Source organism: Oryzias melastigma, linkage group LG15, assembly GCF_002922805.2.
Source record: "Oryzias melastigma strain HK-1 linkage group LG15, ASM292280v2, whole genome shotgun sequence".
Lineage (NCBI taxonomy): Eukaryota > Metazoa > Chordata > Actinopteri > Beloniformes > Adrianichthyidae > Oryzias > Oryzias melastigma.
In genome coordinates this window covers 13,786,718-13,858,806 of record NC_050526.1, presented here as the reverse complement: position 1 = coordinate 13,858,806, position 72,089 = coordinate 13,786,718, and the positions used below count along the sequence as shown (strand labels likewise).

The 72,089-nt window shown below is 38.7% G+C and overlaps 2 protein-coding genes across 2 annotated transcripts in view; one reads left to right on the top strand and one right to left on the bottom strand.

Annotated features, from left to right (window-relative positions):
• slc18a2 (solute carrier family 18 member 2) overlaps positions 1 to 22,204 on the top strand; it is a 32,620-nt gene extending 10,416 nt beyond the window's left edge. The window contains exons 4-16 of the mRNA XM_024297963.2: positions 2,081 to 2,139; positions 2,224 to 2,307; positions 4,273 to 4,365; positions 4,495 to 4,584; positions 4,736 to 4,779; positions 5,814 to 5,874; positions 8,553 to 8,648; positions 10,676 to 10,754; positions 12,478 to 12,529; positions 16,173 to 16,236; positions 16,393 to 16,512; positions 19,609 to 19,742; positions 21,017 to 22,204. Of these exons, the coding sequence (XP_024153731.1) occupies positions 2,081 to 2,139; positions 2,224 to 2,307; positions 4,273 to 4,365; positions 4,495 to 4,584; positions 4,736 to 4,779; positions 5,814 to 5,874; positions 8,553 to 8,648; positions 10,676 to 10,754; positions 12,478 to 12,529; positions 16,173 to 16,236; positions 16,393 to 16,512; positions 19,609 to 19,742; positions 21,017 to 21,124 (1,084 nt within the window). The 3' untranslated portion in view covers positions 21,125 to 22,204. The remainder of the gene's footprint in view (positions 1 to 2,080; positions 2,140 to 2,223; positions 2,308 to 4,272; positions 4,366 to 4,494; positions 4,585 to 4,735; positions 4,780 to 5,813; positions 5,875 to 8,552; positions 8,649 to 10,675; positions 10,755 to 12,477; positions 12,530 to 16,172; positions 16,237 to 16,392; positions 16,513 to 19,608; positions 19,743 to 21,016) is intronic.
• A 3,547-nt stretch (positions 22,205 to 25,751) lies between these two features.
• On the bottom strand, positions 25,752 to 69,292 carry pdzd8 (PDZ domain containing 8). The gene is made up of 5 exons (XM_024297454.2): positions 67,753 to 69,292; positions 54,811 to 54,936; positions 54,073 to 54,175; positions 30,508 to 30,670; positions 25,752 to 30,407 (listed from the first exon to the last, which is right to left on the bottom strand). Exons 1-5 carry the CDS (start codon positions 68,634 to 68,636, stop codon positions 28,054 to 28,056), a joined length of 3,630 nt encoding a protein of 1,209 aa, XP_024153222.1. The 5' UTR covers positions 68,637 to 69,292; the 3' UTR covers positions 25,752 to 28,053.
• Between the last annotated feature and the right edge of the window lie 2,797 nt (positions 69,293 to 72,089).

The following is a 72,089-nucleotide window of genomic DNA, read 5'->3' as shown; positions in this document are numbered from 1 at the left end:
ATTTTATCAAGGGAAAAGAGAAACTTGAGCTCAAAAGAAGGGTGAAAAACGAATCTATCTTACAATCTGTTAAAACCCATTGAAATATGCACTTTAGCTTTATGCTTTTCAAATACAAACTTCAAACCAAGATTTTTGTCCATTGACTTACAGGCCTTCATTTGAACATAATTTTACATCTTTAGTGTATGGTTAAAATTGAAAACAGATAATGTGGCAAAAGAATCACCTGTCTCGTTTATGACTGTTTGATGTTACCAGCACAGGAAGAATATTTAGAAATCTAACGATTGAAGCAGCTTCTCAAATGATGATTGAACAGCTATTGTTTGAATCTGAAAAGTTAGTTTCAGATTTTTTTTCTAATAGCTAAAATGTTCTGCAGCTGCTTTGACAAATTTAGTTAAATTTCCAAAAAAGTTGTTAAAAAATATCTCAAAAAATTAAACGTGAGTCATGACACTCTCCCAGTCAGGTTTCACCAGAGGAAAAAAAGATAGGAGATGTTTTTATAGAAGACAAAAGGCGTGACTTCTCCATTGCTGCAGGCATTTATCCTTAAAGCCAGTGTTTAGTGTTTCAGATGGACGTTCATGTAAGCAGCAACTGAAGCAAAGAATGCAGTCCCATTATTGGCTGTTAGTCACCTTCACTCCTGAAAGAGGACAAAGCAAGGCCAGTCGAGCGTGGCACCAATCCACATGGAGTACAACAGCTTCTTATTTGCACTGGAGCTTTGATTTTTCCTCCAGTGTTTTTGACTCACAAAGGAACAACTGAAATTCTCTGAAATGTTTTCCATCAATTGCTGGTTTCATGTTCCTGCAGCTCCTCTAAGTATTTTTTAAACAATAATGTGAATGGAGTTTCCAACTCCTCTGCTATAGCAATGAGATGTTTGACATGACAGAATCCAGACAGAGGTTGTTTCCTTTTTATATCAAAATCTCCCATCAGCTTCAACTAAAAGCACAGATTCTGAAACAAAACTTTTCCTTTTTTACTGTCCGGATTAACCACATTGCCCACAAGATGTGTGAGGGCCCTGAAAACTGTTTTAATTTTTGCCTGATCACTTAATCTCAATTGACATTATCTAAGATAGTGAATGACAAATATTTAAATAAATAAGAAATTAGGATTTTTTGTTCTGTCACTTTTCCACACAGGTAAAAAAGCTTGAGTTCCTAGAAACTCTTGAAAAACTGGATCAGGGGTCTGTAACCTGCGGTTCCTGAGCCATTTGTGGCTCTTTCACCTCTCCATGGTGACTCTCTGGCTAAAGAAAAATAATATAATAGTATTTTTTTCAAGTAAGGGTTACTAAACCATCAATTATTTAATTTAGATTAGTTAAGTTTTATACGTTTATGGCTGAGGTGCACCTCCAAGATAAACTATGTAAAGGTTTCTATATTCCTGATAAAATCTGATCCTTTATTAGTTTAAAACACATATTATCTTATGCTGTCCAGAGCCTCTCTGGGAGGATCTGTCTGGCACAAGGCGTCTTTTATTTTGAAAGGACATAATACATGCTTCTATAAAGCATAAAAACAAATTTCACATCTTGAGAAAATGCTAGTTTCTTTTTAAATTTCTGTCTTTATTCATGCCACAAAAGAAGCATAATTTATATTTGTTATTAGAAAATACATTGTAATGAATACACACCAGTATCAAAATAAGACTTTGCGGCTCCTATTAAGTTTTGATCAGTAGAAAACAAGCCCAAATGGCTCTTTTACAGTTAAAGGTTGCAGATCCCTGAACTAGATCTTAAGTTGTTTTTTCTGCATCATCTGTTCGTCTACCCTTATTACTCTGTTTTGTCCATAGTTCATGGTTTTTGAACAGGTGGACCCCATATGGTTTAAAAGAAAATGTGGGTTTATCCGTAGTTTTCGTGGTGGCCCCACCTCCACATTGGTTCATTAAGGATCATAAAAATAAAATAATAATAAAACTAAAATAAAAGCAATACAAAGCAGTATTAATATGTACAATTTGTACAAATGTTTGAAAGTAATGAGTAACGTCTCTTTAAAACTGAAGACATTTTCATGGTGTGTCTCCATAGAATCGGATATCAGCTTCCGATCTTCGCTGGCTTCTGCATCATGTTTCTCTCCACCATCAGTAAGTTCTTCACATGATTGTAAGGTGTCAGTACTTCCTGAAGTTGCCTCATGTTTGATGGTTTCTTGTTGTGTTGTTGTGAAGTGTTCGCCTTCTCGTCGAGCTACACTCTGCTGTTCCTGGCCAGGTCCCTTCAGGGTGTGGGCTCCTCCTGTTCTTCAGTCGCAGGTTCCTTCCTCTTTTTCCTTGACCGTCAGTACAAGCTTATTTTTCCACAGGTTTTTGTATGTTTGAAGGTGACCTCTTCCAAAAATGTTCAGTCTACATTTTTGTACGATTTAAGGAAGATTTCAGAAAAAAAGATAAAAATTTAATCACAGAAAACTTGCAAATCACCTTTGAACCTTCTTGCAGCCACATTGTTTTTAAAACAGCATTTATGGAAGATTCATGTGGTTTTACAAAATCTGTTTAGGTAAGTGCTGTGTTTACTTCTCAACCATAAGATTTTCTGTCCCAACTTTAAAGTCAAACTTAATTGGACCTTTTTTTCTTAAACCAAACTAGCAGCAATATTTTCTAATATGTCAAAAACAAGAAAAAGAGTCAAATGTAACATCTAAAGTGATGAAAAGCCCCCATAGCCTTTAGAAACCACTGAAACTTACATTTTTTAATACCACAAAGAAATGACAGATCTGCAGTCAGACAAAAGATGAGTGAAAACTACCGACATATAGCAGAGGAACAACCTCTGTCTCATGGTTCTAGTCAAACACAGAAGCAAGCCTTGCAAAAACTTTAAATTTCTCCCTTTAGATGAACTAAATACAAGCATAATAAACAAACTAAAGTGTGACCAAAAAAATGGGACTCTTACCAATAGGTACAAAAACAAAGTGTTTGTTTTTTGTTTCCAAATCCAACATGTAGGTAAATAGTAGATACAGTTGCTGTAAGTTGAAAGGTGACCCTGTTAAGAACTTGACAGAATAAAAATAAAAGCCTATTTACCAAATCTTACTAAATGTGAGAAAATCAAATAAAATAGAATCCAACATGACTGTAGCGGCTGCGGACTCATGAGCCGCTAGAGAGGCTGCGGCAGGACCTTGTTTGTGACACGCTCCAAAAAAGATGATGAAAACGTCCTCTGGATGTATCTTGATTTATTTAAGTTCATCATAGACTCGGGTAACAAAAAATGTGTTTTATCGTTCCAAAATAAAAAGGCAAATAAAGCGGTCAACAAAAAATACCGGGCCCTGTACACCCTCTCTCTGAACCAACAGAACCAAAACCAAACCCAGGTGAACAGGTCCGCCTAATGATCTCTTTCCTCATCACGTGACACACAAAAAAATTGAAATAATAAATAAATATTATCATGGCTGCTACAATGACGTATGTTAAGTCGCAGATCCTGAAAGAACCTCCTGGAATAAAAGACCTCCAGCCGTCCCTAACAAGCTAAAAAGACGAAAGGTGCGTTAAATTGGTTTTCTACGTTTGACCCATCCCCTTGGGGAGCGGTGAGCTGCAGACACAGCCGCGCTCTGGAGCCATTTGGTGGTTTAACCCCCCAATCCAACCCCTTAATGTCAGTTTTTTAGTCTTTTGGTTTATATAACTCAGTCTGGATTTGAATCTGTGACCTTCCAGTCTCAGAGCAGACACTCTACCACGAGGCCACTGAGTTGGTTAGCCTGGATCAGTCCAGTTGGAGACACAGAACAGAAACCAGTCAGTCTTTATGGCTTCAGCTTAATGCTAAATTCTAGATTTTAAAGAACACGTGATGTCAGTTCATTGTCGATGTTCTCACAAAATGTATGTTTTACTACCATTTTATGATCGTTTTAATGAAAATAAGGTTCATCCGAGGTACTTGGATCTGTCATAATCATGTTTTGGAATTAAAAATGTGCATATTTACTTGTACACATCAGCTCAACCGATAAAGATGATTTGGACAATCACAAAAGTATTGAGCTTTCATGTTTTAGTTTGGTTTAAGCATAACAGCCTTAACGTGTTCTCATGCTTTTTTGTCTCCAGACTTGGCTTTAATGTTGCCACAGCTTTAACGTGAACTTGTGTCGTTTTTTTTTTTTTTACTTTTGTTTCCATCACTCTGCTGTCCCGCCTCAATGGGTTTCTTTGTGGATGTTTTGACACATGCCGTGTGTTCAGGTATGGGGATGCTCGCCAGCGTGTACACGGACGATGAGGAGAGGGGTCATGCCATTGGAATTGCTTTGGGAGGTCTTGCATTGGGAGTGTTGGGTATGTGTGAAGTTTGAGTCATATATATGAAAGCACCATTAATCCTTTTATATGGCAGGCCTCCTTATGCCATTTTCATGTCAAAGCTAAGACGCAGCATTGACCCCCTGTCTTGCATGTCCTTCTCAGTTGGACCTCCATTCGGCAGTGTGATGTATGACTTTGTCGGGAAAACAGCTCCCTTCCTGATTTTGGCTTTCCTGGCTGTGTTTGATGGAGGTAGAGTTATGTCTTTCTTCCACACACCCAAGCAGAAAGAACCGAGAGAATACCACCAATCACTATTGATAAGATTTGTTTTGTTTGCTTTGTTAATGTTAACTGAGACTTGTGAAAAATGTCTTCACCTTTTTTTTTTTGTTTGTGGCAGCTCTGCAGCTCATTGTTCTGCAACCCACCAAAGTGGAACCCGAGGTGAGTGTTTGTGAGCCCCGACAAAAGCTCGGACTAAAACTGGAATATGTATCGAACATCAAGGGGGGTACTGTAAGGGGTCTTAGGTTTAGTATTGTGGAATCAAATGTACACAGTAGGTATGAGTTGTTGGTGGTGAAATCCATTTGGATAGTTTTACCATGCTGTAAAAAGCCACTGTGATAAAGATGATGTTTTTGGTGTTTTTACCAAGGAGGCATTTTGCTGATAATGAAGGACGTATGTAAAGAACGATAAGGGTGGGTTCACACCAGACACATTTGGTTTGCTTAAAGTGAACTAGAGCTCGGTTTCCCCGATAATCCAGAACAAATTTTCAGTCTTAATACACCCAAGCGGACCCTGGTCCGGTACCAGGAAGTGCTTACCGACCCATCTTTCAAGGTGGTATCGGTTCTTTTCCAATCGGACGGAGCTCCGGTTCGCTTGAAGATTCCTCAGTCTGAATAGGCTCTGTGCTCGGAGTGGAACAACTGGACCAAAACCACCACTGTAGACAGAGTAGGCCCTGAGAGCTCAACACAGGCTTAGAAACTCAAACTGGCATGCCACAAGCTTCCTGCTCCGCTCCATTCTGATTCACCCAGTTGCAGAAAATAGATTCATGAACGTCTTTATTTTCCTCCTCTGAGCTGGAGTCTGGATCAAAACTATAAGGCTAGATAGCTCGCCATTTTCGTTGCGCCACCAATGTTAGCTTGGGGTTGGCTACTGAGAGAATGTGTAAACAAAGGGATGATGGGAAATTGGGGAAGCCTCAACACAGGCTTACTCCATGCTAACAGTCCCGTTCACAAGTCAGTTAAATTTCAATGAACTACTGCAGAAACTAAGTCCTAGAACATGCTAAAAACGGCATAATCATAATTAAAAGTCCACTGGAAACACTTTTACAAAAGATGATCAGAGTGAGACTTCAAGGGATCACGGGCATGTCTCTATTTTACAGTCCAGTGGATTGTCTTGGGGATTTTGTTGAAGTACCAAAAAATGTTTTACTGCTTTTCTTCCAGAGTCAGAAAGGAACCCCTCTGTTGACGCTTATGAAGGATCCTTACATTCTCATCGCAGCTGGTAAGACAATAACACAACAATCTCACAGCAGATGTGAGCAGAGTCCAGCCTGCTGAAGCATCTGTGGGATATTGCCTTTTTAATAATGTGGAGGGGTGGAGCAGAGGAAAAAAATAGACTCATGTTTTGTTTTTGATCATTTGGACATATCAGCTAAAGAGAAATCCAAACATTGATTTGCTGGTTATAAAACAGACTGTGCTGTGTGTTGGACCATGAATGCTAGAAAAAATGAGCTGAGAAAGAAGCTCTCTCTGTGTCACTTTTGGAAGCAAAATCTATTTTCAAATCACCCAACCTGAGGCTAAATATTTCAGATGAATCATTTTTGTTGGCTGGAAAGGAAGTCACCTGAGCGGGTGGTGATGTGTCCGTAGAACATGTCAAAGCCAGATGACAACAGCAAAAAACAAACCCTAAAAAACTCTGGTTTCAGAAACTGACTCCCATAAGTAAGTAGGACTTAGACATTAAGAGGAAAACAAACATGAGTTTAATAAGGAGAGATATTGGTAATCAAAGTAAAGATTTGTTTGTGCGTGGACAAGTTCATAATTTTTGGTGGTTTGGCTCTATTGAATGCTTAGGATGAACTTGAACCACAGATGACCGCCCTCGGCAACATGCATTCAAGAGACCGCTTCCAAAGAAAAGTCTATGGGAACGTTTGTAAACGTAGGTTACAGGCTTTCGTGTTCAAAACTCCTGCATTCACGCGTCGCTACGAAAGTTTCCAAAACAGTTTTCGAGCTCTATGTACAAAACCCGCGTTGGAAGTTAAACCAGGTGGAAGTCTGACTAATCAGGGATTCAGATTTGGTAGGTGTCCCTTTTAATTTTCGGAAGTGTCAAACATTTGAAAATTGATCATGAAGGAGAAATCAATAATTTCAGTGACACCAAGTCATTCATATATCAGAATAGAGCTGTGAAAGAAAAAAGCCTGGAGCAAGATCTAGGAGATCTGCATCACTTCAACATTTCTCATTAAGCCTCTTCCAACTATAGGTGGCCATGGACATCTGCTAGTAAACAGTAGAAAACAAAAAGAAAGAAGCCCCTCCCTACTTGTCCAGTGTGAACACAATGGGATAAATGTGTTCAAGAATGTGCGTCACATGTCACACTGAATGTAGAGTTAGAAGTCAGAACATTCCAAAGCAACGCTCAAAATGGAAAAATTGGCGGAAGGCTGGCAAATTACGTCCTGTTGCTCCTGTGCTGCACCTTTTCAACTTGCCCTGCCATTCTGCTCATCTGGCAGGTGGAGTAAATGATCTTAGTACCAGGTGGTATTCTTGCAGTACCTTCTAAGTACCATTCATGAATTCAAAGGCAAACAATTGACTGGCTGATATGATGGTGGGCTATATAGGTACCTGATGATGGTGAGTAGAGCAATGTTAAAACACAGCGTACCTCCTTAAAATTGTGTCAAAGCTTCTCTTTGACACTATTTCATTAATGCCAAAGATAAAAAAAAAAAAATACTTCTGAGGCAATGCTGCAAAATGTTGGCTTTAGCTGCGAAAAGAAATTTTGAGACATGGAGCAGACAATCAGGAAAGTCTGACTACTACTGCTGTACTGCTGTTGTCATGAGTCAGAGTTCTATCTCCCCCTCTACTCACTAGTGGAAGCTGCCTCCAGAGTAATGAATGCACTTCATCTCCCAGCATCCCCAGCGCACAGTTCCTGGATGCTGCTTAACTGACTCTTATTGCCAATCCTCCACAGGACACTTAAGCAGAGAACAGAGCCTCACTCAGTGCGAAGTATTGTTTGTGCCATCCTGCCTGCACTACTGAGCATTTCTATTTGGACTCAATCTTCTGTTTCTTACCATGCTTTATCTCTTGCTGCCTGCACTGACCCTCACCTGGACCCTGACAACTCTAGTCTCTTCTTGGATGCTCCCATCCTTGTGATTGACCTCTACCTGTCTGACCCTGATCTAGTTTTGTGGACTTTTAGCTGTGCTTAGTTCCCGTCTGAACTGATAAACTTGCTGCACGTGGAACCAGCTGTCTGTCCGTTTGTAACAGCTGCACTTTTACAATTATTGGGAAAACCCAACCGATCCTCAAAGTTTTTACATTGGGGTCTCCAAACAAGATTTAAGTAATAAAATTTTCAAATCTGAGTCTTTAGATTTGTGCGACTGTCTTAGTAAGTGGAGTAAAAAGGCAAAATAAAATCCTGTTTTTTTGTCTTTCTTACTTGCAGTTGAAAAGAATCATCAGAGAAAATTTTAATGTTTGCATAATTGATAAAAAATCCTTTCATGAGGAAAAAACTAAGTCGTATCAACATTTTTTCTCCAGTTTTTGGGGCGATCACCTTAGTGTTTTAATTTTAAGTTCTTGGTTTCCAGCGTTCAGGCAGAGGGAGGCTCACCTGTATGGGTAGAAACAAAGTGCTCTGTTACAGTCTGTGATTACAAAGGAGACTAAATCTAATCATGTCAGAGACACTTCAGCGGCCGGTCCTCACAGGTAGAGGACTGCAGATGTTTCCGGCCGTGAAATTGCATCAACCACGTGCAGGTGGTAACAAAGGAGCGAGCTGTGCTCGTGCCTGTGAGCAGGAAGTTGGGCAGGGCAAATGACATGCAGACAAAGGAGCGAAAAAAGAACATAATTGACCCTCAAACACTTATCTCTAATCTTCATCCACAGGTGCCATTTGCTTTGGAAACATGGCCATCGCCATGATGGAGCCGACGCTGCCAATCTGGATGATGGAGACGATGTGTGCCAGGAAGTGGCAGCTAGGTATTTACAGAACACGGCCCCTAAACACAACACGCACAACGCAGCAACAAACACGAACTAACATGGATGAGCAGCACACTGTGTTTAAATATTTTTGCTGCTCAAGTTCAGTATCATTTTCATCCCGTTGTGTTTCTGTTTGAACAAATCGGACACACACTTAATGATCATGAATTTCAGAGTAGAGGATGAATTCTGTCTGAGGCTGATGGGTCAATGTTTCCTGTCAGACTGGCATGAACTAATCTACAATAAACAAACAGCTTGAGAAGTGATAAACTGTTGGAGGAATTATTAGAAAATTGATGAAATACAAGATCACTGCCGATCTCCCTTCTTCTTTTTATATCACAATACAGTTTTTTTTCACATCAGGCGATAACAATATATATCACGATGTAAACCAAATAACTATATTTGTCAAGTTTGAACACTCAGTGGCTCAAAAAAGAAACGTGTAATCATCTGCAGGTTGTTTAGATATAAATATTTATTTTCTATCATACTTTCAACATAAAATGTGCCCTGAAAATCATGCAACTACTTTTTTTAGATAACAAAGAAAAGGTTAAGTAAACTGAAAATTCATGCAAAAACTTTTAATTTCAAAAGATAAATAAATAAAATAGACCACTTAACTGTTTAGTTCTAGTTTATAAAAAAATAAATATCTGACACAGGTTGGAATATTTTGTGTAACACCTACTGCTAGTACATAGTGGATTCAATTCAGTCATAATATAAAAAAAAAAAGGTGGCGACTAACTCTATTACTCGCCAAAGAGTAGCAACTGTCAAGTGTTAATTACGGATCCTTCAAAATAAAAGTCTATCACTATATCCTCTGTCGTAAAAAGTTCTATTGCGATATATATCGTTATCGTTTTATCGCCCGGGCCTACCTTCACCTGGAACTCCATCAAAGATCTCATCTGGTGGGGTTCAGATGATCTTATAGAGTGGTGAGAAAAAAGCGCAGAATTACACAAGAGGAAGATTAGACCAAAACAGCAGCAACTGCGTAAACCTGATAAAGATTAATAGGAAATCTTTGATCTCCGTGATTGACAACCAGGATTTCATTACAAAATATAGAGGCAAACTTTTGTTTTTGACAAAATACTTATAATAATAATACTTATTATTATTATTGCACTATTACACAAATAGATTCTTTAAAAATCAAACAATGGGATTTCCTGGATTTTTTTCTACATTCTTTAACTGTTGAAACTTTAAGTAACAAAACTGACTTTCAAAAATAGTAAGATATAGTTTTCTATCTTTTTAAAACCCAAAGTGTTTTACAGTGTCAGATCGTGATTTTGTTACCAACTGGATAACAAATTTTAATCTGTTTTCCTGAAATGTTGCCTTTAGAAAGAAAATATAAAAGAAATGAATGAATATAAAAAGAAGTCTTCGTGAGTGTTGGAATGTTTCTGCAGGTCTCTTGGATGCACTAAAGTCCATGTCAAAAATGTAAACATTTCTTTAAAAAAATTGCAGCATTGATAAATTAATTGATAAAATATACTGGTAAAATAATATTTTAGTTAAAACTGAGTTATTTTTCCAGTCTTCTAGGATTAAATGACTGAATGTTTCCTCTCTTTTTGTGTTTGATTTCACATTGTTTCTGCATTAAAAAAAAGATGGGTTTGTTTTAAATGCTTTTTAAAAGTAAAACCTTTATATTGGAACTAAACGGGTGTTTTGCAAGCTGTGGTTTGTAGAATATTTCACAAACATGCAACAAAAGCAGACACAAAGGCTGCGGCAGTCTTTACTCTTATTATTTCAGATCTGCTCTCGGCTGTATATGAAGTCTCAGTCAGATAAAAAGGATAGGAGGGGAACAGGATATTAGGGTGCCAGATGCTGGCAGGTGGAAAGCAGTCTTCATTACACACAATGTGAGAAGTACAGCAGCTCACAGATGAGACACAGATATGGATCTGCTTATCTTGAAAATCCTGCCGACACCTTTGTGCCCTCATGTGTCCGTGTGTCTGTTTGTGGCCCAGGCGTCGCCTTCTTGCCGGCGTCCATCTCCTACCTTATTGGAACCAACATCTTTGGCACGCTGGCGCACAAGATGGGGAGGTAAGGAGGGAAATTACCCTTATCTGCTGCCTTTCCGCTCCCGCATATGAGTTTTCAGTGTTTTTAATGTGCTGCTGCTGATACTGGAGGCCTCCTGATACGGGCTATCCAAGATTTCGGCGTGAACCTGAAACAAATAGATCTTCTGCGGGTGGCATAGTCATCTGCAACAGTTTCCAATGATAACCATGTTTTGAATTGAACAAGTAGGCTTTTTTTCTTTGCTGTAAATGCAGTTCTGTGTATTTATAGAGTCTCATCTCAGAGCACTTTACAGAGAGGAGTAAAAAATAATCAACACTGCCCAGTTTATTCTAATTACATTCCAGTTTAATCCAATTCACTCAATTTGATTATAATTCCGTTTATGTAATGCTGTAGAGCTGCTGCATCCTGAAGGAACAAGTGTTGTGGGGAGTAAGCTAAGTTCATTGATTTAGTCATGAAAAATTAACATTCTGCTTACAATGGTAGACTTGGTTCTCTTTCTTACTCCAGAGTTTGTTTCTTTTGATGGTTCTCTTATTTTAGCCGACAAGAACAGTCTGGGTTCACTTGCAGATGAACTCTGGTGTGGATCTTTTCAGTGTGAATGCAAAGGAGCAAAGAGTTCAAGCAAACCAAAAGGACAAACCACAATGGACAAAATCTGTAACGTTTTTGCCTTCATGTGTACAATTACTGTTTTATGGTTGTAAAATCCCTCACTACACACTTTATACACTTTTCTCAGACAGACATGAACATTTTCATTTTCTCTCTTGTTCAAATTGTGAGATTTCAAACCTTTACAGAAAAATGTGTGCAGAACACAAGTTACTGAAAAAAAACAAAACAACAACAAAGATAAACAGTGAGACCGCAAAAAATGAACTGCAATATACCACAGAAAAGTGAGGAAAATTTATCGTGTTATACAGACAGCATCTTTTTTCACAGATATCTTTGGTTTTGAGGGTTATTAATGTAACCGTAGTAGCAAGAATATATTTCAATAAATACCAACAAAATAATACATTTTGGTTTCATTTTATGAAGCCTAAGGTCTAAAACTTGAGAAAGAGAAGACAGTGAACCCAATGTAACCATTCATATCATATTAATACACAAATTTCTGAAACCCCTACTTCATGAACATGATCCAAACGTTCTTTGGGATAGAACTCGGTTGATGTCTTCTGTGTTGTAGTTCATAATCATTCCATTAGGGGCAGTAGTGGAGCTTCTCCTGCTCATTTCAAAATGGCTGCTTCCATCAAATCTTAAAAACTGTTTTGGCTGGAAAGTGAGACTCATTCATCTATTGTTGTTCCTTTTATTAAATGACTAGTTGCTGTATTTAAAAAATGCAAATGTGTTTTACACTTGAATTTACACCATGTTAAAAATGTATGGATCAAATATGAAAAATGTGAATACTTTTTCCCTGAAACTAGATTAATATTTTTTAAATCATAGACTAAGTTTTTAGCAAAAATGTAACGAATCATCGAACGTTTCAGAATTGATACTATCTATATCACCAAAAATTGATATTAAAAAAAATGTTTTTCATGAAAGGGTTTGAAAATATTTTAATAAAAATGTAATATTATGTTAGTTCATCAGTCAGTGGTTTTCAAGGTCAAAACAAGTGAAACAAAAGGTTTTTTTCCCCCTTTTATCATTGTTTGAACCAAAGTTGATCTTTTCATCTGCTGACAGTAACTCTTGTGTCATGCAGATGGCTGTGCGCTCTCATTGGGATGGTCGTGGTTGGATTCAGTGTCATATGTGTAAGTATGAAAGTGCAATATCAGGCTGGGTTCTAACTCATTTTATAGGACAAATTAAATGAATAGAAAATTCTAGTTTAACAGGTTTTAATTGTTGTAAAAATATGTTCTGCATAACCACCACTCCAACTCTGGAAAGTATTGAAAAAAAATTGAGCAAATTAACAAAACATCTTTAGATCATTTTCTTCATGACCAAATGAACCAGAGAAGGTGTAGTAACCATAGTTACCATAATCTCCTCTTTTATAAGCAGTTTAAAAATGTCTGGCCAATCAAGGTTTGGAGAATCGGGAGTTCTGGTGTTGAATTTGCGTCCAGTTTTGCCTCATAAGTTAACAAAGTGTCTTTAAATATATATTTGGTTTAGAGATGCTCGTCTGGAGGGAAGCAGATGTTTCTGTACAACAGAAGCTCTGCTGCCACATGGAGCCCTTTCATCCTCCATTCTGGCTTTGGAAAAAAAAATACTTCTTTAAATAAATAGGGGGTATTTCGAAAAGATTTATTTTAATCTAAATTTAATTGTTGTGGGGCTTTAATAAAGTAAGATAAATCATGTTAAGGTTTTTAGACCACTCCTGATATAGTGGATCAGATGTTCCATTAGTCCTCCAGAACTCACAAATGATGGTTAAAGATGTAATCTACTCTAATATTTGCTTATTAATCAGGTTTAAAGCAAATCTTCGTATATTCCGGTGCACAACAAAGTGAGATAGGGTTACTGATTCAGCTACCATGAACATTTCTTTTTTCTCTAGATCGAAGAGCTTTTTTTTATTCTAATATTTAAAATACTTGGAGTCATAGAATTCCAGCTGGACACAAACCGCAAATATTAACTTCTCATCCATGATTAGTTCTCATACAGTTGGGACTTCCTTGAAATGAAAAGGATGTTACCCATACATTACAACAAATTTGAGTCTCTGATTAAAGTTTGACATGGTTTAACTTTCAACACACATTCAATGACCATACATTTTGTACACCGAGACATAAAACAGTCGTAGAAATTTGCATAGCTATGTGTGAACACAAGAGTTTTGAATGCGGAAGCCAAAAACGCACATACACATATGTCTACATAGACTTTTCATTAGAAGTGGTAGCTTGAACCCATGTTACCGAGGGAGGTGTGAAAGTAGCTTGATAGTCACAAAACCAAAAATTTAGCTCAGTGTTTTTTTGAAGGTTGGAGCCAGATCTTTGTGGCTTCTGCTGGGTTTTGGTCAGAAACAGACCAGAGTGATTCTGTTTGTGTTGTTTCCACTGAGCGGTACGATGTGGTACTGTTCAGAATGATCCAGACAATTCAGGTGAGCGTTTCCATTCAAAGTTGGATCCTCATGGCACATGTGAAATGTAGACTGATGCAGCTTTGTGCTATAGTAGTGCAACTTCAGCAAAAGCGATGACCTCCATTGCTGTCAACAACAACAACAATGGAGGTTCCGTTCCATTTTTTTATGGACCTACAACCAACGAGGCCCAAAAATTGTACGGTTCGGTTTAATGGGTACATTTTATATTGGAAAACATACCGGACGGTACCACTCAGTGGATTCAGAGCTGTACTGTTAAAGGCTGCAGACCCCTGCTCTAGAGCAGGCATGTCAAACTCAGTTTGGCTCTGGGGCCGGATCCAGACTTTCTGTTCTCAGGTGGGCCGGATCAGTAAAAGAATGTCAACTCCAACTATTTAGCTTTGTTTTTCAGTACTATGCTTTATCATTCAGCCTAAATTTGTAGCCTACCCTACATATTATAATCACGGATGACAAGGGATCTGTTCTAAGCACAACACATTTATTCACAAACAATGGAGAAAAAAATGATTTTCATGTTTGGCATTGAATGTGTTAACAACTGGTTTATTTTAACAGTTGAGTGAATGCAGTTTTACACCTGAACCAACTCACCACACTAAACAAACTCAAGTGGGAGCTATGAAAAAAAATGTTTTGCCTTAATTATCATACTGCTTTGAAATAATAATAAATAAAAATATATAATAATAAATAAAAATACCAAATAAAAGTTTTAGCAGTGCATGGGCAATAAGATTAGACTACATCAGCTCAAACTACTAGGCTGGGCCTACTGAAGCTGAGAATATACTGCAAAATATTAATTGTCTTTAATATGAAACCAGATTAATCTTATTTTTAATGATTTGTATCTATGAGTGCAAACAAATGTCATGTCATCACACTTTTTTCTCTCTCTCACTGCACTCCTGCAGTCTACTTGCTGCTGCTGGCTCCTAAAACTTGGCATCTTTTTGCCTTTACAAGTGCGTCGATATCAGGTGTCAAATCCTGAGTAGCAGCACATTTAACAATGTCATTCAAGTGTTCATTTCTTAACCTTGAGCGCTGCTTTGTTTTATTATTGTTCATCACAGAGAACACCTGTTCACAAACTTAAGTAGTCCCAAACATGGAGAGAACCTTTGCAGCCACGGCTGTTAATTTGGGGCGACCTGGCACAAGATACTGATAAAACGTATCCAATCCCACGGACGCAAATTTATCCTTCATTAGCGGAATCGCACTGCAAGTCAATAAACTCAAGCTGAATGTCAGCTGGCACATCAGAAGGCTTCACTGTAAATGGCGAGCGAAAAAAGCCGAATTTGTTCTCAAGTTCACTGAAAACCTGAAAAATCCGCTCAAACTCTCGCAGCAAATCTGTTATGTTGTCTTTATATTTATCCAAATCTGGACGATCCGGTGCCTTCGGACGCACAGCTGTGAGACACGTTGCGAATGTTTATTTTCTGGTACTAACTCGTGTCAGTGCCGCATGCTGGACGTGAGCTCTTTAACACATTTACTGCCCTCTAGCGGCAGGAGGGAGCATTTGGTTTGTATTTATTTTAAAAAATCATAACTTTTGATAGAAATGAGCTAGTGACTCGCTTCTTTTTTTTACATACTCAGAAATTTATGACGGGCCGGATTAAATCATCCAATGGGCCGGGTCCTGCCCGCGGGCCGTATGTTTGACATGCCTGCTCTAGAGCTAAAGCTGGAAGTTCTCCCTCTTCTTTAGACCTGAAGAAAGTATGTCTGTGATCACCAATAGGAGCGTCTCATTTAGACGTTTTGGTGGACTTGAACATTAAGGTGCTTCTACACTATGTTCTAATATGGATTCTACTGCAGGATAGAGCTTTAGTCTCCTTTGTGAAGGATTGCTTCTGGAGGAATTGCGGGATCATTGAACGTCATGAACATGTTCTCACTATTGAGAGATGCTGGGTTCCCAGAGGGTTCCAGACTGCACACTTGAGATTTCTCCACTTTTTCGGAATCTCTTAAAGATCTTTCGCATTTTAGGACGAGATTTTCAAATTCTGGAGTCTGACTTTGATGAATATTGCTCTTTTGAAATATTAAATGATCTTTTTATGCACTCTGACAGATCATTATTTCTGATAGGCCTTTCAGGGGCATCATCTTGACCTAATCCTGATATAAAAAACTGAACTAAATGTTCTTAAAGCTTAACCTTTTTTAATATTCTGCAATGTTGCAGATATTTGTTGAAATGTAAGCACATGTGATTTTATAATCCTTTTAAGTAATCTTTCATCTTTGAACATAGAACTGATTCTATGGTTAATCTTCCTCAGGTCCCGTTTGCCAAAGACATCTATGGCCTGATTCTTCCAAACTTCGGTGTTGGATTTGCCATTGGTAAATTGGTTTAATTTCCTCTCATTAAGTTTTCCTAACAAGTAGTGTCTGTACCTTCAGATATGAGTGATCACATGTTCATGCTCTTCTTCTGCATCAAGTCTGTAAATCCTAGTTCATTCAGAGCGACAGTTCATGCCGTGTCTTGTGTTACAGGTATGGTGGACTCCTCCATGATGCCGATCATGGGTTACCTGGTGGACCTGCGGCACATCTCTGTTTATGGAAGCGTGTATGCCATCGCGGACGTGGCCTTCTGCATGGGGTTTGCTTTAGGTGAGAGGAAACAAACAAACAAAACATTTTACTTTCAAACCAATACTGCTTAATGTTTTAAACTTGCATCAATATTTAGTACTGCTATGTTTTTAACTATAATTCTGTGTTTCCAAGTTGAAAACATACAATTATGTTTTCCTTTTTAAGTGAAAAGCTTAATGTTTAACTATATATTTTCAATATTTGACACAAATGAGTCTGATAAGATAAATTAACTGCACTGAGTCATAGAGGTAACTTTTGTGAAGTTTAGATTGTGTTAACATGAGAGACAACGTGGATTTTAAAGGAAACTTGTTAAACAGTTTAAGTTAGAATATTTTAGGATTAGGTTTCATTGTTCAGGCATTTTATTCCTTATGAGACAGTGAGACGGTTGCACGGTGTTATAGTGATTAGTTCCTCACCTCGCAGAGTCAGCGTGGACCCTTCCACGTGGATTTTGCATGTTCTCCTTACGCATGCACGAGTTTTCTCTGGCTTCCTCCTACAGTCCAAAAACATGCTTCATAGGTTAATTAGTGACTCTAAATTGTCAGTAGATGTGCATGTGTGAGTGTGTCTGGCCCTGCAACAGACTGGTGATCTGTTCTGCTCAACAGTAGCTGGGATAGGCTTCAGCAACCCCATGACCCCAACAGGGAGCAGATCCTGAAGATGAATAAATGAGAGAATGAGCTTGGAGTGTGAACATGAGATACACAAATTCCATGAACACTAGTATTTTAATCCTATTTTACACCAGTTTTGTCTGGAAGACGCCGTGTACGGCGTATTCCAAAAATGTATACAATCTATTAATAAGGCAATTAAACTCATGGATGATTTTATGTCTTTAGGCTCTTTGGATCACTGAAATTAATCTCAGACACCTGTGGTAATTAGTTTTCCAGATGAGTTCAATAAAAAAAACTAATAAAGAAGGATGTTCCACATTGTGAAGCTGACCAACATTTTAAAGCAACAAGGGAAAGAAGATGTACCTTTGCTGCTGAAAAGCATGAAATAGCTCAATGATGTATATAGGTAGATATTTCTCAATAACTGAATTAAGATCGTCGTACTATTAAGAGATTTGTGGCTGATTCAGACACACGGGTTGATGCAGATAAAGACAGAAAGATGAAGTTTTCTGCCAGACAAATACATCTGATTTAGAGAGCAGCTGCTAAAGTACCATCACAAAGCAGGAAGCACATATTTGAAGCTGCTGGTGGACGTGGAGACCCACAAACATCAAGGTGCAGGAACCTTGATGGCCACCATGTCCTGACAAGACTATGACTTGAGGTGGTGGAGTCAACGTTTGGGCCAGAATCATGGGGAGAGAGCTTTTTAGGGTCCCTGAAGGTGTGGAAATGACCTCTGAAAGTTCTGTGGAGTTTCTGACTGAGCACTTTCTTCCGTGGTACAAAAAGAAGAACCGTGCTTTCTGTAACAAAATCATCTTCATGTACGAATACCTCTGCATCATAGACTGTTATGGACATAAAAGGAGATAAACTGATGGTGTGGCCCCCATCCTCCCTGATCTTTACTGAAAACCTTTGGAGCATCAAGTGAATTCAATTCAATTCAATTTATTTATTGTCATTATCACAGAGAAACAACGAAATTGCGTTTAGAGCATCTGTACCCCATACTTCAGATTTAAAAAAAAAAAAAAAAAAAAAGTAATAATAATAATAATAATAATCTTTAAAGATGGTCCAAACAGCAGCTCACCGGGAATATTCTGACATCCTGCAAAGAAATTCAAGCAGAAACTCTCCAAAAATGTCAATGGAGGCAAGAACTGTGAAGCTGCTACAAAATAAAGGGTAATATGCCCAAATGTAACTTGATCTATGAAGATGTTTTGGATTGGAATAGATCTTGATTTCAGTAAATATGACCTTCTAATGCAGCAAACTCAACAAACGACTTCAGCTTTTTAGAATCCATCAAATGTTATGGAACTCTGTAATGATGCGGAACAGTGCATTTAAAGGTTTTTATTTTTAAACAAAGTACTCTTATCTTCAGCATTTAATACTTTGGCTACTCTGGCTAGTGACTCGAAAATGTGCTGACTATCATTTGCATTAAGTGTTTAGAAAAATCACAGAAAACTATCATTTGCATAATAATTTGGAACACGCTGTAAACATGTTTACTTTCTAGCCTGAGGTTAGATTTCTGATAAGCTGTGATGAGGAGAGAAAAACTACAGACATGATTGTGGTTGGAACGTATTGAAATTCATGAATCTCCGCTGGGAAGAATATTGTTGGTGGAAATCAGTGCATCTCCTCATTGTCTGCTGACGGTCGTTTATTGAGGATTTTATCAGAAACGTGTAGATGGGAACGTTACCGCGATGCTTAACTCTACATGTCATTCCTAATGTTCCTTTATGCAGAGAAGTTTTTCCAAGTATGGAGTGCATACAATTATTCTGAATGAAAGAAAATCAAGTAAAAAGTTGAAGTTAGATTTTGTTTCCAAAAGAATCAAAACACCAATTTTGCTGCATCAATGTTTAAATTTTAAACCAGTTTACCATTTATAATAGTTGTTCTTTACATCATATTTTATTTATTTGTCTAAAACTCATGTAATTTTCTTTCTTTAACTAAGTGAAGTATTATTCAGGTTAAAATATGTTTATAAGGATTGAAAATAAAATTAAACTGAAGGACAGAAGTTAAACATTCAGTATAAAACAATTAATGTTTAGCAAAATGTTCTTTTCACTGAACCACATTAGCAAAGACTTTTTGTCTCCCTTTACATCACTGCAGTCTTGTTTAACCCATCAGGTCAAATTTGGCCACAAATTTTTACTTTTAATTTAATTATTTTATATTATTTTTAATATTTATTCTTGGACTCTCCGGGGTTGAAAAGAAAAGTGAAATTCTATTTTTAGCAACAGATTCATGCAGTCTGGAAATGATTTACATCCTCCCTCCCTGACCAAAGCACTCATGCAAGCCGTTACTATAACAGCAAATATCGGGCTGTGCCCCCCACACAGCACAAAGGTGTGCTGCAGATTCTTTTGATTTCAGCTTCATATTGATTTCAGATTGCTTATCTTCTCCGGTACAGGTCCCTCCATCGGTGGATCCATAGCTGAGAACATTGGCTTCCCCTGGCTGATGACCATCATTGGAATAGTGGACATTTTATTTGCTCCTCTCTGCATCTTCCTCAGGAATCCACCCGGACAGGAGGAGAAAATTGTAAGTTTTAGTGCTCCGTATCTACTATAAGCATGAACAACATGACTTTATGTAAACACAAAGATGTCTTCATTTTGGCTTGACTGACAAGACCTTACTTGTAGTTCAGATTAAGAAATATGTTTACAGTGAAGAAAACATTGCAAAACTTTTTTAAAAAGGGGAAAAGACATTGTTTTAGGAAAGTTTATCCTATTTTTTTTTGTTAGATGCTGATATTTTTGCTAAAACTCAGTAAAAAACAAAACAAACAAAAAAATAAAGCTCTTTGGCTTTTTTAAACTAATTAGTTTTCATGTTTAAGAAATGGAATTACTAAAAAAAATATTTCTGCAATAACTATTCCTGTAGCCTTTAAAATAATTCTTTTCCTGCTCAGAATGAACCCAAACCGGCCCATAATGAATCAGAATTGATTTATTTTGAGCCGGAATTGATTCAGTATAGATCAATAGTCTAAAAATTCCTTCAAAATAAGATGCAGTTTGATGAATACAAACAAAAACAGGGTTAAAACTAGGGCTGCATTGATAGAATCAATGAATCGATCTTAGTTTAATAGATTAATAATTGATCGATAAAAGTAGAGACTGATCTAACACATAATGCTAAAGTCTGCTAGCTTGATGCTAACATATAATGGAATTTCCTATAGGACGGCTAATGCTAACACTCGGTCGACCTAAACATACATTTCTGACTAAATGAACATCTTTATAAACTCACAGGCATGAATTTTCCAAACTCTTTTAAGGAAATATTTTTTAAAGTAACCATCTGTGGTCTAAAACAGGTTTTCTCTCAATCTTTCTTCTTCCTCTGGAATAAGGTGTAATGCTATAGCGCGATCGCCACCTAGTGGCCAAACTAAAATGCCCTCCAGGAGAAGCAGAACAATTGTTGGAGCTTCACACTTTATGATGTTAAAAATCTCTTCATTATTTCACCAATGAATTTTACAGAATTTTGGAACTGTATAAAATTAATATGAATATATTCAAAACTTATAGAAATTTAATGTATTTCTAAACAAATGTGTCTAAATGTGTAAACCCAAAGTTGAAATGATTACAACTCTTTATGGCATCTACCTGAGAGAACTTGTATTTTCATAATTGGAAATAATTCCGCGTTCACGAGGCTTTCAGGAAACTGAAGAAAGAAAAAACAAATATTATTTTTTCACATTAAAATTGTATTTCACTCATGAAAAAGATGCATCTCTTTCTCATGTTGTAGCAGAAACTGGCATCAATACCATTTTGTCATTTCAGGCTATCTTGATGGACACCAACTGCTCTATGAAGACGAGGTCCTACTCTGCACAGGGGACGTACTACCAGGGAGAAAGCATGGATCCAGAGTATGACGATTACGATTAACAGGACACCAGCCAAGCAGGTTGACCTTCCAGAGGATCTATTTTGTTGTACAAAAGAGAAAAAAAAAGAAAAGTAATACACAAGAAAAAAAACTTCATCTCCAAACTGTAAAGACATGTTTCCATGTGAATGTTCTATATTTAATTGTCTCTATTCAGTGTAGCTGTGCTGGAGAAACCAAAGTTGTTCTTCTGTGGTCACAAGTGCATTGTGTGACAGGTATTTGTAGCCAACAGCCTTATTCTGAGGAGAGATGTGTCCAAAAGCACTTTGGAAACTGTGGGGGGGTCCGAGCAACAAGGACGTTTTATATTAGGTTTAGTTTTGTCCTCATTCTTTTATCTGCTGTGTGTCAACGAAGCTGTCTGGAGAATTAAAAGCAGAACTGTGTTCACGTTGGTGATTCTTCTTGGGTAAAGTGTGATTTGTGAAGACAACACTGGACACATTTGGGTTTTGGTTTACCTGTGTGGAGATGTTCACTTTCTACACTTATAATCTGACCGTTTCCAGCCTTAATAGTTCGGGGCCTTTTCGAGATTTTTTTTCTACTACTTTACAATTTTCTCTATTAATTTATCTGTAAAGCTGTTTTTAGTGGGAAAGATTGATATTCATTTTTTTTAGTACAATCCCAGTTTCTTTGTGTTTGATTACATTTCACACTGAACCTGAAATTGTCCAAAAAACTTAATTCTGAGTGGTCACTTTTTAGTAAAAACAGTTGATATTAAACTATTTGTATGTTTTATAGCAAACAAATCAGACATGTAGAGACTAAATAAAAGTTCATAAATCCACAATCAAAAAAAAGGTGAGCACAAAACAATGTCAAAATTGTCTAAAAAATAGGCGAAGCTCCACTCAACAGTATATAAAGTTCCAAGGATTTATCCAACGGTTATCAGAATTATGTATCATGATTGTTTTAAACCAAAAACTTTAAAGCTAAACACTTTTTGAATCTTCGTGTTAAATTTTAATCAAAAACTATGCTGGTGGGGGTTTCATTCCTGCATCTTTGTAAACAGCTGATGTGATTGAGAAACTCGCCTTCAGGGACGACTGAGTTAAAAAAAATGCCTTTTTTTTTTTTTTTTTACCTGAGTTCAGGTTTGTAAAAAATATATAAAAAAATGTAAAACAGATTTCAAACATATTTAATGTTATTAAGAAAATAGTATCTGCACAATCGTACATTGGGGTGACTGAAGGCTGTCTTGCCCCTAGTGGTTAACAAGTGAACTGACCAGGTTACGACTGGATGGTGGAGTGCACGACAGTCAGAAGGAAGAGTTGAATTCTGGATCAACTGTGTTTATTTGCTGCAGGAATATTCCTGTTTGACAAGCTTCTCAGCACATTCGGAAGAAAACGCACAGAAATGACTGGCTGGGACCTTTCGGTGGACTTTTCTTCTACTGTCTAAAAACATTCTTCATGGGTAGATTGGTGCCTCTAAATTCTCCCAGTAAGAGTTTGTGTGTGTGTCAGACTGGTGTTTAGAGTGTACCTCACCTTTGCTCAAGAGTAGCTGGGATAGGCTCCAGCAATCTTGTTAACCCAAAAGGATTCAGAGGTTTTAGAAGATGGATAAGAAATTCCATTCAAAAACAAATACAACCAATGTTTTTGTTAATCCTGTATACATTTATTTGGTAAAAAAAATAATCATAAAAGACCTAAATAGAAAAAATGCTTTAAAAAATATCTGAACCTTTATATCTTAAAATAAAACCAAAAAACGTATCACTTATGTTTCAATTTCTGTCCAAATCGCCTGAAAAAGGAGTTCAAAATCTCAAATGTGAAGACTAGAGGAAAAAATAAGAAAACACACTTCTCTTTCTGTGATATTCTACAGTTTATGACAACCTGGATGAGTCCTTGTTGTGTTTTTGTCCCGTTATTCATTTGGGTGGTTACGGTTGTGAAGGTGTGTGTGAATGATGGTCTCACTGTGGTTCTCTGGAGCCCCAAACCTGCACAAATATCTTTGTAACATTTTTAAAACAAGCTTCACCACAAGTTCACCTCAGAATGTGGAGATTAATCCGACTTATTTTAGCTTAAAAAAAAATTAGGGGAGCATTGTTATGCTCAATACGTAGAGATTTATTGTTTTTAACAAATACATTTAACTTTATTGGTTCAACTATGTCTCCAGGGTTTATTTTAGCATTTGATCTGCAGTGAACACGGTCACGTTTTTGTAACAGTTTCATTTAGTTCTTAAAGGGAGTTGGAGCTCCAAAAATGTACATTTTTGTGTAAAATTGTTCAGTTTATTTTTGTTAATCTGAACGAACACCTTTCGATTTTGCTGCTTAGCCACCTCAATGTCTTTTTAAGCTCCGCCTCCTGATGAGCTTTGATAAATGAGCATCCTGTCTGCTTTAGAAAAAATGTATATTACACATAAGTTCCAGCCAGTCTGTTCAGATGTTTCTTTTTGCTGTAGTCCTCTGAGTGTTTCGTGAATGTTTTTGTATTTCTTCATGCTTTTTCTGACTGTGCATCATCTGAACAGCGTGGAACGTGAAGGATTCTGGACACAAAGGACTGTTCTCTCTCTGTGACTCAATGTTACCGTTCATCTCGTGCGTTTTTGGTTTCTGTTAGTTTGGTTTCAGTCTGTCAGCAACCGAACCTGTACGTCACCGGCTGCTTATTTGTCTTTTCTTTCATACCTGTGGAGCACAATACCCTCTATTAAAAGCAGTTTACTCTAGAGAAGCTGTTCTCGTCATGCCACCGACAGCACCAAACCCTGCGACGGATGGATTTTCAGCACATTTAGCTGTCCGTGCATCAACTATGCATTCACATCAGAGTTTTTTCACATGTTAGTTCCACGGCAGCTGAACATGCATGGCAAACAGATGCTGCTGCTGGAGGACAGCAAGCGTGCGCAGCAGATCTCAGAGCAGACATGCTGTAATCAGCCTGTCCATATCATCGCTGGCCTTCAATTACTTTGCAGATGCTCACGCAGAAAATGCCTCCTCCTCCTCCTCATCCTCACCAAGAGACCACACGCTGCTGTGGATCTGCTGGATCAGTGTAGGTGGGTTTACAGTTTCATCACTTTGTAATATAGCCATCAAAATGCAATTGATAAACCCAACAGAGAACTGCTGACCCCATCTAACTGGACAAGGATTTTTTTTTCTACTTCAGTGGTCGCTTTTATCACCATTTGTAACCCTTGTGCTATCCTAGGCATGTTCACTTTAAAAGTGAGGTCATCCGGACCCCACAAGACAGCGCGCTTTGCTGTTTTTTTTTTAAGGATTTTTTTTAATCATCACTGGTGTTTGTGGCAGACATGAAATCCTGTCCACCTTTGTCATGGGGGGATCACACATAAATATAAAGGTGGGGTTATCTGGACCCAATATACACTTAAGCATGCAGATTTAAAACTAGACCCAGGCAAAAAATAAATAAAAAAAAGCTTTCCCTGTATGAGTCTTTCAACATTTACCATACAAAACCCGTCAACCATGATCAACCAGATAAAACAAATGTTTATAGAAAGTGTGATTCGATTCTTGCGGAAGCAAAGGGGTCTACCTTGCATTATTTGTTGTTTTTTTCTCTGTATAATGATATCTACTATGATATTATCGTGATAACGATAACGAGTAGATGTCGTTATCATGAAAGAACTCATTTTCTTATGTGAGGATAATGAGATAAAGAATATACTTTTTCTAAAATCTGCAGCAAAAAAAAGCAGTTTGTCAAAGAACATGTCAAACTGATTGAACTGATTGATTTGTAATAGATTGCTTTATAGGCAGTCAGATTATGTTAATGTTGCCAATCATAAACAACATCCAAAGTCATTGTCATTTGAGGAGAAGTTCGGCATGTGTCCAAACACATATAACAGGGATCGCCGAGGAACAACTTATTTTCAGTGTTCTTGTGCTATTGAGAAATGCTGTCTTGTGGTCTCGTTGTTTTCCTGTGATAATGAGGGAGCAGATGCAGTTATGAGAAAGCAAGAATTAAAAAAAATGGTCATCACCAAAAACATGAAAGAAAGGCAGATGTTGTTCTTCTTAGAAAATGTAATTATCACAAGAAAAGAAGAAAAAATTTGAAAGTACATGTCGTAATCACAAAAAGACTGTTATCAGTCTATGGTTATCACTAGAAAACAATGTTAGCACGAGAAAATATCACATTAGACCACATTTCTTTTAGCTTTGACTTCAGTTTTTGTTAATTTTTTTGGCAATAAATCCTTCCTTAAAAAAATTAGCTATTAATTTATATATCATAAAAATGCATGAACCTTTAAAAGTTGTGTTTATACATGCATGTACTTTTTTAAAAGCTAACTTTGTGTTAATTTTTAACCCTTGTGCTCTTTTATGGGGTCCTGATGACCCCACCCTTACATTGATGTGTGATCCCTCCCATAATAAAGGTGGACAGGATTTCATGTCTGACACGGACACCAGTGAAGATATAATTAAAAAAAAAATCACTGGAGAAAAAAAAAGTTCAGCGTACTGTCTTGTGGGGTCCAGATGACCCTACTTTTAATGTAAACATACCAAGGATAGCGCAAGGGTTACACAGTTTGGCAATTATTTACAGTATAAGGCATTTATTTTTTTTTTATTTTAGTTTGCTCTAATTCACCTAAGTATGCAATATATTTGGACTTTACAATTTAGCGAAAGTGATGTAAAGTCAGATCGGGGTGTTCAATAGAAAACTCTAGATAACTGTTCTATCATCAAGAACATGCTAGAACATGCACAGTGAGAAGCCTTAAACCGTCAAAAAATGTAAAATGTCCTGCTAAAGTCCGGCAACAAGTAGTCTAAAAATATGAGTAAATTGTTTCTAAATGTTCCCTCCATCAATCTTACTGAAGAACACCTAAATTCAAAACTATTAGATATATTTTTGTAAATAACACATTTTGGTGAACTGTTGCATATAGATTCCTAAATATGTTACCAAAAAAAAAAAAACCACTTGAGGCATAGAGATGGAAATCCATTTGTTCTCGTTTATTTACGTTATGTACAATAAAGCTTCGTCACAAGGCTTTCTTGAAAATTGTTGTACAGCAACTCTCAAACGCACACAGACACACAAAGACAGCGTTTTGACCTGCTGACAGCCAGCGTGTGCAGTCTTTAGCAGAGCTCGGCGAGGACGGAGGGGGCAGAAGCAGGTGAACTTTTAGAAAATCAAATCCAAGCGTGCTCTTTTTTTTGTTTGTTTTTTCCTTTGTAAACCAGCCCAGAAGGTGCGCTGGTGGCAGAAAGCAAACCCCTCCATCTCCCAATAGTTCATTGGTCCGCAACCCCCACCCCCCTCACAGGTGACATGAGCACACACGGATACACAGACGCTTACCCACAAGAACAAAAGAAAACAAAAATAAGTTCACAGACACAGCAACTCATTCCTGATTATCGGCTTCTTTCCTACAAAAATATTGCACAGAAAAATCTGGATTTAAAAGATTGACAAGAGCAGCCAGTGAGATAATATGTACATGAGCAACAATAATCCACAAGAGGAGAAAATTCCCTCCAATAATGTGGAACTTCTGGTCTGTTAAGAGCAACAGGTGTCTGAAATCAATGTAAATAGCAGATTAGTTTAATTTTAGATCTTTAAACCAGTGAAGAACTGCATATCTTTTACTCTGCAGGTGGAAAATGAAAACTTCTGGACCACCAGTCTGATATTTCTCATCAAACCTAAATTTTGCTCTTAACTTTGTGCAGGTAAAGTTGCAGCACTGAAGGGGCGTAAAAAGACGCAAAGCTGTCCTCTTTGAGCTTTGCAGTGTAGCAGTGCTCCTCTGGATAAGAAGATCAATGAAAAAAAAGCGTCACAGATAAAGCTGGTTGGGGTTTGGGTGGAAAGTGTGGAGGCGGAGTCTAAACATACATTCATTGAAGCAAGAAAAACACCTGTAGAAGGCATTTGAATCTCCAGAAAATTCCCCCCCGAGAAGCTCGGAGATCATCCTCAAACTGGCTAAAATCACCAAAACTATGAAGTCAAAGGACCAACATTCACTCAGATAACCTCTTCAAGGGTTTCATCAAGAAGCAACAATCCACGGTTTAAATTTAAAATACGGAAATAATTATTTTTAAAGAAAAAAATGTATATAATAAAAAACAGCAAAATTTTCACAATGATCACTAATGACAATAAATCTCAGCCCTCGATAGATAATAACTTAGATATTCTTAAACATAACCAAACAAATGACAAATTATGCATCTGAAGACATAAGGAATGATTACAATGGTATTCAAGTCCAGAAGAGTAGACAGCATTTCCTTAAAATCCAAACATTTGCAGTAAAAAAGTGCTAAAAACGAAAAGGTTCGGTATGAACGCTCGCAGGGTGCAGAGCGAAATGGGACTCTACATCATCAGATGGGTTCATCATGCAAGCTGAGATTAACAGACCAAAGTGAGGACAGTATAGAAGCTGTGTCAAAGTCTGTTATTTTATTTCTGGTTCCGGTTATTGGACCAAACAAAGGTGCGCTTTCTAACGTTTTTCCAATGCAACAGATGGAGAACAAAGTGACAAAAATGTGACAAGGAAAAGCACAACTGGAGGGTAAACACGCAGCAGTACTGAGGGCAGGTGATGCTGTCGATTTCCAGCTTCCCTTTACAAACCGTCAGCATGGAAAAAGCATCACGCTGTGCAAATCAGAACAACAGATTTCCAAAATCCTCCTGGGGAAGGGAAATCTTTTAGGATCCTTCCATTTCTGACTGACAACAAACAAACAAAAAAAGTGAATAAAACATACTCAATATTTTAAAAAGGACTGCTGAAGTTTGTCAATATCAAAATCACTTTTTCTGCAAAGCTCAGGCCCAGTGTACGCATACTTCATCTTTTCATTTACAGGCTTGGTCTAATGGAGGGCCTCCACACAGATCTGCTCCTCGGTTATGTCGTCCAGCAGAGGTACATCCACAGGGCTGGAGATGTCACTGTCATAGACCTCTGCTCCCATCAGGCCCTCCTCCTCCAGACCCTCTCCTTTGGCCTTGAAGCCTTGCTGTTCAGAAGGAGACGTGCTCTCCACAGACTCCAGGTCCTCTATTCCTGCGCGGTAGTGGATCATGAGCAGCGTGAGGGCCTGGAGTCTCTCCCCAGACTTGGTCAGAGCAGCACTGATTAAGGCCTTCCGTCGAACATCTGTGGCCTCCCTCTCCTCCACCATAAGGGAGTTGTTGTGCTCCAGCTCCTGGTCGATTTCCTGCTGGAGCTTGTCCAGCATCAGCTCCAACTTCTGGGAGCGTTCGTCTGTGGGCAAGCCTCGATACAAGTCGCGGCCTATCTCCTTCACGGCGATGAACACGCTGTCGTCCAACCCGCCTTCTTTTGGTGCAAGTTTGCTGCCGCTGCCTCCAGAGGGCTGCTTGGATGGGCTAGCTCCGCTGGTGTACGTCTCAGTGTCACTGCTCTCATTGTCGGATGTGTTCGGGGTTTCTTTGGGTGAGGGTTCCACCCCTACAGGTGCCACGTACATCTGTTCAGTAGGTCGAGTCTTGGGCACCTGGCGAAGGCTAAGCAGGCGGGAGCTGGTATTGATGATATGGCGCGTCAGGCCAGTGGCACGGTTTATGGTGGATTTAGCCTCAGGATCAGTTCCACGACGCTCAGCAGCTGCCACACAGAGAGGATTTTCAGCTAGGCACTTATCCTGACACTTCTTGTGGCAGACGTAAGCACAAATTATACACTGAGAGGCTGCCTTTGTCCAGACCTTTTTCTTGCAGTAGTCACAGTAAGTGGGGTTTTGGAACTGAGTGTCTTGAAAGTTGTGACGAACTTCAGTAATCTGCATGGCATTGAAGGCCAAGTCATCACGCTGAACCGAGGGGATAGGTTCCTTCTCCTTGTCCTTCAGCTCCTCATCCTGGAGGCTACCCTCTCGCTCCCTTTCCATCGGTCCCACTGCAGCGTCCGGCTCACCCTCTGCCAAGTAGCAGAAGTTTAAGGTTACATCTCCGTAGCACAGCTTCTCATTGAAACCCTTGTGGGTGCCGAGGCTGCGCAGTGCAGTGCGACTGACATTGGCTCTAGGTTCTGGAGGCCCCAACCTAAAGGTGCTCTGATATTCTGCAGAAGATGTGGCCATACATTCTAGGGCTACATGCTCCAGCTGAAGGCTCACATGACCCAGGCACAACAAACTGCCAAGCTTAAAGGGATCCTTGGACCATAGGCCCACATTAAGGTACTTATGGTTGGCCTCCACCTCAAAGACCACAGAGGTCTTAGACCAACGCGCAGTTTGATTTTTAAACAGGGTTTCTGGGGACTCCCAGAGAGAGTGTTCCTCCAGACTGTCTCGTGTGCTGCAAGAGCTCTCGGAAGTTTTGTCCTTTGCTTGATCTGCCTTGCTGCTTGTTACAGAAGAAGGAGCAAGGAGTTCATCACTGGAATCTGTGGGCTTTGTTGACTGCTTCACTTCAGCTTGTTTGATACTCATCTTCTCAGCTCCAGATTTTTCTTCACCAGCTCCACTCAATGGAGCCTTTTCTGGTGATTTCTCAGAAGCACTGATGGTGGTGGTCATAGTTGGAGCAACAGAAGTAACCGTAGTAGTAGTAACAGAATCAACACTTTCTAAAAGACTGGTCTCTGAGGATGCTGATGTCAATCGTATCTGAGGTCTTGGGGGCACTGGGGGGCGAGAGGGAGGAGGCGGGGGAGGGACAGCAGGTCGTTGCAGACCCTCCCCTGGATCACTACTGGCCTTACTTGGTGAGGGTTTGGGCGATTCTTTGGGCTGGGGTTTTAGTGGCGATTGCAAACCCACTAGGTTTAATTTGCGGTTGAGGATGGGTGATATGGTGCCAAGGGGTTTAGCAGCCAGGTTTGCAACGGTCCTTTTGGGACTTTGGTTTACGTTAAGTAAGAAATCCTCCTTGGTGTCACTGGCATTCGTGGTACTGCTGCTAGGTCCACTTGTCTGGATAGTTTTAGTTTCAGAAATCAACTCCTCAAACTCAGAGTCCATGTCTTTACTGTCCGTTAAATCAGAGATTGTGGTGATTGGAGCCGGGTCCTCTTCATAGCCTGCTGGGTGGGAAATGAAACCTGTTTCTTCCAGCTGCCCCAAGCCTTCCTGAAAAGTTCCATGACTCCCCTGGGGGGCATTCTGATGGCGAACTGGTCTTTCATAACGTATTAGCACCTTTTCTCCAGCTTGCTTCAACAGTTTGGGCACTTGAACAGAAGATGTCACTTTGACACCTGGAAACAGACAAAAACACGATGCAGATGATTATGGTTTCAACAACTTCAACAACACTTCTGTCAACAACACTTTTGTTTGTGGTTTTATGTCTCTGACCTCCAATAGAAATGAGGCGATCACCCTTCTGTAGATCTGCCAAAGCTGCGGGGGAGTTGGATGCCACCGTCTCGATGCTGACGTGCATTGCATCTCCCTCGGACGCAGGAACTTGCCTGAACGTCATCCCAACGCTGCCACCAACTCCTTTGATAACCTCCGTCTAAAGCAGACACAAGACAAATAAAAACTTAGCAGTTATTGATAAACATTTAATTTGAGTAGCTAGTTGACCAGAATGATATGTGGTAAGCCAAAATGTGAACATAAAACGTCAGTGTTTTAGACAGTTTCGTACTTGGAGATACAGATCATGTCGGCTGTGTGGGATCTACAGTTGGATCATAGTAGGCTTTTGAGTTGAAGATCCTTCCAAGAGATGGAAGCAGACATAGTTTATAGTACATTCATGCTGCCATTTGTTATTGACATCATGAAGTCTAACTGTATTGTCTTTACAGATGCTGTATTTTAGTGAGCTGTAATTTTCTTGAAAAGAGGTGCATGTGAGGAATGTTAAAGACCCACCCCGACCATCTTTTGATCTATTCTGAATGTTGTCAGTGGTATTTTAATTAAAATTATGCCATTTTATAGGACAGTTTCAGCAGAGCAGCAGTGGTTCACAAGAAATTACCTCAGAGTTGTGGGCGTGAACATTGCCACTGATTTGAAACTTAAATAATAAAATCAAACATTCAGAGAATGGAAGCCAACGTAGTATTTCAAAACAAAATACTAGTTCAATAAATACCTAAATGTTCTGTATTTTTATATATCTTGACTGGTAAATATGACTTTTTTGTAAGTTTTTAATATAAAAAAACTGATTTAGCATATAAGGCTTTATTTGTCGTTCAATTCAAATTGCTATACTGTAAATACAAAAACAAGGCAGCTTTGTATGTTTAGTATCTTTCAAATAATACATTCTGTGGTTTGTCATTGATACCCAGCCTCAATCCATAAGATGTTCTTGAGACATTAACCCAAAAAGGTAAACATATATTACAAAAGCAATACAAATATTTACAATTTAAACAGATAAAACTTTGTAAAGATTTGCCATTGATGTCTGAAAAATGTCCGCACGTCAGACTATGAGCACATTCATGAGACATGAAAGTGGTGATTCTGTGGAAGAACAAAGAACCGCAATTATGACACCTTCCTCTGCAGCCTAAATAACACACCTGACAACACACCCCTGCGGGGTGATCTGCTCCAAGCTCGAGAAGCTCTCCATGAAGCCACACAACACAAAGACTGATGAGCATCCATGTGTGTTTGAAGCCATCATAACAATTCATCTAAAGTGGAATTCAATATCCTACAATCAACCATTTCTCTACAACCTAAGATCTTTTTGTCTATTAAGTTAATAGCACCAGAAATCAACCAATCAAAAATATAATCATGATTTTTAGAAGATAAAAGGTTGGAGTAGAAGGTGGAGATTTCATCATCTGCTGGGAAATCAGAATTAATTTTTTTTTTTCCACAAAGTGTGCGTAGTTAGATGTGACAGGCAAATAATTTAATAACCTTTACCCTCATGCATCGTGAGATCCACAGTACGTTTCATAAAGGTCTGTGTCAATTTCACAGCGACATGGAAAACCTAATTTTGTTCACTGCTGATGGATATGGCAGATGATGAGGCTGGGTTGGTAGCACAAGCGTTTTAAAGAACTGGACTGACTTAGAGAAGACAGGATTTCAGAACTGTATCTTGGTTTTCTAGAAAACTGATACAGAGATGGCTTCCAAGTAGGAATGGAGCTCAGTGATAGTGGGTGTAAATGATGAAGGGGCGATGGACAATGAAGACGATGGAAAAGAAAGGAAGGAAGACCAACAAGATGTGGGTAGACAGAGATAAATGACTGTAATTTTCCCTGCTGTCATTTGTTACCATTCAACTGGAAGGCTTTGAGTGAGTCAGTCCTGGTCATAAATAAGCAGATGATTTATATTGAGTGGCAGTTGGGGGAGAGGTGAAGGTTTTGCTCAAAAAGTAAGTCTGTACTTTTGGAACAGAGGCCATGCATGTGACGTCAACAGCAGCCAACGCCATATTAGTTGAATAGGATTCTGATAGATATGATGGTTAATTGCTGGACTGAGAATAGTGAATGATATCTGCTGCTTGTGCTGATCGGGGTGGGGGTGGGATTGTTGGATTGCAGCAAAGTCCTCTCATGATAGAGCACATTTATAAAGAAAGTTAAGATTAAAGTTCTCTTTCAGGAGCAGGCAGGAAAAAACCCTTTTGACAATGCTTGTAGTTTACTTGGGCTAAAAACAAATTTTTACATAAAAAAACTAAAGTGGGAAGGCCACAAGCTCCCTGCTCAGCTCCATTCTGATGCATCCACTCTAAACAAAGGGATGCTGGGAAATGAGCAAAGACTTACAATGGTCACCCACAACTCAGATGGAAACACATTTTTTTTTTTTTCTTTTTCATTTGCTAAAAACATCCATCCATCTTCTTCCGCTCATCCGGACCGAGTGGCGGGGCAGCAGTCTAAGCAAAGATCCCCAGACTTCCATCTCACCGGCCACTCCCTCCAGCTCCTCTCAAGGGACCCCGAGGCGTTCCCAGGCCAGTATGTCCTGGGTCTTCGCCCAGTGGGATATGCCCGGAATACCTGCCTGGGGAGGTGTCGAGGAGGCATTTGGAGTTGACGGCCGAGCCACCTCAACTGGCTCCTCTCGATATGGAGGAGAAGCGGCTCTACTCAGAGCCCTCTGCGGATGACTGAGCTTCTCACTCTATCTCTAAGGGACCGCCCAGCCACCTTCCGGAGGAAACTCATTTCAGCTGTTTGTATTCGGGATCTCGTTCTTTCAGTCATGACCCAGAGCTCATGATTATAACTGAGTACCGGAACGAAGCTCGACTGGTATATTAAGAGTTTGGCTTTCTGGCTCAGCTCTCTCTTCACCACAATGGACTGGTACAGCGACCGCCTAACGGCGGACGCCGATCCAATCCGCTTGTCGATCTCACACTTCAATCATCCCTTACTTGTGAACAAGGCCCCACGGTATCACGGTGGACCAGCTCTACACCCTCTTCAGGGTGCTGGAGGGTTTGTGGGAGTTCGCTCATCCAGCCCAGATGTGCTTTGTGGATTTGGAGAAGGGGTTTGACTGTGTATCCCATGGTGTCCTGTGGAGGGTGCTCTCGGAGTATCTGGGAGTAAGGGGTCCGGGTTGCCTTACTGAGGGTTGTCCATTCTCTGTGTGACTAGAGCAGGAGTTTGGTTCTTATAGCCGGCAGTAAGCCAGAACTGTTCCAGGTGCATGTTGGACTCCGGCAGGGCTGCCCTTTATCCCTGGTTCTGTTCATTTTTTTTATGGACAGAATTTCTAGGTGCAGCCAGTGGCTGGGGGTGATGTGGTTTGGGGACCACAGGATTTCCTCTCTGCTATTTGCAGATGATGTTGTTCTGTTGGCTTCATCAAACCAGGACCAGGTATCGGCTGGGATGAGGGTCAGCACCGCTAAGTCTGAAGCCATGGTTCTTGACCAGAGAAAGGGAGTTTGTCCTATTTCGGTGGGTGCAGTGCTTCTGCCTCAGGTGAAGAAGTTTAAATATCTTGGAGCTAAAAATGCCATAATCATAATTGAAAGACCTCTGAGAACATCTTTTTAAAAGATCAAAGATGATTGGAGTGGGGCTTTAAAGGATGGTTATAGGTATATTGGCTGACTGAATTTTCAAAAAAGTTGGAAAATATTTTGCAAGTAATTATTTATATTGCACTTTTCACAGAGGGTAACTCATGAAAGTGCTTCAAAATACAAGACAAATCAATGAATACAATACATATTAAACAAATACAGGCTGTTGCTGATAAACATGGAGTATGGAGAATTTATAGTCATTACAACCACCTACTCATTTAGCTTCCCTTTTTATCATGGTCAACAATCTAGTTGTTTGGTCTGATTTAGAATGTTGATGAGCAAAACCAAACTAAAGCTGGAAGGTGTGAAATGTTCAGCCTCCCCGCCGAGTCTGCGAGAAGTGTGAAAGCAGAGGAACTTGTGGATATCTACAGACACATGCCTGTTGAGTTGTTACAGGAAAAAATGCTCCAGAACTGCAGTTGAGCCACAGCCCTGCAGAGAAGTGGATCAGCTCCTACGTGTGACAGACTATCAGGACGGGGATTTATTTAGTCGTTTGAGTGGGAACAGATGAAAGGTGAGAACAGGTGTTGACTGTCACTGAGGAACCTGCCTGTAGCTGTGTGTACAGCTGCATCACTGGCTTCCCTCTGGCCATTGTGCCCGTAATAGATTTACAGAGAAGCTCGCCAGTCCATTCTGCTCAAGTGCAAATAGTGGCAATCTCCCTTTTACACACACACACAGTCATGGAGCCTCATATGTAGCTGACACACCTACAATGATAAGGTTTCAGCAGCTGTGGGTTCAGAAAAATCAACCTGCAGTGACTGATTCCTGCTTATCTGCTTTCATGCCTGTTCACAACTTCCTGAGCAGAAAGGTGTCAAAATATCTGGGTCATCAAAATGTCTCAGGAAATTAAAACATCAGAAAACATTAGGATTTTAATTGTTTAATATGGTCTCTATGCAGACCAATTTGAAAAATAAGACTTTATGCAAATTCAGAGGTGATTGTTTATGACCTAAAGGTTTATTCCAAAAGTGTTTCCTCTACTGGAAAACTACACTCACAAAGCATCTGTGATTTTAGACTTTGTGTGCAGAGGGAATCTGGTTTCAGCGCAGACGCACTTCTAAAGACCAGAGAGATGAGGAGGTTAAACACAATGTGATGTCCAAAAAGATTTATCACCAAGCCAACCTCATTTAGAGGAAACAGGCTGATCTGTGTTTGGCCCCAGAAGTCTGAGGATGCACCATGTCTGCATCCATCATTGCTTTGTCTCACTTTCATAATCTGAGCTGAGGGTTTTACATAACAGCTGTGGTCTTCCTGCTTCAACCAAAACATTACTTTAGAAACATACGGCTATATTTTTCACTTCACTCATTTTAAAATGTGACTTTTTTAAGGAATACATCAGCTCTGCATCTTCTTTATAACAGAAAGTGTTGGAATAGTGACCAACAAAAAGGAAATATCTGAATATATTTGATCTTTTAACATTTATTCTGAGCTTAATGAGAAATCCAACCATTTAACAGTATTATATATATATATATCCCAATATATGAAGAGATTTGACTCAATTTGAGACAAATCAAAATGGAAAAAAAGCTATTTTTTTCTAAAGATGCTAGCAAATGTGGAATATTGATATATTTAATGAAAATGTTATTTGGTTTAATATATCATGGATGAAGGTGGAAACAGTGAGATATAATATACCAAAAATTAGCTCTACAGTAAACGCCTACTTTGACATTTTGCGTTTTAATGTTATGTATACATGTTCATATTCAGTCTTGCAGGGTTCACAAAGTTTGAATAGTTTTACTAAAACCTCCTAACTGAGATATGTGTTTAAAAATCCCATAAATTTGAAATCAAAGTTTACAGTACTTCAACCTTCAAACAATAATTCAAATTGCAGGCTGGGACAGGAAGTTAATCAATTAGATGAGTGGAGGCGGAGCATCACCCCAACCAGCTTTTAGTTCCAGACAACAAGAAAAAAAAGAAGGAAACAAAAATAATTTAATTATCTTACATACAAAGATTTTCAACAAAAATAAAATGTCATGTTAGTGTAAAGGTGTATAATACTTGGATTTATTATGGTCACTTTCTAGGATTACACTAAACTGAATACATTTATTCACCTTTTTGTCAAAAGTTTTTACCTGTGGCTAGTGAAACTTTCCAGGGGGACACTTATGAACAAAATGACATCTACTCTCTGTGGATAATTATTGAATCCCAAATCCAAACAGGGTTCAATAAAAAATGATGGCCAACATCCTGATAATTTTTAAGTTTGGTGTTTCCCAAAATTGCAGGGTGTAATTGTGTGCTTCTCCGAGGCAGTGATGGTACTACTAACCGTGTTAACATTGACCAAAGACAACAAGCAGCTCCCAGTTTCATGTCTCTGAGCAAAAAAGACAAACAAAGAACAGTGCAACCCTTAAGTGGCTACATGTAAATAGCAATTCCCCATCTATCCGCGCAAAGACAGCCAACTCTTTTATCTGGGCTGCCACAGACAACAAATGAAAGGTTAATGTGTTCAAATTGCAGCTATCACTGCTTTAAATTTCTCTCCTTTACCTCGGGGACAGAGTCCCAGACAGACCTCCCTTTGATCTCTTAAAGAAATAAAGCGGTGTGCTACACAACCTTCCTTCCTTCTCTGACTTCTCCACAGATTACAAACCTTTTTCAACAGAACCAAAACTCAACAACAACGAATGAAATCAGACCAATTTTTGTTCCTCTGGCGATAATTGATGTGAATCGACACCTGAGCATGCTAAGCCAATTACGTACAACCACAGGAGTGGGCAGTGCAGTGTAGTTACCGTGGAAACGCTGTTATATACAAAATACTCTGTCATACAACCCTCCATGGCAGAGACATATTCATCAACATCTATGGAGGTTTAATTTTTAGGAGATTTTATTGCATCATATCTCATTTAACAGACGTCATCGTCAAAAGCAAACCTACGGGTTTCTTACTGAAGGCTAAAAAGTGGAGGTCAGGTGTCTTTCTCAAGGACAAGACTCCAGTTAAACCCAGCCATGTGGAAAATGCTTGTTCAATCTATGAAGCTACGCTTTTATGTAACAATAACATAAGCAGCACACAACAACCAACGATCACAGGAGTGCAGCTCAATGGTAAAAACAAAACCAGCTGTGTAAGAAAAAATCTGGAAATGACCCTCACCAGCACCACTCCTGATTATTTTTTTCATCTGCCTCGCCTGCTTTAGCACGTTGGCCATAACCATGAACCAAATTGGATTTGACCATCTGAAGCACTGAATTTAAAGACGTTTGACCATTTAGTCAGAGCAGTTATCCAAAGCAGTTTTTTTACAAACATAAGCAAATCGATAGCCAATATACTGACGAAGCACTGTTCTTTAGAAATCAGTGGAAAACAACTGAGGCACATAAAAAGTCTTGTTTTTAACAATAGAAATTATTTTTTGATTGTTCCATCCAATTTTGTCTCATAAAGTGAACTTAGAGTCTCAAGTAGGATTCATTTTTGGAATTAATTCTTCTACTTTTTTTTTTACCAGTTTTGGCAAATCCCGAGGAGAAATTCTGAGTTGATTTTGAGCTTTTCTGACCTTTGTGATTGATGTTCAATAAACAACAAAGGTTTAAATGTCTAATATTGATATCAGCAAAAGCGTTTTATCATACTGTAAAACATATCAATAAAAATCTGATATTGAGCATTTGTTAAGCAAAGTCACTAATTTACCGTATTTTTCGGACTATAAGTCGCACCGGAGTATAAGTCGCAGGGGCCAAAAAATGCATAATGAAGAAGAAAAAACCATACATAAGTCGCACTGGAGTATAAGTCGCATTTTTTTCAAGTAATTTATTTTACAAACTGGTTGAAAAAAACGATATTACATCATCCTGGAAGGTAAGTTATAACATTCATAAGTGAATAGAAAACAGGCTGAATATGTGTCAACACATATTCACATATTAGCATCATGAAAAAAACGAAAAGGTGTAGCATTTATATAACATAACAGTTTTATTTAACTATAGCCTCAAGAACTCATCAACTTTGTATCTTTACTGTAATTAATTGCACGCAATCTCACTCCATATCACTAAATCCGTTAAATTCTTCGTCCTCTGTGTCACGTCTGAATAACTAAAGTAAATAAAGTAATTGCATAGATCACCATAAGAGGGCACTCTAGACTTACGGTCCATATCTCATCATTAAAAATTCGTATATAAGTCGCACTGGAGTATAAGTCGCAGGGACATTCAATCTATGAAAAAAACCGCGACTTATAGTCCAGAAAATACGGTAATTTTGAAAATAGTCTCTTTAAAAAAATCTGCCTTGTGATATTCATATTAAATGTATGCCGTTCGTACACTGAGTTACACTACATACAGATCTTCAGTATAGAAGTGCATGGTGCTGCTTCTGGGACTTTTGTGAAATGTGGCAAAACATAAAAAGACATGATTGATTTTAAAAGCATCACACTCATATCTGCTTTAACTAGGAGTGTGTATCTTTCTCCCTCACACGATTCGATACGCATCTCGATACATGGTCCACAAATCGATACATAAAGGATTCAACTCACTTTTACTGATACAGTCAGAATCTTTTACCAAAAACACTAAAATCAGGATATTTCTTATTTATTTGCTATTTAAGGCTTTAGATAATAATTTGTGGCATTTGACAGAGGAATGTATCCAGGTATTGACTTGGAAGAAGCAAGCCTATGATTGGACGTCTTTTTGTTTGCATCATGTGTACATTAAAGACAAAGACGGTAGAGAAAAACAGAAAGAGAAACTGCAGTTTGCCAGAAATCAATTATTTACTTCTTTATTGATTTTATACCTTTAAACCGACATAATCTTGTTAATATCTGTGGTTTTCAAACAATACTGCAGTCACTTGGTCAATTTTCGATATACATCTAGTTTTTACATCCCTAACAGATACTGCCCGATTGATTTTTCGATATGTATCGTATATCTTTTACACCCCTAACATTAACTCTTTAACAGAAGGACATTTAGCTCTAGTGTTGAAATTTTTTCAACTACACTTTACAGTAGTGAAGTTTTTACAGTCAACATAAATCAGCTGATTCTGTTGCAGAGAAAAAGGCTTTACATCATTATCCAACACCTTTTGTTAATACCGTTTTGCACATTGATGCAAAACGGATATGAAAAGCTCTGCGGCTGAATTAGCAGATTCGTGTTGATTGTGAAAATGGACACAGAGTTACAGTATGTCAAAGAGCGTGTGTTATTTAAAACGTTAAAGCAGGGGTATCCAACAAAAAGAACTAAAAATGTAATAATCAATTGTTATTTCTGGATTTGTATATTTTGTGTAACTGCATTTTTGTGGAAAGGTCCAACTATGAACATTTATAGAAACCTCACAAGCTCTAGAGAAGATCAGGCGATTGTGTGAATACTTGAACCAGCTAGGGGCTGGTCTGAAATCTGGGCATGATAGATGGTTTAAGTAGCATCTCCTGCTGCTTGACCAAACACCCCTCTGGTCTTCAGCAGGTCTGGCCGGGTGCTTGTGAGATGGAGGGGTAGAGCAAATTCTTTTTCCTGTCACTGGGCTGCTTGGTAATTTAATTTAATACCACATGTCAGATCGATTTGTGTATGGTTATAGGGTACAAGTCGCTGCAAGGCAAGTGCGCAGCAATTCCCTGCCAGATCCAATTAGCAGCCCCGGTGGTGATGGGGTGGGGTGGGCTACGGGGTGGGGTGCACGGCTAGTAGCTCCACAGGTGTTCACGTGGGCGCTTACTGGGTAGGCACCATGCGTTCCCAGAAACACAATCAGAGATGGATGCAAAACTGCCAGCACACACTTGTACACAACGGTGTTACCAAGACAACCGGATGCTACATCCATGAAATATTGCAGGAGGTACTAGGCATCGGGACTTTTTTAAGGTACTAGTTGTTAAACTGACAGATTAGAAAGGATGTGAGGAATTAAGTCTTTCTTAATGGCAACAGACTTTCTAAATGACAGGAACTCACCGTCAAACATTCCTAAAGAATAAAGAACTAGCAGAACTAAATCCAACTTGTATTAAGCAGGACTAATACATTTGCAGGAGTGGTGATGAACAGCATAAACATCTGTCTGTTGGAATTTTAGTGAAGTACCAGCACTAGCAGTAGTGTTGTGAAATCTTCTTTGCCCTACTGTGGTTGCCTTGAGCAAGGCCTTAACTTCTCTCATTCATGGATCTACGGTTGAACTGAGCAGCCGTCAAGTATGAACGAGTAACTCTGTAATTGTAAACAAGTCTAATTGGCTGCCCTTTTGAGCAAAGGTTTGTAAAAAGACAACACATAAAGTACCTATTTTTTACATAGTAGTACATTAACTATGTCAGCATGTCAAGATCAATGCAAAACATCTTCATCCACGAGATATGCACTTCTGGCTTTTCCAGAAGGTCATAACCTCCACCACTAAATTAATCTGCAGTGTGTCAAACACAAAAGGAGTGTGCTACTGCAGTAACTAAGCACACATGCTGCCACAACATCTGCAGTATGAGATTCAGTTCACAACGCACAAATCTGATTTCCCTCTATTACATTAAAGGTCAGCACAGGATAGAGCTTTGCTATTCTAGAAATATTTACCACCTTATCTGACCCTGACTATCCTAAAAGCTATCCATTACTTATAAATAGTACTATAATAAAAACATAGCTCTTTAATAGCAAACAGGGACAAAAAGTAGACAGTTATATTTTATGTGCTTTGACTCACTTAGAAACCTAAAAATAACCAACATCACATGGATAGTTTTCTATCTGCAATTTTTACCATATATCTAATAACTAGATTTGCAATCAGATTCTAAAGCCCACTTTGCTATTGAACTGAACCAAATCTAAAACGTGAACTTGGGAATCAAAATCTAGTCTATTTAATATTTTGGTTGTGATAGCCAAACCCTGCTGTGCACAATGACAGGGGGCAAGTGTTTTAATCGGGCACCTCTTAAGTTATGTTCACACCGTCCGCAGAAACACCTGTTCAAGTGACCACTTTCAATTACAGTAAATGTGCTTTTCGGGCTTCCGTGTTCAAAACTCTCATGTTCACGAATAGCTACGCACCTTTTTAAGACAATTTTTGGGCTCTATGTAGAAAACACCAGTGAATGCGCATTGAAAGTTAAACCAGGTCAAACTTTAACCAATCAGGGACTTGGATTTGGTAGAGACATATGGAATGTTTTCCTTTTAACTCACAAAAGTGCCAACCATTTGGAAATCACGCCACTTCATGGAGGAGAAATTAATAATTGCCGTTTGTGCCTGGCTGGAACGATATGACACCAAGTCATCCATTTATCGGAATAGAGCTGTGAATGAACATGTGTTGGGTAGTGACAGTCCACTGTGAACACCCGGAACTAAAGAACGTGTATAACATGCCCAGTGTAAACGTAGCATCCTATCATGAAAATGTGTCTTTTTATTGGGTTAATGTTCAGAGATGGAACCTGCTGTAAACCAGACAGCTGAGAAAATTACCCCAAAAATGAACCTTGTAAAGGAGATAGATCCTTTAGAACGTAGCAGTTCCGGCAGTTTAGGGTCACACTTGTTTAGGTTGTGAGGCTCAATCTGAATGTTCAAGTTGCGGTTTAATCATTGAGAGTAGATTTCAAAAGCTTGAAGAACAAAGGAGTCGTTATGGAAACGTGGTCAAACAAAAAGGTGTCCCGGCTTATTTGCACTTGTATGGAAGCTCAGCAGAGGTTTGGTCGCCCACGCAACTCTGTCATTGTCCTGCCATTAAAAAAACAAGGATCCGTCATGACTGTTGCATCATTCTGCTTGATTAAATGATAAATACAGTTTCAGCTAATAATACAAACCCCGATGGGAGAAAAATACCATTTCCTCTCAGAGTTATCTCGCTGACATTTGGTTTGTTCTCCTCTGAGCAGCACAGCTCCACAATCATCAAGACGAGGGTCCTGAACACCCAATCTGAGCGCCACATTTACCTATCAGTCATTCAACATTCCCACATTTTGTCCGATAATTTCAACACACCAGCAAATAGAATACAGATGCGTCATTTACACTTTATCTATTGGGTTTTTAAACTCACAGTAGAATCAAGCACTTCTGAAAAAACTGCCTTCAGGAGGAAAAGCACCAAAAATAGCACTTTTATTCCATTTGGCTCTACTTCAGCCCAATACATCTACCATAACATCATTTTTTTGTTGTAAACATGAATATATTTGGTGGTTAGTATCACTATAAATGACACTAACAGAACAGAGCATAAACAGACGTGCCTACGTCATGTCAGCTGTCAGATCTTTGCAGATGGAAGAGAAAGCTCATTGAGAGTAATTGTATCAGTAAGAAGACAATATTGTCCCTCAGTTTGTTCAACCAAAAGAGCTTTTGTCTGATTACACTGCTGGTTGTCATCAGTGCAAATGTCAAAAATCTAATGACCTTTAATAAATAAATAAATAACTTCATCACAAAGTCTTTCTTGGTAAATCTAGGGGTTAGTTTTGGATAAATTGGGCATTTTTCCCCACACCTTCCTTACTGAAGACCTCTCCTACCTATTCATCATCTGTTCCATTGTTTATGTCACTATTATGGCCAACAGTCTTCTAAGAGATGTTCATGTTGTTTTTAAGTTCGTCCATCTTTCATATTGCATTTGACAGATCTCTCGCTTTAGAGTTTTTTTGTAACTTTGCTTTCTGACCACTAACTGCTGTAATGAGTTTAACTTGTGCGTTTCATCCTTTCACTGAAGTCCCATTGGTTTTGTGTGCCTCCAACTGCTTGCTCTTACCTTTCTGCTGCAGTTAACCTACCAGTTTGCCTTAAAAGTGATGTTTCAATGCTTTTTTTTTTGTCTGCCTTCTCAGATCCCAACCGGTCGCAGATCTCAACCTTACTTAACGTGGTTCTGCTGGATAAGCCAGATCGTTGTAGGGTTGGTTAAGTGTAGAAAGTTTTTAATATTTGTCTGATTAAACTGTTTTTACAAAAGCAACAGGAAAACATTGAAGTGAACACCCTCAGTATCTATTTTTAAGGTATTTGTGTTCTTTGGCAGGAAAATAATTAAAAAAAGATAAGTCTTTCCAGCATAAATATGTGCACTTTTGGTTGCCAAACAAAACCAAATCCATTACATGCGGTTTTAGATTTATATATTTTTCATGTAAGGAGTTTTTTTTAGATCAAGCCCACCTAGTGAGTATATTCAGACAGGACATTCTTTCTAATAAAATTGACACAATATTTATGTTTGAAACTGTAATAATTCTGCTTTTATTTGGGGTTATGGACGCTGGTGGCGTTCAGCAGCTCCTAACAGGTCATTCCATCTGTAATGAGAGCACAGCAACAGGACGAGGAGAGAAACACTTCAAATGAAAATGGACGGCGATCTGTAATATGACTGCGTTTCAGCGCGTCATGCACATGGTGCCCGGCTTATTGAGTTTCCTTAGTGGTGAATTGATCAGTGGAAGAACGATTAGAAACAAACAGCTTGTGGGACCAACCTCTCATGCCTTTAATCTCCTTTTCTCCATGTAGCCAGCCGTTGCCAAACAGGAATAACAACGGGTCAATTAACCGGCAGGCCAAAGTGGAAAGAGATGATGAAGGTGTCGCCTGCTACAAGGTGTGTGTCGAACACGGCTGAGGTAAAAGGTGCCATCAGGTGTACTCATGTCATGTGCTGCAAGTTTACAGAGTTTTTTCTGCATAGAGAATTTGGAACTGCCAAAATTAGAAGTCCCACCAGCTCTAGCAGTTGTCTTGAACACATGATTAAGTATTTCCAAGCTGTGATCAGTTCTTTATTCTACGATAACTACAGTTCTACACATGCAGTGATGTTGTACCAAATAAGAATATAAAACTAAGAAGCTCTGAATTAACCACAGACAGCACTATCACTCTGCTTTGACCATTTTTCAATCATTGTGCAATTTATTTATTTTTTTGTTATACAAACAAAGAAAGAGAAGCAATCTTACAACAGGAGTGTGATCACATTAAATACCATTAAAGGCAGTCAACCTATTTATGTTTGTGGTACATTTGTTGGACATGAGGGAAGCCAAAAGCAGGCAACGAGGGACTAAATCATTGACTGTAGATGAGAATTGGACAGAGTGAGTGTGACGTTAACAATACCTTGTTGTTTAATGTGTTAACTAATAGCTGGTTTGGTTACCACCACACTTGTGCAGCTGTATATAGCGGCACATTTATGGGATGAAGTGCAGAACTGAGAATGCTGGTTTCAAAAAGCTTTTTCAGTCATCTTGTCGTGTTTCTGTTGTGTGTTCATTTCCTGCTGTAATCTGTACTGTCTCTATCCAGTTGTTCTTTGTGTTGATCAAATATCAGTTTATATATTTTTTTTTTGCATTCATGTGACAGAGCAGCATGCACGCTCGCTCTGTGTTGTGCCATCCATGACGATGTCGAATTGATTTTGTTTACTTCTAACGATTTTTGCCAACCCGCTACACGCCCCGGGTAGGTTGCCTACACATTTATTTACAGTATATATCAAAGGTTTTCCTGGTGGTTTCAAATGATCCCATCCTGGTTGAGAAAATAAAAGCACCCCTGTTGCTGCAGACTCTTAAAAAAACAACACAGACATTCAGTGTGTGCATCTGAACAGATTGTCATCTCTGGAGCAGGACTGTGTATCAATGTCACAACACTGAAAAGAGTGAATCCAGATTCAAAGATACTGAAATGATTGAGTTTAGACTTTATCTGATTCAGTCCGCCTCCCCTTTTCATAACTATTAATTGAATTTCAAAACAAGTTTGCTTAATCATTATTGGTTCAATTTGAACAAAGGTTAGACTTAATACAATTTGCAATGCTTGCTCACATTATAAACAACAGAAAAGCAAATTTTGTCCTCAAAAAATAATTTTTTTTAATAAAGAAAATGTGATTTAAAAATGAGATTTGTTTTAAGACCAATGAACAGAAATAAAAAAAAATAAAAAAGTAATTTGAAAAATAAGAAAATTAAGCTTTAAATTGCATTTCAAAATACTTCTCCATGCAAATTGTTGTGAATGGGAGCAGACGAAAAAAGGATGTCTGAAAAAGAATTGTATTTTTTAATGTAGAAAATATGCTGATGCATCTACGTCTTTGTTCTCCTCGTCTGAGCTGGGATGTGGATCTAAACTATTAATGGATAGCTCCAATAATAGTTGCAATTTTTGTTGCTCTGGTAGCCAGCAGGAGAGCATGTAAACAGAGAACTCTCAGTAATGGGTTTCTGCAGCACGGTCTTTTTATTTTGCACATTTAAAAAAAAAAATCATCAGCTCTTCTTTAGAAGGAAGACTTTCTCAGCTTTTACTGAAAACTTTTGGAGATTTTGATTAGTTTAGGTGGGCCGACGGGTGCTGTTGCAGGACCCTCCCACATCCATAAGTTCCTAAAGGGAAAAATAAAACCAAAAATAGACCACACCTTTCTCAACCTATTTTCTTCAGAAGGACTTCAATCAATTCATCTCAAAAATATTTGTGGTGCAGCTATGAAACAATTTGATATAAATGTTCAATATATAATAAAAATAAATAATGTATTCTCCCAAAGATTATGCAAATTAAAGTTAAAATATTTTACCAGTATTTCAACACATTTTATTTCAATTGAAACTAAAGGTTATGAAGTCTGTTGTTCTTAGAGTGATGTGTGTGAGAGGAGTGTATCTGTAAGTGGACAGGAAGTGGCGTGACAGCTGAGGCTGAAGGCGGCTGTGCACAAAAACACTCCAGTGATTTCCAGAGAGAAATAAACAACAAAACCACAAACACATTCAGATACACAACACTCACAAACACTCAGAATGATCAGTGCAGTGGCTTTTAAGAAGAAGAAAAACACACTGTGGCTGATGTTGGTAAAAATAGAGTGATGGCGGTCTAAGTCACAGCCAATAAGCTTCATTCTGAAATATTTGCAAACAGGTTCGATTCCCTCTACAGCATACTGAGCAGCGGGCGTGTGCGCACACAGACTCGCACCTCTTTTGGCCCCTCAGCCAAACTGTCAGCAGGCATCAGCACAACCATCCCAGCACAGAGTCGACAAGGCAGATGTGCAAACATGCCCGACAACTTCAGCACACCATGAATGAATAAAAAAAAAAAAAACACAACCGCCACCAGTCAAATGTGATGAAACAGACTCCCATTCACCTCTGCAGATAAGTCAGGCATGCACAGTAAACCTGACTTACCGTAAGTGTTCAACCATTAACACGATCAACGTAAAGTAATGGGCGCCACGCCGCTTTTCTCCTTCAGAATCTACTGGAATTACGTTGATCGTGTTAACGGCTGAAAAATTACGATATGTTAAAGAGTGTGTGTTATTTAAGTGTTGCCGGCGACAACAACTGAAGTGCCAAATCCTGCAATTCCTCAAAAGACCACTGGAGGCAGGCTCAAAAGGAGACATTTCTTATGGACTCCCTTGTTTACAAATAAAGATTTTTCTGACCAATCAAAACTCTTTACAACTTTCGCTCAAAAATGGATTATCTTTATTGCTTTATATTCTATTAAAGACAATCCTGCGTGTATGTGTGGGAGATAGGATGTCATAAACATATATTTTTTGGTTTTTTACTACACCTACAATTTCTGTAATGTTATGGATTTTAATGTGTGGCTAAAATATTTTCATTTTCTCAACACTGACAGTATGTCTTATAATCTGGTGTGACTTTTGTGTGACTTTTGGTTCGGTTCACTGACTCGACAGCCAAAAAATGGTGATTTATGGTTTGGTTACCCTTTAAGTACCACTTTGGTAAACTATAAAGTCACACCACTTGATGGATTGTCGGAGAACCTGGCGGAGTGATACGTTCTGTGCTTCAACATAATATTATAATTGATGTTTAACGACACCAGCATGCACTATGTTTGATTTTTTTCACTACTCCCTCCCCCCTAGAAGACAATTCATGACTATCTTGAACCCTGGATTTCAACTAAATTCGGACATGCTGACTCTGACGTTGTCCATTTACAGAAGTAAAAACCTAATAAATATGAACATTTTATGAAAACCGTTTATAAATCCAACCTGTTCAAATGATGAAAACCTGGATGATTAACAAAAAAAATAAATGTACATACAAATTTTGGTCTATATGACTTCTTAAAATGATTATACAGTTCAAATGCAGAAGGGTCTAAGCTCAAACTGAAATATTCACCCAAAGTTAACATTGTAAAGCGCAGAGCTAAAAGATTTTTGAAGATGTGATCTTTAAAACCCCACAAGGCTGTGAGATGAAGGTCTCCTGCAGCCTGACCTTAACAGTGAAGACGATGAAGCAACTTTAAGCTGAATCATTGGAGCCTGCGGTCCACAGAAGACACTGTATTAGTGGCAGGCTCACTAGCACGGCTGATACAAACTCAAAAAGACAGAACGACTGAGTCAAGGTCAAGTGGTTTCCAACATCCAGACTACAAATAAAACAGTTGAAAAAACATTTATCAAACTTTACTAAGAATATTTTAAAAACCTAGAGTATTTTCAAGAGCTAAGAACAAAACAGATATTAAAATATCCTTAGCAGAACAATTTCAAGCACATTCAGCTCCGACTGTGCAGAGACTGAACCGGCCTGTAAGGCAGGACAGGCGCCAAGACATGACAAGCTTCCACTGCAAATATATTTAAATGACACGAAAGCTATTAGCATACACAGAGCGAGCAACTGTTTTCAGCAGGCCAGCTATGGAAGCTCATATCTGGAAATCATCAAGGGAGGAAGAAGAGGGGGATGGACAAAGTGACCTTTTCCAGATGGTATAGCCTTTAATCCTGACTACAGAGTCCTGCTGAGGACATGCAGACTGGAGACGTCTGATAAATCAGCCCGAAATGCCACCGTGAATCTGCATTTGGATGCGTGCATCAACAAAAAGGGGACTCGAGCGCTTTGAAGTGGGTCCACTTGGAAAGGGTGAAATGAAGGTTGGATATTCATGACTGACTGGAGAGCTGACAGCACCGTTACCTGCTCTGGTGAAGCTCAGCGCTCCAGTTAACTGGTTAGTTACAAGACTCCTCCACTCACTAATAAAACAAACTATAAAGAAGCATACATCTTTTACGCTTGATCAATTATGATTTAGTTAATCATTCAACTCAAAATCAAATCAATCAACAAGCTAAAAAGTAACAAAACTAATTCCACTGGATTGATTTTAAATGAGTAAATCAAGTTGAACCACCACACCAGACGTGGAGCGCCACGGTCCTCCGTGGAGGGCTCGCACTGTGCAGTGGATCGTTTTAGCGTCTGGTCTATTCATGCACGAGCTGCAGTTGATCAGCGTCAATTCTGGCAGGAAGTTACATCAAGATACATGAGAAAATTTGCTTTATTTTCAAAATATAGCCAATTTTTCACAATAAAATGCCCCGATTGACAAATTAGATCATATTTTTGTACCATCTAAACAGTCTGTAGAGGTGAAAATAAACACACACACACAGATCAAGGTGGTGGGCCGACTCCAGAGCGGGGCGTGGGGCTGGGTTTTGGGTGTAAAAAAATAACATGAGAGGCAGAGAGAAGTTCTTCTTAGCAGTAACATGGAGTAAAATTTTTAGGTTATTCATTTACCCATGATGGCAAAAAAAAAAACAAAAGAAAACTCTAGAAGAATCTCCTGTCGATCATCACGGAAAAATGCACGTCTGGTATGAATTGCAGGAGAGAGCGGACGCCGTGCGCACTCCGCTCCGCAGCTCCTCCGCGTCCAGTGTAAACCAGGTGTAATAAGGAAAATAAAACTGTTTCCTCTTTATTGAATTTAATTTGATCAATTAATAAGTTCAAGCTAAAATCAAATACATCCGAAAACAAGCTAATAAGGAACATAAAATTGTTTCCACTTGATTGATTTTAAAAAAGTAAATCAATCAACTCAAAATGAATCAAAAAATAAGCTGATAAGGAACATAAAACTGTTTCTACTTGATTATTTTTAAATGAGTAAATCATTCAACTAAAAATTAAATCAATCCATTAATGAAAAACCAAGCTAATAAGGAACACAAAACGGTTTACACTTTATTGATTTTTATTTGATCAGTTGAATCAAAATCAAATCAATCAAAAACAAGATCAAAAGGAATTAAAAACTTTCTACTTCATTACTTTTAATTTAATTAATTGTTCAGTTAAACCAAAATCAAATCAATCAGAAGAAAAGCTAAGAAGAAACCTACAACAAAATCAAATGAATAAAAAAACAAGCTAAAACAGAACAAAACTATTCCCATTTTAGAGCCATGCTCTTAACTAGAGAACTAGAACTGAAACTACTAGAAAAGACACAAATCAGAAGTAGGGCACTATATTGTGTAGAAACATTTTTACCCTTTTAGCTCATAAAAAAATGGAAAGATGAACGAAAATGAAAAATGTAAAACATGTGTGGGGCTAGTTTATAGAAAAACATTATTCTACACTGCATCAATCTTTACTTAAAAATGTTTTCTGATAAGTTGTATTTCTAAGCTTCTTTCAGGCAAAAAAATTAGGAATTTATCAGTAATAAAATGTTAAATGTAAAGTGATTATTTATGTGAAGTCTTTTTACAAGCCAACAAAACAAGCTTTTAATGGAAATGTAAATAATTATTTTAGTTTTAATTTATTAAAATTTCATCTGTCATAATATCTCTTGTTTTTGTAGGATTACAGTGATCACTCTCCACGGTTTTTCTGTTTGTTCATTTTTTATCCAGCTTCTGACCTGGATTTTTAAGTGATTCTGCAAAACACATTTTTACAAACCAATTAAACCAGTTTTGAAAAAAAGTATGTAAAGGTCTTTAAAAAACATATTGGCGTTAAAAACACAAAATTCTGAGAACTATGATCATTTTTTTCTTGTTGCCACATAGAATGACAGCAAAACTTGTTTAAAGTATACCACAAATATTAGAATCCAAAGATTGCTTTAAAAACTGAGCAGCCCAATATGATCGTTGTGTTACAGTGGACGATTCATAAAAAATATTGATCAGATGAATTTATTACAATTTTAAAATGTAGAAACTAATGTGATCTTTAAGACTAAACTCAGCTTTGAAGCAAACTGTTATCATGACGTATGAATGTAAAGCTGGAGTTTTTAATACTGACTTGAACAAATGTTGAATAGAATAATGTTTATAACATTTTATTTTTTTCTCATCAGTATGACAAGAAAGCGACATTAGAAAACGCCAGTATAGCGCTCATTTAAGCTAACGTTTCCCACGATTGCAAGTATTCAGGTTTTTTTCCTATGTAGTCTTGGTCACGAGTCTATATGGAAAAGGCCTCCAAACAACAGCTGGTCTGTAGTGGATCTGCAAACGTTCCGAACCATCCTTTGCTGTTTGATACAGGTTGAGCTAGCGGCACGCTCGCGGTCCACACTAAGCATGTGAAAACAAACCTCTCAGTGGAAGCGAGTCTTAACTGAGTGGAAACACTCAGCAGAATTAACTGGACCTCACTGTACCACTCAATACCGGACCAGACCGGACGGCTTAATGGAAAAGAGGCTTTACAGACCAGAACCCAACGAGAACCGTTAAGTCCCACTTTAATGTTTAGAAAAAACTTTGTGTCGTCATTAAGATATTTTTTAAAAACAAAATCCAGTTTTTAAAAATCCGAAATAACAAATAATACCTTCATGCTGCTGCAGATTTGCTTGAATTTGCAAGAAATTCAAACATAACATTTTAAACATGAAAACACTCAAGTAGAATCTAATTTTTTAATCTATACGTGCACATGCAGTTATGCACTTTGAAGACTTTGTCTCTGAACAACAACACACTGTTGCCTTTTACCAATATTTTGCTCAGTTGACTGACATGTTAAGAATCTAAACATAAGTGACAAAACTTGCATTTTAAAACATAGATAAAAGCATATTATTGATTCCTATTGTTAGCATGTTTTTCAAGCCTACTGATGTCACAATGGAGGGTTAAAGGAGCCACATGTGACTCTAGAGCGCACGGCAGCAGAACCCGTCTGCATCGCACTGCAAGAAATAACCCTAAAGACAAACATAACAACAAAGACTGGAATTGTTTAAAGAAAAAACATCAGGAACATTTCAGAGAAACCAGCACACGTTCATTTCTAAGGTCCTCCAATACATTAATAAAGGATTTTGAGCGTGACATTCACGCAGTGGGAAAAATGTTTGAAAAACAAGAATAAAGGAATAAGTACTTTTACTGGGTTGGATTTTAATGTAAATAAAGCTTTAAATTCTATTTCTATATCAGATAAACATTTTTTCTAGTGTTCTAATTAAGAAAATTTGAAATAAAGCAATTGTGGTGTATTACTGCCCCCTGCTGGAGGAGATTCTAACTGCAGGGGCAGTAAACCACATTAACAGTGATTTTCTGATCAAAGCACTTTCTCCTTACAAACCAATGATCATAACTGATCGTTTTATTTGCTTTTCCCTCTCAGAATGTAGGGCTGGTGTCTCCCCAACAAGCAGCCAGGAATCAAACCGTCAACTTCCCCAATCGGCAGAGGGCTCCTCCACCTCCTGTGCTGTCCGAGGATACCGCCAATAATGTTTGAGCTGTTGCAAATGTCACAGAAAAGTGTGCGGGGAAGCTTTGCAGCAGCGACAGGCAATAATTAGGCCTGACATTTGCCTGTAAAACGCTCATTAATCATTTCCAAACCAGGCTGACGCCGTGCCTGTAACATCTCCAAATTGCAGCAATTAGAAAAGGTTTTGCTAGAGGGCCCTCGAAATGCTCTTTGCCGTGCAAAATGTCAACATTGGGACAATCTCATCAGCACGAGGAAGATGAAACTCCGCCATCATTAATTTGTTATGATGACAATAAGCATCACGTGCAGAGCAGCTGTACCTGACAGCAGATTAGAACCGACACTTCATCAAGAGCACAACCTCCACTCACCTTAGTGCTTAAGCCATAAAAAATAGAATATGGATTTAGCTCCTATAGAAAATGAATAATATTTGACTTTATTTGAATCTTGGTGAAAGGTGGCATGGCAGAGCCCCCTGCTGGCCTGACAGCACCACGGACAAAATACAAATGACTTTTCATCCGCTTTTCTTTAGAGAATGAGATTTTGTTGGAAACTAGAAGGATAAACATGTGTTAGACACATATATAGTCTAACCAACTGGCTGCTGTAATTCCACTTAAGCAACTTTTAAACAAACAATGCTTTTAGGAGGGAATTTAAATCCGTTTTGGGTTTTTTGTTTGCAACAGGAAAAGTTCATCAGAATTTTATCTATTTGTCTAAAGGAAAACTATCCTGTCCTTATGGCCACGCCCCCCAGCTCCAGGGGATCTCTGGAAAAGAATCTTAACTCAGTAATATTTGTATTCCAGCTCGATTATTATTATTTTACTGCGTTTGGATATTCCTGGTTTGAAATTTTGTTCTGCTTTGTTTCAAATTTTGGTCTTTTAACTCATGTCCTCTCATTTTTGTTCTTATTTTCTCAGGTTTAACACTTGAGCTGTTGAACTAATTTTCAACATTTCTTTCAAATGTGCGTTAAGTGGTGTACTTTTGAGTTTAAAACTGTTTTCAAATTTACAATGACTATTTCTTTAATTTACAATCTTTTTTTTTTATTCAGTTAAAGATGATCCTGATTTGATCCCATAAATGACCTCACAATTTTGCCTCTTAAAAAACAGCTGACAGTGGTTGTAAAGTCCTTAGAATTCAAATTTAACTTTATAGAATTCAAATTTAACTTTATCTATAGAGCATTTTCCTCCTACAGAAGACTTCAAATATATCAATAAAAAAGATAATGAAAGCCACCAAACACACTCATACATTATATAAAAACAAACAGAAACAGTCAATGATATCAAAATATTATATTCTATTTAAACGAAAGAAAGTGTCAAATCTACTCCAAAGCTAAGCTAAAAAGGTGAGCTTATGTTTTTTTTAAGAAAGCTTGCTGAAATGTGTCAAAAACTTCCACTGACTACATTATTCTGTCAGAAATTGAGAGAATAATGTAGGCAAAAATACAAACAAAGATTTTTTTTTTTTTTTATGAGAATGGTCTGTCATTTTACACAGTCAGACATGATGTGGATCTCTGACACCTTAAAACAATTAGACTATAACAGTTTTGGTTTGCAAATGACAAAAACATGTTTAACTTTAAATAATGAGGGTCAGATTATCATAAGTAAATTTGTGTCCCCTTGTACTTTTAATGTAGTTTGTGCACTCGAATATTATACTCAGAAATGTGTGTAGTGATACTTTAATTACTGGTTCGTTTTTACCCGTGAAAACAATATAAACTATTTATTTTGTTTGTTTCCTAACTAGACCCTAAAGTTTTAATAAATAAAGCTTTTCCTGATTAAGAACTTTTTTTCATAATTCAAACCAAAGGATACTTTTTAGGTGTCTATATTTACAAAGGGGTCAAATGTGATCCTAAAACAATAGAAGGGATGAAGCCAAAAGACAGATTAATGTTATTTTTTAAAGAACTCTGGACAATGAAGCTCCTCCCACAGCCTTTAAAGAGTGAGATATTCAAAAGCTTTCAAATATAATTTTTAACTAATGGTTGAGGCTGTTTTTTTAACTTTCACATAAAAGCAACACAACAAACCCAGTAAAGCAGTGTTTAAGACACATTTCCTGGAGCCCAACTTTGTTTCAGTGGAAGGACGGACAGAGGCTGAGAGGAGGGACACCCACCTGTTTGATGGAGCTGCGAGTCTTTTCCTTCCACTGGAAACTGCTCAGCTCCAGAGTCACGTGAACGTAGGTTTCTCTGTCGTACGAGCCCAGGATGAACAACCTGCAGAGGAATAAAGGCAGGAGGAAACTCTGAACTCTTTTTTTTTTTATTCACAGTCCCCTCCAAAATTAAATAAAAAAGTAAATGGCTCCCTCTGCTGGACATTATCTGCACTTCAGAAAATGACGCACATGAAATCCTGCCGGTGTTGGGAAGAAAAAAATGACGGCGGTGTGATGTAACGGGGCAGTGAGAGCAGAAAGAGCAGATGATTATAATGGCCAAGACTCATCATTAATAGATGAGCCTGATCCGATCATCCTATGCACCATAAAACCAGCCACACTCAGGCTTTGTGAGCACACAAACACAGGCAGAGTAAACGCTCAAGCCTCTCTGAGGCGGCCCAGGTCAGGCCTCTGCAGCAGCAGAAGTTTTGGGAAATTGATTCCGGCCTTTTCCAGATTAAAATTTAAACATTCCAGATTCAGAAAAAGGAAGGAACAAGCATTTCTTCCATGAAACATTTATGAGTGAAAATATTTTTCCTTTAAAACAGAGTTTCAGTGTTGGAAAAACGCTTCAGAACAGGACAGGGATGAGACGCAGAGGACGCCTTATGATCAAAGTGCATAAATGGGAGTGTCTGGATCAATCGGGAATGAGGAATTCCAGAATGGCCAGTGGAGTCTCACCTGCTGCACTCGATGAGGGTGACTCTGAGCCTGCCTTCCACCAGCCGGCTGTCCTGGACGGACAGGTCCAGCTCGCAGGGTGACCCCTGCGGGGGCTGCACCTGGAATGGGAAGAAGGGTTTGTATCTGCAGAGAGAAACACACCAAAGAGGTTGTTAGAGCACAATCTGCTGAAAGAATGTCGTTCAAATTGGAAAAAAACACCACTTTTAACCCCTCTTTTTCAGTTTGGTGAGCAAAAGCGGCAGCAGGTCGTTAGAAAAGCGCTGACGGGAGCGTGGAGAACATCCACACAGCTTTTCCTGGTGACTGCTGTGAGGGATTTGGCCTCAGCTGGACCGAAACCCGCCGCTGTCATGAATTATCTGACAACACACCCAGCCTGGGCTTTTCTGGGATCCTGCTGCTCCCGTTTGGCCCTGAGGACTTTGCTCAGACTAATCATCCCTGTTAATTATGTAACCAGCATCTGTCATAGCAGAGCTCTGATAAGAACCGCTCTCACGCCGCTCTAACAGACATTTGTTAACATTTCTATGAAAGGAAAACATGTTTCAGCATTCTAACTGCAGGTTTTTATTTTATTTATCCCTAAGAGATGTTCTGAGATTGACTTTGGGCCTTCGCCTGTTAGATTACAAAAAAATAAAACAACCATTTCTGATACTTTGCTTCAGGGCTGTTTCAGAACTTTAGCACAACCAAAAAATACTCAAAACAGAAGCTTTGGGGAAGTGAGACTCAAAAAAGATGATCAAAAGTGACAACGGGAGTTTCTTCCTCAACAGACCACAAAAACATGCAACAATTTAGAAGTCTGAAGGAAGCCTGCAGTCTAAACGCCTCAGCTCCCTCTGACATTTCACATAAAAACAGAGACGTTCCAATTTGCTGCATTTGTATTTTCTGCTCGTGAATCCTGGAAGCTACTGGATGATCAGAAACACCTGAAACAAACAAATCTTCAGCTTCAGAGCAAAGAAACGGTAGCGAACATTTCACTTTCACTGAGATCTGAAGCAGAACAGTCTGAACGCTGCATCCAGCTGACACACACGTTTAGTTCTGTCTACTTTCACTTTGATTTAGAGGATTTAGATGAATTCAGACCTAAGAAACTAACTTGGGGCTTAAATTTATATATAGATTTGATTATCAATTTCTTTATTATTAATAACGATTAATTTGATATTGATCCATTTTGGATTTGTGTGCAACTAGATTATTGTCAGTGTGTGGTCACTAATGTTTAAGACACATGTTGGCTTCTTAGTAAATATTCAAAACCTCAGTCTCTGTTCAAAAAAATGAACAAATAAACATCTCATATCAGGAACATTTTCAAACATTCATTCATCTTTCAAACTCACTGAATTCCATTTGAGGTCAGGGTTGCTGGAGCCTATCCCAGTTGCTGTTGGGTGAAGGTGGATACAACCTAAACAGGTTGCCAGCCTGTTACAGGATAATTTAGCATCATCAATTTAACTTTGAATGATGTTTTTGGAATGTGGGAGGTAACCAGTGTTCCTGGAGAACACCCACATATGCATGGGGAGAACATGCAAACTCCACAAAGAAAGAACCCAACCGGGATTCAAACCAGGCCCTATTGTTCCATTAAGAATTAACTTGGCTTAATCTGATTGATCGAGAATGATTTATAAAATGGTCAGAAAACAGATTAATTATAAAAACTTAAAAAGTTGTGTATATTGTTATTATTTAACGTTGCAAAAAGCTCAAAAATATATTAAATTAGCAGCACAATGAAGTTGGGCAATCAATCTATAAAACAACCCTTTCCACACTAATGATGTCAGAAAAAATATTTTTTAAAATTGCATTTTTTTTTAGTCTTGAAGACCTTTGCTGTGCTTTGCCACCAAATGAAGAATTCACGGTTTCCTAAAAGTTTCCTTTTTTTGCTTAATATAAAGATCAGATGATAGACATAAACCCCAGTTCCTAAGTAACAGAAAAGAGGAAGACGGAGACAAATGACCTGCTGTTGTAACTTCTAAAGAAGAAGTTTAAAACAAACAAGAATATTTTAGTTTTTGTTTTATGTTCAAGATCCTAAAAGTCTGGGGAATTAATAATGTGATTCGTGAGCCAAATGTTTTTAAGGTTCCAGATTTATGAAGTCAAAATAAAATGTTCCTCTCGACTCTGACGTTCCATATTTGATGTAATTTGAAAGCGTGGAGTTTGTTCGACATTTATAGGTGTGGCAGTTTACACAGGACCCATAGAGTGACCAGAATTTACTGCAGTCCTGTTAATCTGCTGGGAAGCTCATAAAACAGAAAAGTGAAATGACATTACAGAGCGGCTGACTGTGGGCTTCAAACTGCATGCTGCAGCCATCCAGGCAGCAGGCAATTACGGTTTTGTTGTTCTACAAACCTCATCAGCCCTCACTTCCAGGCCTTCAGCCAAACACAGCCGTCCGATCAATGAGCGTCCCTGCAGCCGGCGGACAGCTGAAAGGGAACTGGAGCACCTCTAAAACGGCCCAGTGCACTGGTCACCCCCCCACCACCATCACACGCACACAGGAAATGACAGAGGGAAAAGCGGCGCTCGTATCTACACAGCTCTTGCATAACAACAGATGAAGCTGCACATTATCTGCGTGAGAGCAGACACAACAGTTCACCCCCCTCCTGTGAGCGTTTCATTTTAACGTTTAGCGTCGCTCCTTCATGGTTCCTCCGAACGAAGGAAAACCTTAAAACGGCAGAGAAGCTAACCAACCGTGGGGTCAAGGAAGGCGAGGCTTTCAGATACTGTTCCAAAACCAGAAAAATATGAGGTTAAAACTTCAAAAATAAACCCAGAAAACAGGAATTAACTGTGTACTTTTTTAAAGATGTAGTCACACCCATAGAGTAAGACACTGTTTCACCCCTCATACTGTAGGTGGCAGTGTATCATTTTCTTGTTGGTTTACCAACCACTAATAATAATAATAGAGAATAATAGAAAGATGGAGAGCCTTCAGATGAGTGGAAAAAGCTAAGAAGTCAAACTCCCATCATCTTTTGATTTATTATAAAACCATAATTATAAACTGTGAATAACAACTTTACGAGGATAAAATGATAGCTGGACTGGGGTGGGATTATATAAGGTTTCTTCTGCCCACCCCTTTAAAGCTGAGACAAAAAAGTTATTTATGCAAACAGCAAGTTTAAGTTAATTTTCTATTATATTGACACGTGCATTTTTTGTCAGGAAGTACGATTGTAACTGGTAGAAAATGTTTTTTTAATTGAATTTCTTTATTTGGTCATCAAAGAATGTATTCCCTTTTTCTGTTTCTGACTGAAATAACTCTAACACCTTAATCTAAATCTAAAACAGTTTCTGCTGTTCTTTTAATTATGATTGTGACATTTTTAGCCAAAATCAAAAAACGTGTGCTGTTTACCAGGACATAGTTTCTGCAGAGCGGCAGCAGTTCATTAGAAATTGTGGGCGGGACCGTTGGCCCAGAGCTGAGAGCTCTCCGTTTACACTCTTGCTAGTTAACAGCACCAAAAAAAAAAAAAAGACGTATGTGGAACTAGTACAAGTGAATGAAGCGGAGCAGGGAGATTGTGTATTTTTTACGTCTCAAATACGTTCTTTTTTTCAATTGCATTTTAAATAAAGAAATACTCAGAAATGCAATTTTAAGCTTAATTTTCTATACACATGAATGTCACCAATAACACCACATTCATTGGAGTGGTTCTTTAAAATGTGCTTCTTTTCACTAAGGTGAAAAAGTATGATGTTTGAATCACGGATGGGCGATAAGTCCGTGCCCGTATCGGAATCGGCCGGTATTTGCACAATTTGAGTTTATCTGTTTCGGATCAATACTAGAAAAATCCATTGTTCTGACTGTTTTCAGATGCGCTTCATTTTTGACATGGATACATGTTGTTTCTAATAGATCTCTGGAAATGGAAAGCTTATGATTTAACAGCCAGTAAATGTTTTCAGATATATTTTAGAAGTTTTAAAGTGACACTTGTTCCGGTGAGATCTCTTGCTGTATGTTAAAAGGTTCAAATACAATGTAATCACATAGTAAAAGAAAAGTTGTGCAAAAGTTGTACAAAAAGCTGATCTAAATGAAGTGTTATTGCAGACACTTCAATATCGGTATCAGCAAATATCGGCCACAGATGCAGGGGAAATACTGGTTATCGGTATCGGCTTGAAAAAAAGTGATGTGCGCCCATCCCTAGTTGGAAGTTTGTAGTTTTCCCCCCAAAGACAACTGAACTGAACTCTGCTTCACCTCTGCAAGCCGGCGTCACTCCACTTCATTCTTTCGCGTCTGGTCATGGATCACAGCAGCCAAACCAGCCGGGCTTTGTGCTCAGACCTGTTTGGGTTGACTGATGGGAGTCACCCTTAAAGTCAAATAGCAACAAAACTAGAAACCTCCACATGGCCTACTACAATGAGGATAGATGGAGAATTCTTCTTCGTCTGTTTTTCTTATAACTAGAGTTTACGTCTTCTTGTTCAGTTATTAGGGTTGTAACAATTCATTTTAAAGATTACATTGGTATCATAGCTAGTGGTTGATTATGTGATTCGTAGTCTATATTGATTCCTTTTCAACAATTCAATTCGGGTCACTGACCTAAAATCGACCCGGGACATCTTTAGCCAAAGATTCTAAACTAGCATGTTTGGAATTTTTAGAATTTTAGCAGAACTGATTTTACTGCTGCTGGAGGGTATAAGAAGTGGTGAGAAAATTCATGTCGTCTTAAGAGATCAGTCATGTAGTCGTATTTTGATTGATTTATGTCATTTTGAAACAAATTTTAATGGTATAGGTCAATTTGTTGAACAACTTGCCTCAGACAGATCAATCTGGTTGGATATTTGGAATATAAATCAATGCGTCAATGAAATCAATGAATTGTTACACTTGTATAAGTTATTGTATGGAAAATAACGCCCCAAATATGAATGTCTCTCTTGAAAACCAGGCATTTTATAAAACAAAGCATGATAATGACTACAGCTCTGAAGGCTCCATCGTCTGTTCCTCACTTTGTAGTACAGACCTTCAGGTTCATCACTTTCATGATGGATCTCACCCCCACCAAAGTACCCCAAACAGAGAGGCTGTGCATCACTCAAAACCGAGCAGCTGCCTTCACCGGCAGAGAGGAGCTTTGAGCAGTTTTGGTTTTAACCATTTATAACCTGAATCATTAGGGTGTTAAAGGATATTAAATCAGCATGAGTCTATTCAAGGAAGCTGCCAGAGAAGCACGGGCTGCAGAAGCATTAGAGAACCCATCCCAGATTTGGCTCAGAGCTAGTATTCCCTCATAGCTGCTTGCATGATTGCCGTAATGCCTGGATTAGCTCCAGAGGACTGCTTTCCCTGCCCTCCACTGAACTACCATCTGTGCCACTCAGCGAATCCCAAGGCCCGGCGCTCCGCCTCCGAGGCTTCATTACATCATCCCGGCCGCTCATCCTGCACGATGGCGGCTCACGGACACCCGTTCAGAGAGCTTTTCTTGGCTGCGGTGCTCTCCTACACACATAGCTCCGCCGGAGAAATAGTGTGTTAAACAGGCAGTTCTGAACATGCATCGCATTCACATCCGCCTCTTTAACCTCCCACACCACTGATGCCGGGCTCCACAGAGAGACAGCGAAGCCTTTCAGGCTCTCCGGACTCGTGTTGCTCTGCAGGAGGCGTCACAGGAGGCCCAACTGCTCCAACACCACTGCTTGAATCATTCAAATAAGACTTTGTTCTGGTTTGAAAAAGGCCCCACAACTCACACCCAACAGCTTGTATGATCAGAAATAAAATATCTGAGCTTCAAACATGTACTTTCATAAACGGACAGCTAAACAGACAAGAACATTCTCTCCTCTTTGATCCAAAACTTTCTTTCCAACATCTCTAGAAATGTATCATCTTTTAAATGATAGGTTCATGCTCACAAAACATTTGGCAGTTTTATTCTGAAGGGTTTACTTTTAATTAAAAAAAAATCATTTTTAGCGAAAACCTTTATGGATGTAAGTTCAAGAACACATCATTGTGATGTTTCCAAAAGCAACTCTTGTTTTCCTTATCGATAGAAAACTCACTTCAGCAGGCATGTCCAAAGTCCGGTCCGTGGGACAAATGTACCCCACATTCAAATTTTCACCGGAAACTTTCATCAAATCAGTATTTTCAAAAAGTGTGTGAACGATTTCTTGGCTAAATTACGTTTTAAGCTGTTGTGAACGGTGGTGTTGTGCGATCTTCTGTGACACTTTATAGCTAATTTCCAAAACATCAATAGTAAATGAAAAAGAAAAGTTATAAATAGCAATAAAATGTTCTTTATATACTTCATTTCCAGTAATTAAAATAGTTTGGCAACTGGTTGGCCCTCAAACATTTTCACCTCCCCAAATTTGGCTAAATGTTTGCGGACACCATGAGCTCCAGAAAGACAGAAACTGGAAGTTAGCACAGTAGATGATGACGATGGGAGGATGGAGTTATAGAGGACGATGAGCAAAAACAGGACGGAAAAGTCTTACCAAATTTTCATTTGATTTTGTCTACAACGCATCAGTTTAGTCCTGAGGTGAAGAAGCTACACAAAGAATGAAGGATAAATATCAACCCAAACAACAAAAAAAAAACTCAAACATGCAGATGGGTAGCTGTAATTGTCCAGAATATAAACATTTATATAAAAAAATAACCAAAGTGGAATACGGTTTGGCTTCTGTGCTTCCTGGGATAAAGACTGTGTCTGCATCTCCCTGCCGAATCCCAACTTCAGAGCAGAGAAGAGACGGAGCTTTTGTTCCAGGAGATGCACTGACCTCTGAAAAGATGACCGGAAAACGCTTAATATTCTGAGGGGATCAAGACAGTTTGCTAAGAACAGGAAGAGATTATGGATTCAGGCCACAGAGCAACAGATTCCATTTCATGACTCAAAGCGGACAGTTCTGATCCGCCCTCAACACATCAACACAAAAAATAACCTATTCGGGAAAAAAAAAAACTAGAATTCAAAACATTTGATTCAAATGACCAAATGAAATGAACAGTTTTAGATATCAAAGATTAAAAAATGCATTTCAATCATTGATTGTATATTAGAACTGGACTAAGGGACCCCTCCCCCTTAGCTTTCCAAATAGGAAGTATCTCCTGGCTCCAAGAAGCTAAAATTCTGTCAGAGCAACCATTCTTGATATGGTACTTTTTTTGTTTTGCTTCTGAAGTCGCCTGTTTGTTCTCAGGGGTCTCTGGGGATTACTCTTTATTTCTCGTCTGTTCTGAAGAGATCTTTTAGCTCGTCGGTTCCAAGGGCATCACTAGAACTTTCCTCGTTCTGTCTGCTCCTTGGAAGGACGTCATAAGAACAATAATCTTTCTGCATCTACTGAGGATGTCGCGGGAATGCTTCTCATGCTTGTATCTAATGTGACGTTTCCTAAGATGATTTTGTTAGACCAAAGAAAGTCGGTGAAAGACCTTTCACTAAATCTGCTAAGTTCACACAAGGCATGTGTCGCACATTCATGAATGTCCAGAACGCTGGTTTTTGAATGCACATTTTGCATATAATGCATGTTCTCACCGCTGAAAAAGGCTTGGCGCGAAATGTCAAAGCGCTTCAGGATTTTTTCTTTCACAGCTCTATTCCGATATCTGTAAGACTTGGAGTCATATAAAACCCCAGTACTTCATTTGCCCTTCATAATCAATTTTCAATTGGTTGGCACTTTCCTGTTTTGAAAAGAATGCTATGTGTACGTAGTCCCGTACTAGTCAAAACTGGTTTAAGTGTCAGCGAACACTCAATTGCTCTGCATTTTGTACGTGGAACCTAAAAGCAATGTCAAAAACTTGTGTGGCCAGTTTTGAACGCCAAAGCCTGAAATGCATATATGTGTACATTTACATGGACTTTTCATTGGGGGGCGGTCTCTCAAACTCCTGTTTCTAAGCCTGTTCTAAGCCTCCCATGCATGTGTGGGTTTTCCCCAGGAACACCGGTTTTCCCCCACAGTCCAAAAACATGCTTAACAGGTTTAATGACAACTACAACATATGTTGTCAAAGTCAAGGCCCGGGGGCCGGATTTGGCCCTCCGGGTAATTATATCTGGCCATGCAGATCATTTTATTTTATTGTTATTAAAGGCCCCATGTTATCCTGTGCTCATTTCTAACTTTTATAATTTTGACAAATATATTTTTATGGAGAGTAAAATATTGAAATGTATTTAAGGTTTAAGTTGATTTACTCTGTAATAATATTCCTGCATTTTTATTATTCATTTTTATGATAAAAAGTTACAACTTTAAAGTTTTTAAAATTGGCATTTTGCTAGATTTTTGGACTATTATGGCATTTACTAAGATCTTTTAGACTATTTGGGAGTTTAGCTAATATTTCAGCTACATGCTAGCTGTTTTGGTTAATTTAGGCTTATTTTTTTTTTTTTTTTTTTGGCCAATTTGGCATTAAGCTAATATTTTGGCTGGCTATCAGCTTCAGCGTTTTCAGCTATTAACTTCAGTGATTTCAGCTAGCATCTTCAGAGGGCAAATTCGATTTTACACCATTCCCACTAGCATTATCGCAAGTAATGCTATATATCTAGTTCATAATTGTGTTAAAACGTTACGGTTTTTAAGTTTTAAAAATGTAGTTTTAGAGTGCTCAATAAATGTTTATCCTGTTCTGCCCGCAACCTCAGGTGAATTTTGGCCCCTTGTACGATTGAGTTTGACACCTCTGCTCTACAATGTCTCTTTGTGTAAGCGTGAGTGTGTATAGGTCTGTAATTGGCTGGCAACCTATCAAGGGTGCACCCCGCCTTCACCCAACAGTACCAAGATTAGGTTCGAGGAACCCTGTGACCCTGAAAGGGAAAAAGCTGATGAAGAAAATCGATCGCTGGATTTATCCAGAACGCATCAAAGGTCCAATTAACATGAAACTATACAACTTTCAAGGAATACCAGAACAACCAAAACTCAAACCAAATCTACAGCTCAAGGTCAGACTGAAAACTTTGAAATCCTTACAACCAGAACCCTGATGAGCCCATTAGCATGCGACTGCAGAGAAACGGAGCTGCTTGGAGGATGGACGCCAGAGTGTAAATGCTCGGGTGAGAAACACTTTGCAAAGTGATTTGTAGAACACAGAGAGGGTTAGGAAGGCTCCAGCCATTTATCATTTGGCGTCACGCTGCTGTGAGGAAGATGCTGCTGCTCTCCGGAGGACAGCTGGAGCTCCAGTTACACTAACCTGCATCACAGGCGAGCGTAAATACTTCCTCGGAACAGCTGAATTTCTGCAGAGTTTTGTCAGAACGCCTGCTGCTTTCACTTTCCTCCACCCTCATTTGTAGAATAACAGGTAAGCACAGTGAAATAAAGAGCAAGCAGTTTTGTAAAGTCCTTCCCTTTCACTTTAACTTTCTTTATTCTGCTTTCTTTGCCCTGCTTGACAGTCAGTGAGTGCCGTTTCAGGGGTTTGCATGGAATGGTAAGCAGTGAGCTTGTGTCTGTGCAGCATTACTCTGTTGGTTTACAAAAGGCTTCAGTGTCACACACGGCTGCACTTAGTATGAGAAAACTGGAAAAGTAAGATGTTTTAGAGATGAATCCAGTTTTCAGAACCTTTAAATGCTTTCACACACATCACTTGTTTGATAGAACTATGGATTCTGCTATTAAACTAACAGAAAGGCTGTTTTTGAGCCTGAAAAATACTAAATAAAGTCTTAAAGATAGATTAATATATTTGAAGATTTGATCATTTGTTTTCTAAGCAAATATCAAAAGGATCTGGGAATTTTTTTTGCTCCCAGGGATCTTGTGGCCCGGCCAGCATATGTTCTACATCACAATACACCTCTTTTTAAATCTTCCCAAATCACAACAGTTATTAAAAAAGAAATACTCAGAAATTCATTTCTTTACATATGTCCACCAAAAATGCTACAAGAATATGTTAAAAACACTAGTTTTATTGAAGTGGGTTTTTAATTATTATCTGATCGTGCAGTGATGCACACTTTAACAGGCTCCAGACTTTAATTTTGTTTGCTTTCTGGAGGCTTGCACATCCTTGAGTGAATTAAAACATTTGATTCTTACATTAACTGAAGTTTAGACCAAATAATACGATTAGGAAAATGATAATTACCGTCATTCTGGATGGAGGCGGGTTAAGTTGATGTAAAGTGGAGCTATCTAGAAACACGGTCTGCTTAGAGCCACAATTAATAAGCCATTAAGATTCTGCGTTGAAGGCTAAAGGGACATGTCAGGGACACTGCACTAAATGCAGATTTTGTTTTCTTTTTTTTCAAAATTTTTTTTACAGAAAACTTTTTTTTCAATTGCAAATACACAGTTTCAATATTTATTTATTTTTTACCAAAACAGTTTGAAACAAACAAAAAATGATATTGGTATAAATCTTTACTTTTTGAAATGAAAGGAAACAAAACAATTTATCAGCAATCTAAAAACATATAACAGAAATGTTGCTAGAATGTTGTATCCATTTTGTTTATGAATAAATCCATAATTCTTCCATTAGGATATATTTTCTTTGGAGTTATAAAGGGAATTTCTATATCCATAAGATGACTTAAAATCTTTGTTTTGAGCAGACTTTTGGTTAATTTTGTTTATATTTTCAGACAATTTTAAAGATGTTTTTCATTATTTGATTTATATTTTATAAAGTAAAAAGGTTGACAGATGAAATAATCTCACTTTCATTCATGATTAGTATTATTTTGTTCTAAAAGAACTGTCGTATGTTTGTATTAATGTGTTTTGTCTGCTTTGTAAATAAATACAAAAAAAGGCAGCAGCATTTGCTTTGATGGATGTTGAGCCTGAATGTGACATAATGAAAAGCTGCAGAGTGCACGTCTGGACAGCTGTTTTTACTCTGTAAATCCATCATACGGGTTGCAACCATATCTTCATGTAATCAATTTCGTCTACTGTGCGAGTCTGTTGACACACGCAGGGCGGATTAATGTAACGCACTTTGAACACAACCCGCGTTCAACAGCGTGTCACTCGGACTTCAAAAATGTAGGAATTCCCAACAAATACCTGGCACAGCTGATATCCACTAACACCATCAACACACTTGTCAACAGGTTGTAGCTCCACTGTTTAGCTGCTCTTATTTTGAAAAGTCCTCATGGTGAGATTGCCGTTTAAACTCAATTGAAATTAGTATGACATCTTTTTCCATTTTTTTTTATTTAATTTACTTATCTATCTGACCTTTTTTCATTAAAATGGAAAACATTAATTATTTTCTCATTTAAAAAAAGCTTCTCAATGTCTATTGATTTGTGAACAATTATGAGTGTCATGGTGGTGGATGTTCCTGTTTCAGGAAGTTGGTGGTGAGCTCCTAACAGCAGCCTCAGCTGCTGCTGCTGCTTGTGGCTCAGAAACCAAGAGAAAGACGTCATTGAAAAAGATCTCATATGACATCTGTACTGGTGTTCGCTTGGAGGCACGAGGAGACTGAAACCGTGGGGAGAGGCTCTGCAGTGTGTTGGTTTGTATTCAGTCTTTTTCCAGCTGTCATGAGGGTGAGAGTCCATCACAAGCTAAAAACTTTAAGCTCATTTCTGCACAAAGACAGGAAACTGCAGCAAGGACCAGCTTCAGGCGCCAGAACCTCCAACTTTGAGTTATTTCTCTTGTTGTTGGAGAAGCTGTTTTTGCAGTGGGGTAGTGTGAGGAGGCCACTTTGATACTGAAAAAATATTAAAGTGAACAGTATGACCTCCTGCAGATTTTATATTTTCACAAAACAAGTAAAGATGGGGGGAAATCTGTGTTTAGAGTTAAATTGTATCCAAGCAAATTGAAAATGTCCAGATAAATGTAGCATAAGGTGAAAGTGATGTGGAAGTTAAAAAAAAAAATCCCAAAGGAAGTAGAGGTTTAGGGCCGACTTATCAGGGAATCTTCAAAGATCTTCTCCTTCCTGTAAAGCTCTCACACCCTTCTTCCATCCAGTTCGAGCACGAGAGCCGTTAGATCACTCAAACATCCACTAGATGGCAGTATGACTCGTCAGTTCACTTACCATAAACGATTAAAGTTCTTTTTTTTTTTTAAGGGTTTGGGACAATATTATGTTATATCCATTTCTCATCTACTATAGTTAGTTTTCATTTTGTGATGAGTTTACGTTGCGGTTTTTCAGTTAGCCGTTTTGAGCATTTGAAAATGTTACATAGCCGATAGCTAATTTACTGACGTTGGAGAATAGCATTGTGGGATGTGTAGCAATCAAAGACCATCAACTGTAAATGAGAACAGGACCAATCACTTCTCACTGATGTCGCCTGGCTCCAACATGGCTGATTCCTGTATCACAAAAAAATGCAACTGAATAGACTTGATTTCGTTAGAACTGGAAGTAAACCATTTTATATGGATGATATCAGTCTGTCCAGTTGTCATTTACAATCAATTAACTGGTCCAGTTTTATATACAAAACAATGAACTGGTCCATTTTTGCTAGCTGTCTTCAGCACTGTTTACTTACTTTAGCGTACGCTATGTTACAATTTAAGCAGCCAACTGGCTAAAGTTTGCATTTCAACAGACTTGACTGAAAAGAAATAATTCACAAATATCCAATTAATTATATTTTGATTGATTTACATAAAGAAGTAATTTTGCATTTGTGTACCTCTGCCCCTGGTGGACGGGAGGTGTATTACAACAACACTAATGGATATTTAATTAGTATTTCAGGTTGTGAGGAGTATTAAATAACCTGGAGTTGGTGTCAAAGCTCTGAGCATCTCTCAGAGGTCTTCATGGGTGTTTTCTGATCTTACCGGGTCACCTGAGTACAGCAGAGTGGAGCCTACCTGATCTTATAGTTGGGTAAGGTGTGCTTCTTCTTGATGACTCGTTTGAGCTGGTTGACGATGATGGAGGTGAGCTGCGGCAGCGGCCTTCCCTCGAACTGCGACTTCACCTCAAAGTCCACCAGCGGGTCCTCCAGGAACGAGAAGGACCAGTGGGAGAAGGGCATGCGGGTGAACTGCAGCCGGAGCCGGCCCACCACCCGCTTCATCTTCACGAACAGGTAGGCGGACTTCCCGAAGACCAGGTCCACGTCGATGGCCAGGTGGAAGCCGCCGTTGTACTCGATGTCCACCTCGAAGTTGAGCTCCTCGGGCATGCCGTCCTCGTTCAGGTGCACGGGCTTCATGATCCTGGCGGTCTTGAAGACCGGCAGGGAGTTCCCCAGAGAGATGTCCCGGAGACTGAGTCCCTCCAGCAGCCGCCCGGCCGTCTTGGTCTGCAGCAGCTCCTCGAACTCCACCTTGATCTTTTTGGTGAGCCAGTGTCTGACCACGGGGGTGTCCCGCAGCTCCCTGAACAGGAACAGGAAAATCGCGTTCAGGAAATGGCAGGTCTCCGGTTTGCCCGAATCCACCGGCTCGCCGTGAGAGACCGGCGGCGCCGGTTGTTTGGGGCTGCCACCGCTGACAGCCGCTTCCTGCGGCTTGGAGAGCGCGGCCTCCGGCTGCTTCCACGCAGCGGAGGCTGAGCCGTCCTGCGGCGGCGGGCTAGGCTCGGCTTGCGGGGTATTAAAGTAATCCTTCAGCGAGGTGTCGGGCAGCACTTTGACATACTGGACCGTCCTGCCGACGGGCTCCGGGCTCCTCCTGTACAGCAGCAGGAACTCCAGAACCAACGTCAGGACCGCTCCACACACGGCGGAGATCAGGATTAGGTAGAACATGTCGAGCCTCCGTCCTGACGCTGCCGGCTCAGGCGGGTATCATGTCCGAGCGTCCAGTCGCGTTAACAAAGCAGGTTCCACCTGGCCGCGCTCGAAGCTGCCATATCATCTGCTCCTGTCCTCAGTTCCGTTCTCCGCTTCTGATTGGACGAACGACCGACGTCGCGCTGCGTCATGACGAAAGCAAATGTATCTCTCCTGATACGTTTGAGTCACGTCGGATTATTTCACTTCCCGGAAAAACCTGTTTTGTTTTTTTTATTTTTTTAAATCTACCTTCGTGGTTACATTTTTAAAATGTTTTAGTCACCAAATCACGATTTGTATGCTTTATATGAATTCAGCAAATGTCTCTAAAAGTCTGTACAGTTTAGTTGGCGATTTAAGTGAACTATACTTAAAAAAATGAACTATTTTTGGAGAACAGAAGAAATTCATTGTTGCCAGTGAATAGACCTTTACAAAATGTCCTCCTTGTTTTTTGTATAAAATCTTAGTCGCTCTGGTTGATGGTTGTAGTACATTACCTATAGTGTAACCACTCACCTTTTTGTTGGCTGCTGTAAAGTACGTATCACAACTGCAGGGAAAATAAAGGTATCTTACCATAACGTCTGAATTTTTTTAGATCATTTAGAGAGTTACTGAACATTGCATGAACTTTATGTCAACAATAAGGTATCTTAAAGCAAATATTAAAATCAAAATATTTAATTTTGTCAGAATTCTTATTTTTATCCCTTCATTATTTTCCACTGTAACATAGCTCATGCATTTGAAAGAATGATAGGGTTTTAAATACGTATTTTTTTAATCAGTATGTTGTTTTTTTAGATTGTTTAAATGTGACCAGCAGCTGACTATTGTTTCAAACACTGAATCATAGTTGTAGTTTGAAGGTTGAATTTACCGCGCTCTGGCTGCAGGATTTTGTGTCTGCATACAACAGCACTTCACTTTTGTGCAAAATGTTATTCTCTCAACATTTATGCAGGATTGTGCATTCATTCAGACAGCTAAAAAAAACTATGCAAAATCCATTAAAATGTATTTTTTCTAAAGTAAACATGAATTACTCAAATTCATCAATTTTACAGGTCCTGCTACAATAATATTTGACTTATATATTTTCTCAAACCATGAGATATTAAGGAAGAACTATCTGATTCCACCAGTGAGAAATACATTCCAAGGTTACAAAAAGCCTCTTTGAGATCTTATCAAGATAATTGTGGATCTGGCTTTTCTTTGGGTGGTAAAAGGTCCCAATGTGACCCAAACTCCCCAAAACTTACTTCTCAAACCGTGCTACATATGGAAATCACTGGACAACTTCCATGAAGAATTCACAGAAACAGGGATTTACCTGACAGGTTTTCAAATAACACTCCCTTTCTTACCCCTTGATCATTTCTTGCTGAGAATTAGTAAAATAGAAAAAATCTCTTGTGATTTTTTTAGGAAAAGTAACCATCATCAGAGGTGTAACTGACCCTTAACATGTTAAAACCTCTATCAATTTTGACCTTTTTGGATACGCTTTGACTGGCAAGTCGGAAAAGTTCACATCAGATAATCAAAGGCCCATCCAGAGTCTGCAGCTATTGGAAACGATCCTCAAAGATCTGGCAACTGAAGCATTGGCCACATCTTTGACAAACATCGTGCTAACAGATGTATTAGATTGCCTCACCCCCAAAGGAAGTGTCATTCTTGAAAAGGAACCTCCATTGTTGAGTCAAATTCAAGGAAATTCTGACTCACATTGCAGAAGATCATGAATCTTCAAGAAGAAAACAAATTCCTGAAACTCTAGCTTGAAACGTCAAAACAATATGAAACCTAAACTGATGCTAGCTTAACTTAGCTGACAGCTCATGTTAACAGACTCAATGAAGAGAACAGTCATTTTAAGAATTAATATGAGAACTTGAATATGCAGATCGAAGTTGGCGACTTAATGATCTTGACTCTCCATCAAATAACAGATGTGACTGTAGACTGTAAAGAATTTTAAAGTGTCTTCCAATCAGTTCAACAGAGTCCTAAAGACTCTGCAGAGAAAGGGCTGAAGACTGGAGAGAGCAAAGCTTTTAAAAAAACTATTGGAAGCTAAAGAACACATTCATCTGCTGCAAGAACTTTGGACTCCAGGCATGTCAACCAATTGATCGGTCCAAAACACTGGTCTGAATTGACACAATGTCAAACATTGATGGAATGAACCAAGCATACTGCATATGCTGAGAAATATCCAAGAGATAGATTCTTACCCTATGAGATTAGCAAACCTACGGTTCAAAACCACAGTAAACATGATGACAAACATGGTCAAAAGAATGGGTCACAATCTCCCTCATGTCGTGTTTAACAGCAAAGATGCTTAAAGAGAACCCAGACATGGTGAAAGCAAAACCAAGCTCTCATCACGACACGCTCATTCAGTGCACATGAGATTGATCATCTTTAACATTTTGAAGGAATGGGAAAAGAAAGAAAAAAGTTAAATAACAGATGTTTTAGTGTCCCTTCAGTTACACCAAAATCTGTCTTTTTCAGTATGCTTTCTCCCTCAGCTGAACAAAAACCGGAAACACTGGATCAGAGCGTTGCAGCTTCTGAATCCAGTCCTGTGCAAATTACAAAGACGATCAGCTCAGATCTTTAGCCTAACCCACCGGATGAAAAGATAGAGATTGTTCTCAAACAAACGATTTATTGGTGGTTCAATTGGAAAAGCAACATTGGACATCAACTCAGGATGACATATTAAAGACCCACTCCGATGAAAATGGTGTTTTCGGTGGTCAGAATATATTTTTCAAGCACTTTTCTCGTTATGGAGGACATATAAATAATTGAAGATTAAGCCCCCCCAATCTGTCAATAATTGTATTTTTCAAGAGTGTCAGACTCAAGCCTCGAGGGTTGACATCCTGCTGCTGATTACCTGGATCAGGTGTGTTTTGCCAACGAGAATCTGCAAAAACTGGTTATTTGGAAAATATGTAGGACACTAGCCCTCAAGGCCTGGAGTTTGACACCTTATCCATAAAAAGAAATTCCCCTGGGGAGTCCGTTTCTCTCTGACGACAGCACAGATGCAATTCCCTGTCTGGTTTCCCTCAGAGAAGTAAATAAAATTGAAAATCTGCCAAACTCGGTGCAGCTCTGATCTGAGAGGATCCATACCACACTGACTTCTCAGTAGCCACGTTGGCTCTGTGTCAGCCTCAGGATTGATTTTAAGACTCTTCAGTGGTTTATAAAAATCTTCTTTGTTGCTGTCTTTGTTGATCTAATGAGGTTCAAAGTAAAATCAAACTAGATGTGATTATTTTCTTGATTAACTCTGAGTTAATCAATAGGATGCTGATGAATCTGCTCCTCCTCGGAGTAATGTCCAGTCTCTGTGCCTGAGGTAATTTAGTAGGTTTGGATATAATCAATCTA

Coding starts and splice junctions, on each gene's coding strand:
- pdzd8 (XM_024297454.2), bottom strand. CDS start 68,636: ATGTTCTACCTAATCCTGATCTCCGCCGTGTGTGGAGCGGTCCTGACG. Junction 54,176..54,810: donor ACCCTCATCGAGTGCAGCAG/GTGAGACTCCAC, acceptor ATTCCTCTGCAG/GTTGTTCATCCTGGGCTCGT. Junction 30,408..30,507: donor TCGCCTCATTTCTATTGGAG/GTCAGAGACATA, acceptor GTCTGTTTCCAG/GTGTCAAAGTGACATCTTCT.